The sequence below is a fragment of the Salvia miltiorrhiza genome, chromosome 4 (assembly GCF_028751815.1).
Source record: "Salvia miltiorrhiza cultivar Shanhuang (shh) chromosome 4, IMPLAD_Smil_shh, whole genome shotgun sequence".
Lineage (NCBI taxonomy): Eukaryota > Viridiplantae > Streptophyta > Magnoliopsida > Lamiales > Lamiaceae > Salvia > Salvia miltiorrhiza.
In genome coordinates this window covers 39,589,778-39,644,886 of record NC_080390.1, presented here as the reverse complement: position 1 = coordinate 39,644,886, position 55,109 = coordinate 39,589,778, and the positions used below count along the sequence as shown (strand labels likewise).

General features: G+C 37.7%; 3 protein-coding genes and 1 non-coding gene across 5 annotated transcripts; all 4 read right to left on the bottom strand.

Moving 5' to 3' along the window:
• Positions 1-5,291: 5,291 nt before the first annotated feature.
• On the bottom strand, positions 5,292-12,143 carry LOC131021609 (uncharacterized). 2 transcript variants are annotated; one of them, XM_057950866.1, is made up of 15 exons: positions 11,766-12,143; positions 10,410-10,767; positions 10,218-10,307; positions 10,046-10,136; positions 9,804-9,870; positions 9,472-9,514; positions 8,998-9,169; positions 8,808-8,906; positions 8,578-8,646; positions 7,706-7,844; positions 6,920-7,106; positions 6,466-6,599; positions 6,342-6,378; positions 5,972-6,166; positions 5,292-5,613 (listed from the first exon to the last, which is right to left on the bottom strand). In XM_057950866.1, exons 1-14 carry the CDS (start codon positions 11,901-11,903, stop codon positions 6,003-6,005), a joined length of 1,788 nt encoding a protein of 595 aa, XP_057806849.1. In that variant the 5' UTR covers positions 11,904-12,143; the 3' UTR covers positions 5,292-5,613; positions 5,972-6,002. The 2 variants fall into 2 exon arrangements, with proteins under 2 accessions (XP_057806849.1, XP_057806850.1); XM_057950867.1 differs by lacking the exon at positions 11,766-12,143 and adding an exon at positions 10,874-11,029.
• A 14,066-nt stretch (positions 12,144-26,209) lies between these two features.
• On the bottom strand, positions 26,210-26,290 carry TRNAL-AAG (transfer RNA leucine (anticodon AAG)). Its single transcript has one exon. It is a non-coding gene; the product is annotated as a tRNA-Leu (tRNA).
• Positions 26,291-32,071: 5,781 nt separating this feature from the next.
• On the bottom strand, positions 32,072-34,211 carry LOC131021608 (malate synthase, glyoxysomal-like). The gene is made up of 2 exons (XM_057950865.1): positions 33,684-34,211; positions 32,072-33,608 (listed from the first exon to the last, which is right to left on the bottom strand). The coding sequence occupies exons 1-2, from the start codon at positions 34,068-34,070 to the stop codon at positions 32,295-32,297; spliced, it is 1,701 nt and encodes a 566-aa protein (XP_057806848.1). The 5' UTR covers positions 34,071-34,211; the 3' UTR covers positions 32,072-32,294.
• Positions 34,212-37,905: 3,694 nt separating this feature from the next.
• On the bottom strand, positions 37,906-47,460 carry LOC131021607 (protein PLASTID TRANSCRIPTIONALLY ACTIVE 10). The gene is made up of 12 exons (XM_057950864.1): positions 46,652-47,460; positions 45,853-45,912; positions 45,700-45,729; positions 45,057-45,130; positions 44,007-44,088; positions 42,818-42,891; positions 42,579-42,645; positions 41,906-41,998; positions 40,062-40,238; positions 39,932-39,982; positions 38,850-39,001; positions 37,906-38,489 (listed from the first exon to the last, which is right to left on the bottom strand). Exons 1-12 carry the CDS (start codon positions 47,369-47,371, stop codon positions 38,045-38,047), a joined length of 2,025 nt encoding a protein of 674 aa, XP_057806847.1. The 5' UTR covers positions 47,372-47,460; the 3' UTR covers positions 37,906-38,044.
• Positions 47,461-55,109: the final 7,649 nt, after the last annotated feature.

Here is a 55,109-nt window from a genome sequence, read left to right as displayed (position 1 = left end):
GGCCCATTGCGCCCCAGATTCGCCGCCATCCTCCATCTCCGCTGCGCCGCACAGCGCGACCTTGTCTCCAGTCGTCGCCTTCCACCACCACGCCACGACACAAACACCACACCATGACCACCTCACAACGCGACGACACGACACAAACACTACACCACGATTCGCCGCCTGGAACCCTAGGTACCCAATTTCAGTCTCCTCCCTCGATTCTCTCTTCAATTCCCGGCGACCATCGAGCCCTAGATCTTCAGTTTAGTTTATCATAGATCTACCAAGTTTGCAGCCGTCGGTCTTCCATCCCCCAATCGACGCCGCCTCTGCAAAACCCCCCAAATCCCCCGCAATCGCCGATTTTTTCTTGTGTTTCGAAAATGTTCGAGATTAAGGTTGCTGTTTCTCGAGGGCTGGTGTTTCGAAAATCTTGAAGAATTTTTATGGATTGTGATGTTGTATGTATTGCTTTGAGAGTGCTGCTGTGAGAGAGTGCTGCTGTGAAATGGGGCTTCCATTGGCGGCGAGTTCGCCGGAGGAGGTGACCGTCGTGTGCTGCATAATTGGGGATTAGTTTAATTAGAATTTAAGAAGACGTCCAAAACGACGTGGTTTTGAACGCGTGTCTTGACAGCGTGTAAAAAATGCCACGCAATATATCATGTAATGTCCACGTAATCACCGATCAAACTTATTCTTTGCCGGAAATTTCTCTGTGTGCAAATTACAACAAAATTAAAAGGTGATGTATTCTGAGGCTATTTTTGAAGGTCATGTGCAATTTGCAAATTTGGTGATAGTTCATGTATTTTCCGCCTATTAACCCAAAGAAACATATCAACAAACAATAATCTATATATATTAAAGTAAAGAATTTAGTTACAAAAATTTCTCTCCAAAACTATCATTGATTTATCTAATGAATATTAGATTTATATTTTTTACTTTTGATTAATAGATCATGATTGCTATCCATCAAATACTTTATTGATAGATAAATAAAAGTATCTTTTAAAAGTATATTTTATATTTCCTCCGTCCCCCATAAATATGCATAATTGACCATGGTACGGGACGTTAATAAAAAAATTATTTGAAGTATTGATAGTTGAGAAATGATATCACATTGAGAATATTGTTAAGTAGATTAATTGTGCGTAAATAGTGTAAGTTATAAGAATAAAATTGTAAACATTATATATATGGTAGTATCCAAAATAGAATGTGCATAAATTTAGGAGACATACCAAAAAGGAAATATATGCATAAATATGGGGAGGGAGGGAGTATCATTTAGTGATGAGTTCATCTATTAAATAAAATAGGCAGTGAAAGAAAATAAAAGAATAATATACTCATAATTTATGTTTACAATATTGTTTATGTTTTAAAATATTTTTGATTCTTATACTCCCTCCGTCCCAATAATGTTGTTGTCTTTCTTTTGGGCACAGAGATTAAGGAATGTGAAATTAGTGTTATAAAAAATAGAAGGTCCACATGTTTAAGAAAAAGTAAGTATAGCTTAACCCCCTTCTCAAACATGTCTCTCTCACTCGGCACTCTCTCCCTCAACATACATTATGCAGACGCTACCCCGCCGGCGACACCATGTTTAACTCCGGCGACGGCAACAGTAGGCGAAGCCACCTCTTTGATTAAGCCGAGCAGTAGCGGGAGCAGCCACTGCCAATTCGTGTCTTTCTAATTCGTGTGAAGAAGAGGCTAGATTTTTTTATTTCCGGTGAGAAACATGAAACATGAATTCAACAAAAAAAAATTCAAGGAGAAGAACTAATCAACACTCTGCAAATTCAGTAAACAAGAAGAAGAAAACCAATTCAAGGAATGCTCTGCAAATTCAAGAACAGAAGAACAAAATCTCTAATTTCTATCTCCTTCTATCCCTCTTCTTTAATTCCTTAATTCCAGACGAGATTCGCCACTAACCACCACTTCTGAGAAAAATAGAGTAGGAGAGGCGAAGCACCATGAACGGTGGATGAGAGAAGAGGCGACCCGACGGCGAGAGGCGGCATGGGAAGAGAGGCAAGAGGCGGAGGGTGCTCTTCGCTGTCACTACAACGAGTCCGACGAGCCCTAATTTCTGGGGGATTACAGAGGGAGAAAGGGGGAGGCGGCGGCGCCGGCGGAACAGAGGGGAAGGGAGCGGCGGTGGCTGTGGAGTTACAGAGGGGGAAGACGGAAGCGGATTTACAAATGGGGAAGGTGGGAGGCGGCGTCGGCGGAACATAGGGAAAGGGAGGGGCGGCGCCGGTTGATTTGCAGAGGGGAAATGGTGGAGCGAATTTAGAGAGGGAGAAGGGGGGAGGTGGTGGAGAGAGAGAGCCGAGTAGATGTGATTTAGGGAGGGGCGGGGGTTAATTAGAATCATGTTTAAGTAGAAGTTAATTAGCCTTAATTAAAATTTACCTAAAAAAGAAACGAGACAAGATTATTGGGACAAACCAAAAAAGAAAGTGAGACAAGATTATTGGGACGGGGGGAGTAATTAATTGGTGAACAAATCAATATATTTTGTATTAATTTTAATATATATTATAATGTTTGTCTTATAATATTTGACCTTAGCATATAAATATTCAATTATACACAAAAAATTCTATAAGATACTCATATTATGTAAAACATCGGTACAAAGTTATACTTTTAGCAATGAAGTTATATACGTTTAGTTACTATAGAATATAATTGCAATCATATTTACCTTTTTCGCTTTTTTATTATGATATCTTAAGAAATTATGTTTAGTATGTTTATTATAGTCAATGCCATGAGTTTTATAATATTAAATTGGCAGTTATTTTACAAAATTGCATATAAAAACAAAATAGTTATTTATATTCATTACGTTGAATGATCTTATTTTTATCTTTTATACAAGAATAAAATACTCACTCCATCCACAAAATAACTTCTTAGAAGGGAGTGACACAAGTTTTAAGAAAAAAAGTCGTAGAGAGTATTGAAAGTGAAGAAAAAGTTATTGAGTGTATTGAGAATGATGAAAAGTTGTTTTAATTAGTATTGAGAGTGGTGGAGTATATTCCAAAAATAGGTAGGAAGTTCTTTTGTGCACGTCCCAAAAAGAAAAAATAGGAAGTTGTTTTGTGGACCGATAAAGTATTATTCTTAAAATATAATTATAAAATAATATGTAAATTCACCTAGAATAATCCGTACAAGAGAGTTCAAATGAGTGAATTTAGTCAAATAATATTTGTACATAGATTTTGCTTAAATTCAGCGATTTGCCCGAAAATGATCCATAGAGACACCTTGAAGACTTTGATTTTGTAGTTTTATATTTCAAACTAATACTCAACTCAATTTTTTTTTTATCAAAACACAATTAAACGTTGTTGTACTTTGATTTTATATTCCAATTGACCATTGTATATTTTTTTTTCGTTTTATTACGTCATTCTAGTTTTATAATCCATATTATTGGATCTTTTTTAAGGGATTTATAAATCCGTTAACTTTTCCATTAATTATATTGCGCATAAAAATTTATCGTTAAACTTGTAGTTAGAATGTGAAGGAAAACCTCAAAGCTTATGTTTCTATTTGAGACTTGTTTGGAAATCTATATATCTATATATTATATGAAACATCAGTTTCAACGGATATTTTTTAGCGCCATATTTTAAATTTTCAGTTTTTTATTCATCTACCAGAAATTCCTATTTTTCTGCTCAATTCTAACGTTTTCTTCAAATAACAGATCACGCAAAATTTAACTTTTCCCCTTTCCGCGCTAATTGGTTCGTATTTTAACGCTTATCTATTTTCTTTTCTTATTTCTTATTTCTTTTTCTCTAAAATTTGTGCAGTTTGATTAATAAAAAAATACTCAATATACATAATAAATTAAAGAGCATGAAAAGAGCTTTAATTTGATATATATTATATTAAAATTAATTTTAACTAAAAATATTATAAAAGTTAGAAATCTCAAAATCAATTTTTTTCTCTTATAATGTAAAGAGAGAGGAGAGAGGAGAGAGGAGAGAGGAGAGAGAATAAATAAGGAAATTAATCGAAAATATAGAAAGGAAATATGCATGAGAAAGAGAAAAAAAAAGATTAGAAACAAAGATGTGATAATTTTTTTTATTTTTTTAAAATAATCATACATTATTATTTAAATCTATTTTTAATTATTTTATACTATTAAATTAAATATATACAATATAAATTTATATATAATTAGACATCTCCCAAAATAAGTTGTTTTACAAATTATTTATTTAAAAATCATCAAATTTAGTTTATGAAAAGATATTTTGTATACATCTTAAATTAAAGAATATGGCATGATCATTAATTTGGTGTAGAAATAATCCAAATAAAATTTAGAACGAGCAAAGCATTAGAAAGTAATAATAATAATAATAATAATAATAATAATAATAATAATAATAATAATAATAATAATAATAATAATAATAATAATAATAATTCTTTGATCAAATAATTTAAATTATTTAATAATTATAATTGTCATCTTATATAAATTAAAAAATCTATGTGTTTCAATTTGAACTATTTATCGAGCGATTGACGCAATTTATTTTATTTTAAAAAATTGCAATTGCTTATATTTTAATTATTTCATATTTATATTTATTTATTTAAATGCATTGTTCAATTTCAATGCTCACCGTGCATCGCACGGGAGGACATACTAGTACTAAAAAGACAATCAAATAGTTCGAAAAAAATTGAGAAAAATTTACAAGAAAAGGAGTGCTCAAAGAAGAAGATACAATATGATGATTTACATGTACAATTTTTTTTGTTATTAATAAAAGTATTATTTGTTATTGATAAAAAAAAATACTATTATGTATTGTTCATAAAGATGTCATTTACGTAATATAATTGAATGGAGCTATGCCCACTGGCCACCGGGTCCTCACTTAAGTGAAGTGACCCGGGTTCGATCCCTCTTGGGAGCGAATTTGGAGATTGGAGATATAAGATGGATTTTGGTGAATGGAGAGATAAGGTGGTTCTTGGAGTCGATGGGGAACTAATTACTAACATCTAACATGACTTTGCCCGATCAAAAAAAAAAAAAAAAAAAAATTGAATGGAGCTATGCTATAATGGGCCGAGTTGGATCGACATGCAAAGCTTTGAACCGTTCGGTACAAACTCCTGTACAGGAGACCAACTCTAGTTTATGTGTAATATACCAAAAAATTAAAGAATTTGATAAGTCTATTAAAAAAGAATCTAATAATATGGATTATATAACTAAAAGAACCTAATAAAATGAAAAAAATGTAATTGAAACATTAAGTCATAAGTACAAGAACACCTAAGCATGATTTACCTTTTATCAATCACCCCAAAAATGGTATTCCTCACCCATTTACTCTAGTGTCTTGTGAAAGAGCGTGTCGAATAGTATATAAGTTGATAGCAAGACACAAATCACTGAAACAACCTCATTTACATTCGAAGATAAATAAAGTATACCTACTTGATCTACAACTGCTATATCTAACCTAAAGAAGTAGGGTGGTTTCGCTCCGTCTCGGTGAGCCATAACCCGCCGACCGCCATCATTTCTGAGATGAGTAAAAAGCCCTAAATCATATGGAGATGTTAGGTTTGCCAAAATCTTCAAAAAAATGTCATAATCTTAAAAATTACATAGCATTTAACAACAAATCACAGTTCTAGAATGGAAACACGAAACAGTTGATTCAAACATTCAAGGATTTAAAAAAAGGATAATGAGGATTCAATGCATGCTAATATCAACTTAAGACCTGGAATTAACATCATATATATTCCAAGCTTTTCAGCAATTCTAATCGCAGCACATGCAAAGAGCTATTCAAGAAGCTTGAAGACGTTTTCGCATCAAAACTTAAAGATGTACAGTTGTGAAGTAAAACAATACTCCTATAAACTAATGCAAAGCAGAGGTAGTAGGTTGTACCATAAGAAGCCCCATCTCATTCGATAATTAACTAATCCTCGTTATTGGAGAAGTCGTCATCACTATCTTGATCATAAATCTGATATTCTTCATCATAGGGGTCGTCCTGCATTTCATTGGCCCCAGCAGAACCAAAGGGAAAACTGCCAAAAAGATCTTGCAGATAGTCCTTTGAGATATTATCATTTTCTATATCTAAATGAAGTATAGGATACCAGAGATCAGGTACGACACAGAGTTTTATGTGATCCACTATAGCAATTGTTGATAATTTGTAAGAAACCAATTCACACGAGAGAACGTATGAAATTGAAGTAAGCAAAGAAACACGGAAGATAGAGGTGAAAAGTAAAGAATGGTAGCAGGATACATGTATCTGGTAGGGAGAAGTCCCTCTCTAGATCAACCTGGGAAAAAAAATGAAGTGATTACTTTATTTGTTGTCATTGATGCAACATTGGGAGGCACATGAGCCAAGTGATTTTTTGACTCACCATATCGAGCGCCTCATCTATATCCACATCCTCACCAAGATTTTCATCTTCCATTTCATCTTCCTCATCTTCTTCATCTTCAACTTCAACTTCAGCTTCATCATTAGTTTCTTTATCTTCAGTTTCTAAAACTTCTGCAACATGGAAATATAAAACCATAATCACAGGAGAAACCAAATGAGCAGTCAGAAATTTTATTCATTAGTTTGGTAACCTATATAAATATGAACAAATATATTGATTAAATATCAGGACCATGTAAAAGACTTGAGAAAGGTCAAGTATATGAGGCATTGGACATGGGAGTACCAGACTAACATGGCAGACTACTTATACTGGGAAGCAGCTTTCGTATCTAATATTATTAATGTGAATTAAATAAGTATGACATATCCCTCCAAAAGAATTAAAAAGAATTAGAAGCTAATTGTTAAATTAGTGATTTTATTTGAACCTTTATCAGCTTGTTTCGCCTTCTTATCCTTCATAGTAAGATGCAATATCTTCAATTTCTCAAACCGATTAGTAACAGATCTCAACAATGATTGTGCACCACCCTCAGGATATACTGACAGAAACCTCTGAGCAACACGTAATCGCAAGATGTCAAGCATCTGTGATGCGAACCAACCTGTTTGCAGCTGCAGAAAATACAATATGTTCAAAACCTACTCAGGCAAACTAATATTTTCTCACACACAGAAATATGACAGATATAAAACTGACATATAAAAACCAATATAATTACATTGAGAGAGAGAGAGAGTTAGATATAACACATCCCCTCCAGAAGAACTATGTATAATTATAAATACTGAAGAAAAAAGAAAATGCATTAGTAACCAAAAGCACACTACAGAAAGAACGTTAATTTTCCTGAGCTGATGATGTCTTCCTACAGCGCCTAAAAGTAAATTTGGTAGATTTGGTCATTGTAGACGAGCTAAAGGTTCTGAAAATTTACAGCAAGAATATTAAATTATGTCTTAGGCATGACATCCAATTGAAGAACTACAAAAATCGCTAACAATATGTATTCAAATTGAAGCAGAAGTTGGAAGATAGAATAGACGCTTTCAGAAACTGCATCTGCGAATAAATAACTTCAGTATTTACCGGGACAAGCTTTTCTAGTTATCTTTCTGCTATAAATATTTATACTGTGGAGTCAGGGGGTTTCTGTAAAAAGTTTGCAATCATGTTCCCTTAAAGAGAATACTTGATAGTAAACAAATCATACACTGCAATTTTCATGACTGGCAGGTTTTCGGATTTCTTGTTGAATATAGTCATCACTGAGTTCAAAGAGTTGCAATGAAAGTTGAGCTTTACGAGGAAAAACTCGGAATTCACAAATATCCTTCCACCTGCACTTCGATCTGTCCAAGAATGACAAGAAGAGAAGCATATTAGACCTGATTGTCCACAAATTATCAAGTTGCACTGTCTCAATTAACTTATACAGTAAAAAAAATTTCCTAAAGGCTTAATGGGTTTAGTTTGCTGCTATACTACATGGTAATACTACATGATTCCCACCAAGTATGCAAGGGTTTCTTCCAATTTTACATTGGTCGCATTTCCCACCTAAATGTTTGCATGGCTTCCTCGTCGAGCTTTACATTGATTAGCATGGTAAATGGATCTGATTTTGTTTGCCAATTATGATCTTGATATGTACTGTCCTAAAAAACAACCTGCAACATCGTTATCATTTCTATATTGGAGAATTTGCCACTGGAAACCCCTTTTAAGTACTTTTTGTGCTGTATTGATTCCAGTTACCTTAGTCACTTTTTGCTTATCATGCACTTTAAGGGACATAAATGAATTGTATGTTTCAGAGTTTCCTCATCATTACTGATACAAAAAAAAGGATGTCACAGTTTTGATTTATAGACTGACATTGAAGGCAATTTGTTTAGTATAAGAAGACCACTGAGTAATGAGAAACAAGTCATATGAAATTTGTCATTACTTTTAATTTGGAAAAAATTGCAATAGAGAAAGATGAAATTCTCATGATTCATGGCTTCCTATCTGAAATGTAATCTAATCACCACAAGAAAAGATACAAATGCCAAGAATTTTAAAGATTATACAGGCCCTTACCCGGACACCAGGTTGGTATCACAATAGCTTCTTATCGGAGGTGGTACTCGAAAGTCTGTCCTCTGGTATCTAATCAAGTCACAGGAAGTTAGCACACTCAAGAGAAAGAACTTCTAAAGTTCGATTTCAATTCTTTATCAGTACCGATTAAAAACCTTTTACACCTCTAGAATGTAGAAGATGCATGTATAACTCTAGAAACTTTTAAGTTGATTTGATTACGAACTCACATGCGAGATTCAGGATCCTTGCGGGGATCATATCCTTTTCTTATCCAGAACCGCATGAATGGCCCATTTGAGAAATAATATGCTGCCAGAAAAAGAAGTCTAGAAATCGGAAATAAATCTCGATGAGCAAGTTGAGTCTAGTCAGGTTATTTTTACTCAGCCCACATTACAAAACAGTTAAAAAAGGCACCTTTTGAGAACTCTGTCTGCGACATTCACGCCTCGGTCAAGTAACTGTTCAGCTAACGAATATTTCACCCATACTGGCCGTTCTTCAAACAATTCACACACAATTGTCTGCCATTGCCATAGATCTGACTCTCTGGCTATGGATTTTTCCCAATCTACTTTCTTAGGAATCTGTAAGAATGTTAAGTCCAAACAAAAGAAAGACACTGCAAACTCAAAAAGATCACATTGTGCAATCATTTCAGATTCAGTTTGTAATTCTGACAAAGGATTAAATCTAGTTCATCTGGCTAAACTTGTCCACCTTCAGTCGCTGCAGATACACCAGTATCCAAGCTTTTCTCTCCGCTTTTACATAAACTCTCACATAAAAGTCTCTTTTGCGAAATGAAGCAATGAACTATTTTAATTTTTAGAAAATTAAGCATGAGAGAATTATGTATATAACCACAATTACATAAATATATAAGGATATCTTTGATGTTGAAGTCAATGGCAAGACACTGGTCTATCTCCAACTGCATCAAATGAATGAAAATATTCAAAATCTCAATAGCTAAGCGGACATCTTAGAAGATACAGAAAACCAAATCTTTATCCAGATAGGAAACAACAAAGAATATAATAGGAAGGACTAATCAAGATGGTCAAAGTATTTGATGTAATTCAGCATTATCTGAAAATTATTACTCAATATACTATTCGTTGCTACACATGTTTACCAGTAGAAAGTAAATACATCAGAACAGAAAGTGATGTAATATAAAAAGCTCAAACAACTTATTTCTTCCCCACAAAGTAATCTACCTCTGAACGCTTCTGGACAACTGTGTCTTGTTTCTTTTTCAAACTCAGATCTCCAGATGGTTTTAATCTGCAGTCACACACAATCACTAGGACAGGAAACCAAAGAAGCCAAGTTTTCATAAATGAGAAGATAGATTATGAAACACATGAAGATAGGGTCCAAGAAATGACATTTTAGAATAGAGATAGAATGACACCTAGTTCAGGCAAAGTAAAGCCCACACAAAGCAAAAGCATCTTACATTATTTTTTGTGGACGAACCTTCAATGAAAAGAGTGGTGGGACTAAAATCATTAAATCGTCCTGATCAACATTCACTGGATCAGCATTTTCTACAAAGAGTGTAGAAAAAGTGAGACAAAGAAGAGCAACTCCAATCCTAAGAAAAAACTCAAATCAAGAAAGAAGCTGACCTGATTCAGGTTCTATAGCAGCCAAGTTTCTTTTCTTTCTTCGAGTTGCATCAGCATGAACAGCAAGAACATGCTGATAATCCACCATTCCTTCACAAAATAGCATAAAGACGGAATATGAATAGCATAATCAAAGGAGCATAGCATCCATGAAAGATGGGAAATAAGATGATCAATATGAAAATCGATCACCATTGAAGTGATATTCCTCGGATACCCTTGCAACGATATCAGCAGAAAGCTGCTCTTGAGGTCCATTGTTTATCTGTGGTTTGGCTTGTGTTGAAGGCAACACATATTCACAGTTGGGCTTGACGATATTTTCTGTAGTTTCAGTCGATTGAGAAATTAAAATATCCTCATTAAGATGAAGTGGATTTGCTGATGCATGTCCAGAACGGTCGATCACATTTTTCATATCATTAACTTTCTTTTTGGAAATTTTCAACAGGAATTTGGTGCATGGCTGAAGTTCCCCAGAAGCTGGATGTGAATATGGATCTTCAGGACGAAAATACAGCTCTAACTTGTTCGACTTCTCAGCACGAACCTGGAAAGATAGAGATTAATATTTGAATGCCAACAACAAAATAAAGTCCTTATCATATTTAATGGAATCGAAATAGTTCAACAGACAAAGAAAGCAACGACTCAACTGCAAAACCCAGCTACCTAGCCATGCCAATGAACTTATCAGGAACCAAGCTGGACCAAGACTTAAATAACAAACCAAAAGTGGATGAATCACTGATGATGAGAATACAATATCTTAGAGGCTGGCGGAACCTTAGATAAGAAGCATAAGATTTGTGCCAATCAGCCTAGCATCACAATCGAGTTATCGGAGAAACGTGTCACCAAACTCTTGGAGACTTGATTTCAAAATATTTTGGGCAGTGGGTGGGTAAATTTCAATCCTACACCGGCAGTGTGTTAAAAAATTCATCCATTTTTAGCTCAAAATTAGCAACAAACTCTTAGAAGGTATATTGAAAAGCAACAGAATTGCCAGTTTTCACACCCTAAACCTACCTCTCTTAAAAAGGCTAAAACATCGATCGACCAAATTTATCTCTTTATCCTCTTACATTCCAACTAATGCTGTCCTGGCTGCTCTACCTTGGAAGTCTGAAGCTATCAAGAAAAGATTGAACATGCCACTATACGAATAAGACAGCAATTTCTAAGCATCACTTCACCTCCCCTAATGTAGAGCCTTGTCACAAACTTTCACCAACAGGATTAAATGACAAATACAACATTTCATTTCTGCTCACACTTACATCAGGATTTGCAAACGATGGACCAATATAAGGAGGTGAATAAACTCCAGTTCAATTTCTTATTTGAATTTAGAATTGTGAGCACTAGAGATTGCTATACCAACTCAACCTCTCGAATGTGCAAAATCACTCCAGACAAATGCATAATCAATAAATGTATTTCACTTTTGAAAACGAACTCTATAACACATCCAACAAAGGATGTTACGACGAACAAATTCCTCATTTAAAAAGTCAGCTTAGAGATGCAATTTATCAGTCATACCTTAAGAATCTGTTGCATTCCTCCCAGAGTCTCGATTGCACGTTCAGTAGAAGAAGGATAACCAGGGTAATGAACTACAAATGCCTCTCCGCCACTGGGTAGGGCACCTGAAATCGAACCATCTTCGATAACCCCCATTCCTAACAAATCAAAACCAATAAACTAAAGTAACTAGGTGTATGTTAACAACGTTACTTCAATGGATCTAAAAAATGAAGAAAAACGAAAAAGTTCCTTGATTCAATGAGTCGAAGTATTATTTTCTCCCGGAGGGTTATATTACTCCATAGCAGGAAACGAAGCACCGGCGACGAATTCAATTGTAAGGCCGCCGTCGGTTGTTTGTCGAGCGAATCGGGTTGTTCAGGTCTTCGATGAAGCTCGGGTCGATACCCGATAATAGTTTATTAATGGGCCGGGTTCGAGTGGCGTTACACCAAAATTATGTTTTTTTTGGATAAATATCATACTATTAAACTTTGAACTATTTCCGCTTTATCAAAAATACCTTGAAAGTTTCGAAATGTTCTCTAAATCCTCAAAGTATCATGATTTTATCAAATATATCTCGCATCTATTTTCCGGTCACTAGAAACGTGACGTGGCTCGCCAGTGACACAGTGTAATTTAAATTCTATTTTTTTTAATCCATGTCATTTTATATTCTATTTTTTTTTAATCCATCCCTCCAAGCTCGACTCACTCTCGGCTTTCTCTTCCTATCCCCAGCCGACGACAGCAAGTTGTTGCCGCCGTCCCCTTCTAACCCCACGTCCTCTTAGAAGGTAAAACCTTGAAAAAGTTTTTATGATTTGGTTGTTCTCTGAAATCAGTTTCTGCACATGACTCGGCTGGATTTCCATGAAAAGGAAGAATGAGTGAATACAAATTGTGTTGTTTTTTTTTTTTTTTTTTAGGATTGTGGAGATGAAGAAGTTGGTTGATTTCCGATTTGGGATTCTGATTTTGTGGAATTTTTAGTTTGGAGAATTTTTGATTTGGGATTCTGATTTTGTGGAATTTTCGATTTAGGGAATCGCCTTTTGCGGAATTTTCGGTTCGTGGAATTCTCGAGAGGGAGGAGCTCCGCCGTGGTGTGTACAGTGGAGGCGATGGTGCTTAGACCCAAAAGAGAGAGAGAGAAGGGAGGGGAAAGGAAACCCAAAGAGAGAGGGAGTATGGATGACATGGAATAAAAAAAATAGAATATAAAATGACATGGATTAAAAACAATAGAATTTAAATTACATTGTGTCATCCGGCGAGCCACGTTACGTTTCTGGTGACCATAAAATGGATGCGAGATATATTTGATAAAACCTTGATACTTTGAGGGTTTAGAGAGCATTTCGAAACTTCTAGGGTATTTTTGATAAAACGAGAATAATTCAAGGTTTAATATGATATTTACCCTTTTTTTTAGAAAATCAAAATTATGTTTTCTTGCCACACACTCCGTCTATCATTAGTTTTTTTTCCCCCTGAAAATCAAGTTAAAAATATTAAGACTAAATATCACTAACTGGAAATGTCAAGACCTTTTTTTTTCTGAGGTAAAGTTAATTTTCATTGTCAAGAAGACGTTTACTTTCATGATTAATTATAGGGGTTAAGCAGCTAAATATCCTAACTAATTTTATTTTCGCGTTTTGCTTCAATTTCAAAAAATCTATCACAAGATTCTCAAACTAAGCTTTGAAGCAGTTTTTGCACTCTATGAAAATTTTCGGCAAAATTGAACCTGACTTGGCAACCGAAAATGTCTATGTGTCATAAAATTTTAATATTCAAAATGTCGTCATTTCGCTTGACGTTTCTTTGAAATTATTAGTCATGAAACGACGTTTTTTTTTTTGTTGCAATTAAAATTAGGAACCCTAAATTTACACAAATTTGAGGATATACGAGTATAACTAGGGTTCCCTTTGTTGAAGATGAGCTAAATTCGAATCCTTTTCGTTCTTCGTCCTCCAACACCTATGAAATCATAATTGTAGTGGAATTTTTGCAATGGCGAACTCATCGAGCGACTACTACAGTCCCCAAAGATTCATCATAAACCCGAAAAATGCAATAAGTTCGATGGGGAATTAAGATGCGACCACGATCTTCCAGTGGAGTACAAGACTTTCCACACGGAGAAAAATCCTCTACATAGGTTCTATTGTTGCCGAGTTCGTTAGGTAAGCCATTAATTTGATATTTTGGTGTCGTCATTTGTGGATTCATTTTCTAACCTTTGCACTCGTTGAGATTGGTTGGCAGTGGGATGATTGTGGTATTTGGCAATGGGTAGATCCGGAGCTGAGTTCTTACTATAAACTTTGCTTCAACAAATTGAAGGTAGTAAGGGACAAAGCAAGTGAGATTCTTGATATCAATGAAATGAGTAAACAAGTTGAAGATTTGATGATGAAAGCTTCAGAGTTGAAGGAAGAACTTGCCCTTGCCCCTGAAGCAGTTAGGGAGCTTAAGAAGTCGAATGCTATAATGGAGGTGATGAAAATGAAGAAAGTGCACTGGAAAAATAGGATGTTCATCATTTCCATTTTATTGTTGATTGTGTAAGCTTCAATGCTCAAGTAGATTATTAGGTAATTAGTGATTGTAGTAGGAATTGGCCAAACTATTCTAAAGTATGTAATGAATTCTCTATGTTCTTATTAATGAACAAGTTTGTTCTTGATATCATTTGTGTTATTATCTCATTATCAACAATCAAAAGTAAATCAGTAAACATAATGCAATTAGTAGAAGAGATCAGCAACTAATAAGTCTTCATCACAGATAAACCATAAGAGGTTGCTAATGTTTACAAAAAATGATCCAAAATGAACCAAAAACAGAAAGAGTTTTGTTTCCCATAATGGCTTCACACTACATTACAATTAACAAAGATTTCAGCCTACATCTAAGTGTTGGCTGATTCTTCTGTATTTTCCATATCTTGCACTGCATAGCTTGTTGTCACTGTTGAAGTTGCATTGTTTCTTGATGCAGCTCCACCCCTTTTTGGAGCCATGAATTTCCCATATGTGCATTTTCTAGCTGTGTAAATCCCACTTCTCAATCTAGAATTCCTTGCTGCATCCATGGTAGGGTTTGAATTACTAGAAGTCCTTGCATTTGCACTCATTGGGGTTGTGGTGGCATTCAATTTATTTGACCTTCCTCTACCCCTCTGAAAAATCAATAAATATGGCCATAAGTTATCAAGTTTTGAACAATTAAACAGTTAGTAAATAGAAGCCATACCTTTTCTTTCTCAAATGGCTTTGTTACATTTTGATAATTCCTTAAGTTGTGCCCTTCATGCTGACATTTCCCACAATGCATGGCCACTCCATGCTTGCTTACTGTCTTACCATCCCTCTCATCCGGAGCCCTCACTCTCTTCTTCTTCGGTCTACCAGCCCTTTTTATGAATGTTGGAGGCTTCACTGGTTCATCTTCTACCACATGCCACATGTGTGGACCTTGATGGGTTGTAGACCTTGTCATATGCCAATAGATATCTTAACACAATGTAATTCTCGCTTACATATTGAGAAGGCTCTATGTTTATATAGTGAATGACACCTAGCACATGACTACATGGGATTCCGGAGATATCCAGACTCTACAATACAAGTCCTTGCACTTGGATCAACCACAAACTTATCTCCCAAATAATGCACCTCAAACTTATCACCTAAAGTAGGATAAACCACACATCGACTTCTTGCATCCTTCATCCGTTCTAGTATATTCCTAATAGCAGGATATATACTATCCTCACACTCTTTCATCTTAGTATACTTATTCTCCTGCCTAACTATTAGAGAAATTCTAATTTCTTCACACATGTGTATGATGTGTTTACCTCTTGCGTTTAGGATGTAGCCATTTAATGTCTCGTTGATGTTGTTGTCTATTGAATCACTGCGCACACTTGTAGACATGAATGCTTTGCAAAACCTATGGAAATCTCTGAACATAAAATTATCAAATGCTGACTGGTTCTCTTTCTTTAACTCATGCACTGCCAACTTGAAATCAGGTTCATTGGTGCATCTAGGTGCCTTCCAAAACAAGTTCTTGAGGGTGATCCCTTTATGGAGCTTCTTCCAGTTCATGTAGACGTGCCTCACACAATTTCTGTGCTCAACTCATGGTGAAATATTATGCATTGCATTCTCAAGCCTCTGCAAAAAAGCAAGTCCTTACAATTAGTGTAGAATTCAGTGTATAAAGCCTGATAAATAAACATTGAGCAATCCAGTTAGAACCAATCATTTTATTCTTAGTTTGCATATTGCAAGTATGATCACCAGCATACTGTTTCACTATGAATGTTCCATCATTCCTGACGAGGCTAGCAAACACCCTTCAAAGATAGGGAATAATACACTTAGCTAGGCAACATTTCTTGGTCATCTTCTTAAAATGAATAAATTTACCAGTTTCTATCGCCATTGAGGTCAAGTCACTCTTGCATTCTAAGCCATCTTGAAACTACATCTCTAGCACAATCTGGAGATCCCCATACACACACTTAGGGTCATAAATCACCCTATTATTCTTATGACCTTCAATATCTTTATATGTCTTAGAGGATTGGACATCATCCTCAGAGCCCTCATATTCAGAGATATGATCCACTCATGTATCAAAGTCCTCAATAACCTCACATGCATCAACTAAATCAAACAAGTTACCTAAATTTTTAAGACTAACCCTTGATTGAATGAATTCCTCATTTAAGATGTAGTCTAAATCATCTAGACTTAAATCTGAATCCACTCATGCACTATCTGGATTCCAATCATTATCATCACTTTCTCCCTCATCTTCCACATCTTCCACCTCCATCTCCTCATTATCCCCTTCCCTAGCCTTATTATCCACTTCCCCATCATCATTAACCAACTGCTCATTTATGTCACCACCCTCATTATCAACTACCCCACCCTCATCTTCCCCATCCAATACATCACCTTCTGTTATTTGATTTAATGTTAACCCCCTTCAACATATATAGCTATCACCCCTGTCTTATGATGCAACATATCTAACATAGCCATGACTTCCCTATCCCTAACTATGTCCATATACACATCAGTTTCTGGGATTTTATAGGAAAGTCTAGTCCATTTATATATCTCTAAGCACTTAATTTCATGCACTAAGTCGAAATACCCAAACTTATCTGCACCTAGTGGCATCCTAAGATTGAAGCCCCCTCCACAATACAACATACTGTTAGGTTTTGTGACAAACTTACCACCCCAACTAATATTAATGGTGAATTTCGTACTACAAATAAATAAATAAAAAAGAAATTACTCACTGAGCACAATTCAGTGCAAAACAATAAAATAAAGGCTTACATTATAAATTTGGTACACAATTTCAGAAAACAACACTTCGGAAATGACTAAAGAAGATGACCTACCACCCACAATAAACTATACAAACACAAAACCCTATGATCTAACACATGCACTGACAAAACGAGTAAAGTAAGAAATAGGACGTACCACTGAGGCGCCATTAAAAAACACCTCCGCTGGGACCTTCGAAAAGGACAACTGCAACAAATGTTGTAGTGCCACACCAACAGTGGAGGTCAAAGGGATGACCAGTGAAGGGAGGGACCAGACGGAAAAAAAGGGAGAAACGATGAAAGGGTGAAAACGTTGGGTCACTGCTCAATTACCCTAATTTCGTTCTAATTTTACTGCGCATGTGAAACGACGTCGTTCAATACCACGCAAAACGACGTCGTTTCACAACACGTCATTTAATTAAAAAAGATAACATGTATTTGCCACGTAGACGATATTCAGCCATGTCACTTAAAATAATTAAGTTAGTTCGCATGATGCAAAAACCTCTTAATGTATCATGTGGCAGATTTTCTGAATTTGATGCAAAATGCGAAAATAAAAATAGTTAGGGTATTTAGCGGCATTAAGCCCTTAATTATATGTATACTTGTTTATTTTTATCTTAAAGAAAATAATTAATTCTTAAATCTCACGTTTGCAATGAGATATGAATCAAACAAAACTAGCTAAAATGATAAAAATAATCAAAGATCTTGAGATATTTCAAAATTTCAATCTATCTAAATAAACAAAAGACGGGTTTTACTATTTTTATCTATCATAGTTAGAGGAGTTTGGTTTGATGAATGTGATATGTAAGATTGATAGAATTGGATGAGTGATTAAATAATTCACCCAACTTTAGAGTGATAAATAATCACTCAATTTTATAATTAGATGCAAAACAAATTATAAATCATGACTTTAACTATACAAACCAAATATTTAATTAAGATGAATTATTTTATCAATCACGTCTTATCACTCAAACTAAACAAAAATTAATGGGATTAGTTAAACCAGCAAGAGCGTGGGCAGTCGGATTTGCTTCTTGCTTCACTTCATAGACTGAACCTTGATTATAAAATTTTGTTCGGCACATGTAATCACTTCAAAGAAAAATCACCACTTAATATTGAATTTGAAAATGACTTAATAGCGAGAAAAATGCTCGCTTTAAACTTTTAAGTCGGTGCATAAGTATTAGAGGTGTTCTACTTATAAGTTATTTAGGAGCTTATAAACTTTCAAAAAATATTTGACAAATAAGCTCCCAAGGCCATGCATGGCCTAGAGTAGGCCATATTAGATGCATATCCTGGTTCATAGATTAAGTTTTTGAATGACAAATTTACCTTATGCTCCAAGTTGCATTGTCCATGATTTTAATGAAGAACCTCATTTCACATATTTCTGTCCCATTTTCTCATCGACCGCTGAATGAAGAAACTTTTCTTACTTTGAAATTCGAACAATAGGTAGATTTCGAGCTGTTTCAAATTTATTATCTTCTCTTTCTAACATATTTCTTACTTTCGATACATATATCCTTCTTAAATCTCGTATCAAGAAATTTTTAACCTTGGTGTGGATAACTCATAGCTTCAAATCCGAGTGCAGCGAACGTCGACAAATTCAATTCGGCTACAAGTAGTTTTTCACTTTTGTGTTCTCTTTATAAATTTCTCATTCTTTTTTATTTTGTCCATGTCCTCACCAGGAGAGGGCGCGGCCGCGCCTCACATTGCAAGCAGGGTACGAGGGCTGTTTTGGCAAAGCCCCAATTGCGGTTCAGGACGCAGCCGCGAAGTGCATATGTATACTGAAAAAATGTAATATAGAAACATTACGTTTCTTTATATCAATGGTTATTTATTATGAAAAATATTACTTGACTAGAAGGAAAAGTATAAGTTCTCGTGATATTGTCGTGAAAAAAAGTAATGTTTGACAAATATTACCTTTCTTCATGTCGATTATTATTTTTCATCACAACAATAATTACTTTGAAGTATCCAGTCTGTGACCCGCGCCCAGACCACCCCGACCCGTGCCCGGATCCACACTGACCCCCCCAACCCCACCCCACCCCACCCCACCCCAATTCGTTTCATCCATACACTAAGTGTCACCCAAGTTTTGCGAAAGTAGTAAGGCTAATACCTTGTTTACTTTGATGAAATGAAACTTTGGGATATCCTAAGGTCCGTGATTATTTGTATCTATGTTTTATATCTTAGCTATTAAACAAAAAGTTACACTACCGATCGCCTCTTATTTATTATACATATCGTGACTTAACCTATCTTACTATATCCTAACATATCTATCAAACGAGCCTCCTATAAGTTGTAAAAATAAAATCCACCAACTTGAAAACTCCTTAAAAAATATGCTCAACAACCCTAACTTATTTTTTTCATAATCTTAAAAGTAATAATTATTTTACAAAAATAACGCTACTATGATTTGTTATTTTCATCATATATCCTTCTAAATTCCATCTCTCTCTAATTTTATCACTCTATCTAGTATTTTCTCTATTTATCTCACAATTCCCTTTTTAAATAATTAGTTCAATTATTCAAACACTTTAATAACTTATAAGGTTTTAATACAATATATTTTATAAACTCTTAAATTTCTTATAACTAGAACTTATATGCTATCTACAATAAACTTAGAAGGTGTTCGGCTGAGCTTATAAGCATTTTAAAACAACTTATAGTTGTTTAGGAGCTTATAAGCTCCTTCAAAGTGTTTGGCAAATAAGCTCCTAAAGAGCTTATAAGTTGTAAAAATAAGCTCTAAAAACTTATAGCTTCCCAAAAAATAAATTCTTCTATTCCTAACTTATTTTCTCATTATCCTATAAGCAACACTCATTTTACAAAAAGTCAAATACTCCCTCCGTCCCGTTATTAATGGCACGTTTTCCTTTTTGGGTTGTCCCGTTATTGATGGCACGTTTCCTTTTTTAGAAAAAATAAAGGAGTGTTTAATGTTAATGAAATCCCTAATTAAAAGCCTAATAAATTAAACACGCAATTTCTATCTCTCCCTCTCTCTCTCTCTCCCACTTCGGTCTCTCCCTCTCGCCGCCTCCACCCTCCCGCCGCTTCCACCCTCCAGCCTCGCCTCCGGCCTCCGCGCTCCCAGCCTCGCCGTCGCCGCTACCTTAGCCCCTCTCTTTACTCGAAGTCCGGCGACTGCATATATCTCGTAGCCTCCGTCCCTCTCTTTACTCGAAGTCCGGTGACCTCCGTCTTCTCCCTCGTCCGTCGGCTCTACTCCAGAATCCGGAGGCGGAGATGACAATAGCGGATCCTCCGCTGGCGGAGAGAGAGACGGAGTCGGAGGCGGAGGCGCCGGCGGAGTGGGAGAGCAGGAAGATCGGGAAGCACCACTCGTCGGACAAGTCGGAGACGTCCTCTCCCTCGCCCGTCTCCACCTCGCCAGAAATTAGGGCTCGTCTATATCTCGCAGCCTTTATTCCCATGGTCGCTTTTTGCGAGGTATGTTGAATTTGTGGGATCTAGAGTTTTTGAAGTTTGTTGGCCATGGAAGTTTGAGATTTTGAATATTGTTCGCAGATCTGGGTTTCCTATTGTTTGTGTTGAGTTTGTAGAAGCGGTGGGAGATGGTTTGGATGGTGGAGGGATCTAAGTGGCAGTGGCGGTCGACGGAGGAAAGGTGGGATTTGAGTTTTCGACGGAGGAAGTGTTTGTGCCGCCGGAGTTCTGTAAAGGGGAGGGCTGGTGTGGGCATTTCTGTGTCGGCCACACCCAGTAGAATGCCGGCGAGGCTTGAGTTGAGATCTGACGAGGCGAAGGGACGGCGGCGGCGGCGGCGGCGGCCTCGCCGGTGTTGATGAAGAGGGGTGTTGATGAAGAAGAAAGTTAAAATTAATTAGTAGTAACATTAAACATGTGGTCCCTACAACTTTTCTCCTAATACAATTCTCCTTAATACCCGTGCCGTTAATAACGGGACGGAGGGAGTAATAAACACCAAGTAGACTTAATGATGGGCCTTATGATTAGGCCTCATTATATGAATTTTCACATATTAGTTACAAATTGGGTGAACGTACAATTATGTACTCAAAGATTTGCCCTTACAAGATAGTAGATGCTAATAAATACGGAAAATATTGCTTTATTGTAATACTATCGTCTAATCCGTCGAAATTCAACAGGAATTATTTTATGTCGTCATCTATAATTATTTTATGTTATTTTTATTATTATAGCATATGAAATAGTTTATATATAAATTATTTCTTTAATTAATTTGATATGATCAAATTAAATTAGTAGTACAATATTTGAAATAATATTAATCTTCATCACTTTCGCCAATTAAATGTAGGTTGTGATAATAGAAATACATTTTTATATAAATATTCATTTAATGAAGTTTATAAAAAGTTGATGTGGGATTGAAGATTTTAGAAGAAGAAAAATATGTAAATTTGAAGTATGATATGATGTACGATTGATGTGTCGCATCTGCTATTAATCGTAAATCGATAATATTTACTCCATTCGTCCCTCAAACATTTTCCTTTTTTTCTATATTGGTTCGTCCCCAAAACATCTTTTGAACTCAATAGGTTTCTTTTGTAATAGACTAGAACTGCTTGAACTCAAGTGTTAGAGTTCTTTTTCTAGTTTAGTTGCTATTCTGAAGACTGAAGACTGAAGAAAGAAGGACTGAAGACCGAAGACTGAAGCTGCCGTCTGAAGCATCAGTTGAAGAATCAGTCTTGACTGATTACTTAATGCGAGCCACGTGGAATCAGCGGACTGATACTAAAGTCAAGTATCAGTTAAACATTCTTCCTCGGACTGAACCTCCAACGTTCAAAGGAAGCCACGCACTCCAGGAGTACAGCCGCATTAAATGCAGAGATCTCAGGATCGTCCTTTCTCTGCAGAGGTCATTCCTTTTTGGTGATTACCTTTTCAGAGATGTCGCATCTCCTGCTCTTCAAAGTAGTCGTTCTCACCAAACAAGGAACCTCGAAGATTGAAGTTTAGTTGGCAAGTTTTCAAACCTCTCTTCAACCGACCGAATTGAGTGTTTGTGTGAAAAAGGAGTTTAGAAAGGTGTTCAGTCTCCGTGAGGTCCTAGTGCCCAGTGTGTGCTAGGAGTGATAAATCCAACAAGGTGTGTTGGTACTGAAGATTGGATCTTCAGTTGTTTCGATTGTGTGCACCCGCAAGCACACGTTCAGGTTTGTGCACCCGTAAGCAGGAGCATCGGTTTGCAGTGAACTCGTAAGCACTTGCCCAGTGAAGTTGTTGGTCTGATCAACCGACCGTGGATGTAGGAAGTGTTTTCCGAACCACGTAAAAATCTCTGTGTTATTTACAGTTTTCAGTATTTACTTTCTTACTTGTGTTATTCCCTTCTTAAACTGAAAACTGATTAATATCAAAGAGAAACCCAAAGACTGACAACGTGCTTAACTCACAGGCTATTACGAAATAAAAGTTTTCCGTTGCGTGTATTATCAATCTAACTGATCTATCATCTGATAGTTACTAAGATTCATAACATCTCTTTTTATCAAACTCGACGGAAGTCTTACGTGTATCAGTTAAGGTCTTTTGATTTAACTGATAACTCCTTACTGAAGAGTATTCAGTATCAGTCGTCAACCCTGTTTTGGTCAAAACTCTTTTCAGTGAATAGGTTGTGTGAGTTTGTGTTTGAAGTTTCGTTTTGACTCTTTTAAAAGTCAAAAATAGCCTATAGGTGTATTTCCCCCCCTATACACCTATTTGAGACCCTCCGGACCTAACATCTGCCAAATCCTTTCGAGCCTGCTGCAACTTCATGATAGATAAAGAATCGTTCTTTTCTTGAAGCCCTGCAATCTGTCTTTATAAAGATTCTTATTCCGATGAGTATTACGTCGATTATGTGAAGCCCAAATAGATAGAGATTCAGAAACCGCCATGAGTCTATCCGTGATGGATATGCCTTGAAGATTCAACCAACAATCGCGCACCACATTTGGGAGGTCAGGCTCCAGACACCGCTTATTCTCAAACTTGAATCTATGACTCACAACATGAGAGGTGACACTTTTACACTTAAGAATAAGAGGAACATGGTCCGACATGGGTGCGGTTAGAGCCGACAGCATAGCGTTAGGGAAAAGACTTTTCCAGCTCATATTCGCCATCCCACGATCCAATCTCCTCCACAAAATTTATCTGCCCTCCGACCACGAGACCAGGTGAACTGATATCCAAGAAGAGGGATATCCCCAAGACCAGAATCCATGACAGCCGAACGAAAACCCGAGAAAAGCCAATCCAGGTAATCAATGCATCCCCTTTTTTCTCCTGGATCGAGGAGATCGTTAAAATCACCGATAATAATCCACGGGAGAGCATTAACAGCCGCAAGTCGACGAAGAAGATTCCAAGAATCGCGTCGATGGCTTCTGTCCGGAAAACCATAGAAACTAGTTAACCGCCAAACCTCACTATCATCAGTAACTTTCATATCAATATGGTTTTGCGAGAAACCAATGAGAGAACACGTAGAGGAAGAACGCCATAACATACATAATCCACCACTTCTGCCAACACTATCGATAGCAAAATGCCCTTCGAAATGTAACAACGAACGAATGTCCTCCATACGGTTACGTTTCACAAGAGTTTCACATAAAAAAATAAAATCCAGTCTGTGAACTCGAACAAGTTCACGCAAAGTAGGAACTGCAAGAGGTTGGCCCATCCCCCTACAGTTCCAACTGATGGTATTCATTGGGTCCGGCCGACTCCGGCACCAGAGCCCGCCGATTGAGAAGAAAAATCATCGTTAACATCCTCGGGAAAGCCAACAGGAAAATTAACCGATGAGTGATGTAGAACAAGAGCCAATGAAAAAGTGCCACGTCGTCTTTTACGGTCATCAATGAACCCTAAGAGTGGGCCATCAATCTGCATTAACTCTTTTCCAGGATCTTCGGGATTGAAATTCTGAAGAGCCAATCTAGTCAGATTCTTAGTGATTGCCTCTCCATAATTATCGGAATCAGTTATGGAAAGATTTGGATCCCGATTTTCGGGAAGTTTCTTTTTCAGATCCTGAAGCCGTGACTCGATCTCAACCCTAGCACCAGCCGCCTCCGTGCTAGGGTTTCCACCATCTTCAACATGCAACCATTTGTCGCCGGCAAGATTCAGCCCCAAGCGATCCGCAGCTTTTAGACCAACGCCTCATTCTCTCGGCAAATCCTTAGCGTTAGCATTAATTAAACAAAAGTTTACAAAAACTTTCTGAGTGACCAAGCCGACCACAGAGAAAACAGAAGATATTGAGCCTCTCATACTTGAATTTGACAGTAAACGATGTACCATCTTTATGCTTGAGTTTCTTGAATCTTTTTAAAGGATCATTGACCCGAACTCCGACTCGGATTCTCATATATTGACGCCACACCCCGGAAGAATTGGTACTATCGTATTCCATGAACGTACCTATGAAGTTCCCCAGAACTTTACCCACACCTTCCGTCAAAAAACCAGCAGGGAGATCGTGGATTTGGATCCAAAAGGGTAGAGAATCCAATGGAACAATAAGCGGAAATTCTCATTTTTTCAGCCGATGAAGAATCAACGGAAAATTACCAAAAGTCCAAGGGCCCCCCTAGAAGACCCTTAACAAGTCCAGTTCGTGGAAAAACTGGAAAATAAATCTACCCTGACCAATGCTTTTCTTGAAAACTCCCTTACCAGGCCTCCAAATGCTAGCCATTCGACTTCGCATGAGATTGAAGTTTATAGTCTGATCCGTGAGGAATCGACCAACCAGACAAAGATCGAGACCGATGAATCTCCGGTGATATCATCATCAAGGAGCAATTCGTCATCTTCATTTGAAAGGTTAAGTCAGCCATCTTGTCCTTCAATAAACAGCATGGAAATAACACCACAAAAGAAAACCAGAGATAAAAACAAAACTAGGGTTCTCAACAGAAGAGAAAAAACGGAGGTTCTCAACAGAGGAGAAAAAATTGCATACTGCCTAATTAATGGCCAGATTTTGATGTTTTAAGATTAGGGGCCAAAAATTGATTTTTGTTCCTCATTATGGCCATTTGGGTAGATTGTTTCAAATAATAATGTGGTATTAATTTAAATATTTAAATATTACTTTAATTGTACTAATATGTTGAAGTAATATATATTTATAGTTTGTAACCTGCAAAAAAAAAAAAGAACTAATACAAATACGAATGAGATTTAAATTCATATTTCACAATATGTATGTAGTAAAATACCGGTTTCCTTCAACACAATTTGTTTTTAAAAATCGATTATATCTATGAAACAAATATTTTTCAAGCTACGACACCGATAATGTTTATTCAGTAATTTCTATAAGAGTTTTTGTTATAGTGATTGAGATCTGAAGATTTATGTATGGAACACTTTGCACGTGTTAGGGTTTGTTCAGTAATTTCTATAAGAGTTTTTGTTATAGTGATTGAGATCTGAAGATTTATGTATGGAACACTTTGCACGTGTTAGGGTTTGTTGGCCCATATTCTTCACTTTTGTGAGGATAGCTGAATAATCTAAAATATGGTGCTTCGTTTAATGCAACTGAGATCATTGAAAACCAAAAGCATGAGCCGAGTCAATGCCATAGTATTTTAGGGAAAGGAAAATAAAACAAGTTAAAACAAAATATATTTATTAACTATTAATATTTCAAAGTCGAACCCCTAAAAAAAGAAAGAAAAAATATCAAAGTCGAAAGTGTGTGCATTTAAACAAAAAAATTGTCATGATTTTCTAGTTTAAATATATAATTAACACATTAAACAATATTATATTAAATCTGGCATAAAAAATAAGAAAGAAAATATCAAAATCGAAAGTTGTGCATTTTAGAAAAAATTGACATGATTTTCTTCTTTAACTATATAACTAACAATTAAACAATATTATATTAAATCTGACATAAAAAAATAAGTAAGTTTAAATATATATTCAATACATTAAACAATATTATACTAAATCTGACATAAAAATATATTATAATTGTTGAGAGTGGGATTTGAACCCACGCCCTTTCGGACCAGAACCTTAATCTGGCGCCTTAGACCAACTCGGCCATCTCAACTTATGCTTTAAATGTTATCATAAATTACTTTATCCATATGTTAAATTTCTAGTAATTCATAGTATTAAACTAAAATTCAAACTAACGAGGCAACAATATGATAACTTAAAAATAAAGAGCCTGAATTGCACTAGCATCTTTCAAATAATCGCTGCAAATATTTTTTTAAGTTAATTCAGATGGCGTAATTTATTTCATTTATATTAGAGCGGACCGGATTCGAGTTTGCGCGCGGGTTAGGTACATTTGGCACTATTAGTGGCAAAAGTACAAATAGAAAAAAAAATCAAGTAAATCGGTACACTTGGCACTATTAGTGCCAATAGTGCATTGCACGAATGGTACAAGTGATCATATTAGTATCAGTAGTGTCATATACTTGTGCTGATACATTGTCTTATCTTATAAAGATGAGTGTAGTTATATAACTGATGAGGGGTAGGATCCCCTGTCAGCGCAGACCTTATATATTTAACATTATTATGTATATATATGTGAATAAACTGACAGTGCAGACCTCGAAGGACCAAAGAAAAATCTATTGAGGAGTGGTATTGAATTACATGGAGCTAGCCTGCACAGCACTTGAAGCATTACCGAAGGGATAACGCCTGCGCAGTCGCGAAGGGACCTTGACCGCATGAATTATTGAGAGCGCATTCATGAGGGATCACTCCGACTGGGGTCAGTGCAGACATGTTGCGAAGATCGACTGCGCAGCCCGTGACCATTTTCTGACAACAGGCGAAAAGCTGCTAGTTCGTTATATGAAGGACAATCACCAATGATAACGACACCTACGCGGAGGTCGTGCATGAGGAGTGCGTGTGTAATTGAAAAGACTGATGTACCATCTTTCCATGTCGTCTATAAATACTACACTTAACCATTGTAATAGGGATCCGATCTTTACTTCTGATTTTACACTTTCCCCTCTGTAATCTGTTGGTTGAACATTTAAAGAAACATACTTGGAGAAAGTTAAAGTTACCGGTGTTCTTATACTTCAGGTCGATCTCTATCTTACTAAATGCTTTCATCGTAGAGTTGATGAGTCTGTGTCTTACCAATAACCATTTTGAACACTTTCCTGTAGGGTTTATATTCTCCATTTAGGGTTTAAATTTCTCATTCAGGATTTAGATTCTCCATTTAAGGTTTAAATTCCTCATTTAGACTTCAATAATCGAATGATACTTTTGGCACAAATATTACCATTTGTGCCAAAAGTGGCAATTTACTTGGTTTTTTCTTTAATTTTTGTTGGTAATTTTGGCACTAATATTGTCATTTGTGCCAAAAGTATCAATATTAGTGCAAAAAGTACCAATTTACTTTTTTTTTTTGCTTTATGTTTGTACTTTTGGCACTAATATTATCATTTGTGCCAAAAGTACCATTTACTTAGATTATTTTTTCATGTTGATAATTTGGGCACTAATAGTGCCAAGTGTACCTAACCCGTGCGAAAACCCAAATCTGATTCGTCCTAATTAAGGGCAAAACAGTTTTAAAACGTAAAAAATAGTCAAAATTTGTGTTTTACTGTTCAAAATGGCTATCTTAAAATGGGACTAAAGAATAAATGTATGAGGGCAGTGATGGGGCCAACTTATCCACAAAGATATTTTGATATTTTTGATATCTACCATTAAGATAATGTCTCAGTCTGCTGCAAAAAAATGCTTATGAAATTTCACTTCCATATACTCCCTCTGTCCGCGATATCGTTTCCACATTTGCCATTTCGGTCCGTCCGCGATATCGTTTCCACATTTGCCATTTCGGTCCGTCCGCGATATCGTTTCCACTTTCATTTATAGAAGTAGGGTCCACAAACTTCCACTTACAACAATAGTGGGATCCAAACTCCACTCACTACAATATCCACTACTATCTACTACTATCCACCACTTTCTTAAAACCCGTGCCGTCCACAATATGTAAACGATATCGCGGACGGAGGGAGTATTAATTACTATTACTATACACTATTGGAGTAATAAACAAGAGTACAAATTTAACTTGTTAATGACCCCTTGAAAAATTACTGTCACATTTGTTACAGAGGGTCCCTGCGTTACTGACAGGGTTTGGATATTGACGGTTCTATTAGAACACCCACAATTATAGAACTTCACACAAGCACTTAAAAACGGAAAAAAAAATGTTCCTTGTTGGGTCCCGTTGGGGTACTGAACTGTGTGAGGGAGGGGTGGGAATACATTAGTAGGTTATTTTTGTCGATAAAATTGAAACTGAAACTAATGTGAATAGTGAGTGAAAGATCAGTTTAAGAAATGGTTCAAGGCTGAGACTGATAATGAGTCACTCAGTTAACTTCAGTGTGAGGAACTAGTCGACAAACTGAAGTTCAGTTAAGGGTTCAGTCTTTTCAGTTTTGAAATCAAAGTAGTGTTAGATATCTTACTGACTGTCTTCAGACTTGTCATCTAGACTGATGACACTTAGGCGAAAGCGATTTGAAATAGCCTTTAGTGAAATAAAGTATCAGTTTTAGGGTTTATCCTTTAGATTATCAGTATTCAGTATATGTCAGAGATGTGCACAGATATGAACTGAAAAACTGAAAGTACTAAAGAACACAAGGATTTTTACGTGGTTCGGAATACTGATTCCTACATCCACGGTCAGTAGATCACACAGACAATTGATTAGGCTCGTGCTTACGGGTGCACAACAAATCTTCAACTGAAACTTTTCAGTGTCAACACACTAGGTTGGACTTCTCTTCCTTAGCTTACTAGTGCTAAGTAAACCACACGTTTAACTTGCGGGTGCTAAACAACCTAGTGTTCAGACAACTGTCTCGAACACTCTCTCAAACGCTCTTTTCTCACTCTTGAAAAGGGGTTCGAATTTCAACTAGGATTACTGAGAACAGGCTCTCAGTAATCAGTTTTTAGGTTAATGATTATGAAAGTATATGCCTAATAAAACTAAGAGAATGTATGTTATCAGTTAGACTGATAGTTACAACGATGAGTATTCTCTTCTTCGATTCAAACTGATTGCAATGAATTTGCTGAGTCTCGAGTTCGACAGAGTTTCAGCTTATGCGTTGAATCGGTGAAGAATGATGTTGATCCTTGAGCTCTATTTATAGACAGCGTCCCGAGAAAGATCCGTTGGAGGAGGTCTATCTTTAATTTTCTATCATTGTGACTCATATTCAAATTTGAGCTTAGGTCCTCAGTCTTCGTCCTTTCTTTCGTAGGAGAGGGTGTTACAGAATAAAGCAGCACGAAAGGGGAAACTTCGTATTCTGAAGGACGATTCTGCAGATCTTCGTATTAAATGCAATTGTACTTGCTTACTTTCCACGTGACTTCCTTTGAAGTGAATGAAACAACCTTAAACTGAGAATCAGGTTGGGACAGAGAATAAGTCCGAGGTTTCAACTGATACTTTACTTCAGTATCAGTCTCTGCTTTATCCGACGTGGCATGTATAAGTGTTTTCGTAACACTGATACTTCAGTATACGTGTCCTTCCGTATGAGTCAGCAGTCTGAGTCTTGGTCTTCAGTTTGACTAGCACTTCAGTCTTCGATCTTCAGACTTCAATTCTTCGATCTTCAGTCTTCGGCACTTTAATTTTCAGACTTCAGCTCTTCAGTCTTTAGTCTAGCTAAAAACATGAACTCTAACACTTGAGTCCAGAATTACTCTAGTCTAGTGAAAATAAACTACTCCCTCCGTCCCAATAAAAGTGGCCACATTTCTTTTTTGGGTGTCCCATTAAAAGTGGCTACTTTCTAAAAATGGCAAAAGTTTACTTTAATTAAATTAACAATTACTCACTAATTTGGTCAACAATTGTAGGCCACTTTCTAAAAATGTTAAAATTACTCACTAATTTGGTCAACAATTGTAGGTCACTTTCTAAAAATTACTCACTAATTTTGGTGGGTCACACTCAATTAAAACATAACAATCCTCTTCTTAATCTCCGTGCCCAAAAAAAAGTGGCCACTTTTATTGGGACGGAGGGAGTAAGTGTTTTGGAATCATCAAAACAAGGATATTTCTATTAATTTTCCAACATTCCTCCTTCCTTTGTAATTTTGAACTTAACAAACCATCGGTAGAAATGAAGGATGGTGAAGCCGAAGTAAATGTCTATAATTTACAAAAGATAAAAACTACCCACTATTGTGTTAAATCAATAAAATTGACGTGTTGAAATGTAAATGGGAACATTTTTTCAAATCATATGGACACAGGTTATGGAGTCAAGAAGTGGTATTTGAAAGACATACAATGTAAACCGATGGTCTTGTGAAACCCGACCGATTTAGAATACTTTTCGAATAATAGGTTAATAAGGAGATAACTCGTGTCAAGATCTTAGTATGAGTGTAGAAAACTTTGTTTAGGGTAGAGTTCTCCCACTTGTCGTAATCCGACAAATATTTAGAGGCAAAATCCCACAATTGAAAAAATGGTTAATAGCCAGAAAATACATGAAGTTTGCCCGAAATTGCAAATTGCACACGAGCTTAAAAATTAGCCCCAAAATACATGAACTTTTAATTTAAACGCAAATTGCACCCGCGTTGACCATCTGCGTGAGCGTAGTTGATGTGGCAGCCGGAAATTGCAGACGTGGACTTCCCGTCGGGCATTTAAAATGACGTCGTTTTTGTCAAACTTTTTTAAATAAAAAAATTAAAAAAAAAATGTGAACAGAAGAGATCGGTGCGGTGGTCGGCAACACCCGGCGACCCCATTACCGCTGCACAAATCAGCACCAACCGTCGACGACACCCGACCGCCAACGCCCACCTCGCCATAATTTCAGACGCCTAACGGTGGCGCCGCCCGGCGCCTCCCCTCTCTTTTCCAACCTATCTCTCTCCCAGACTACCTCTCTCTAACCCTCGATCTCTTTCCCTCTCTCTGGCCCCTCTCACCCTCTCGGCCATCCGACGTCGCTCCCCCTGCTTCGGCGAGCATCCAGCCATCGCCGCCGCTGCGCCCGATGTCGTCTCTTCCGCCCGGCGCGAAGTCCTTCTTCCTTCGATCTGGCGCACTCCTTCTTCCAACACAGCTGCTTCACTGCCTCCACCCATTTTTCAGATCTGGCGGACTCCAAATTTTCTCACAGAGGCGCACTTTTCAGATCTGCCTCCACCCATTTTTCAGATCTGGCGCACTTCAAATTAGCAGTGGTCCTCCAGCTCGGCGCGGTCGCTGCTCCAGCCATCGCCGCCGCTGCGCCCGACGTCGTCTCCTCCAGCCCGGCGCGGTCTCCTTCTTCCTTCGACTAGCAGCAACGGGTGCCGCTGCTATCACCTTGGCGGACAACACAGCTGCTTCGCTGCCTCCACCCATCTTCCAGATCTGGCGCCGCCGCCACCCCTGTTTCTCCGGCGAGGGCGTCGCCTGCCTTCTCTCCACACCGGCGCCGTTCAGATGCCCCTTCCATGTCTACCCCCAAATTTACTTCAACCTCTTCTATTTTCCATTTTCCAATTCTTCAACCAAAAAAAAAGACAATTAATTAATTTATGGGCAAAACGACGTCGTTTTGCCCACGTGGCTTACCAGCGTGTACAAAAAGCCACGCAATATGCCATGTAATGTCCACGTAATCACCGGTCAAACTTATTCCTCGCCGGAAATTTCGTCGTGTGCAAATTACAACAAAATTAAAAAGTGGTGTATTCTGAGGCTAATTTTAAAGGTCATGTGCAATTTGCAAATTTGGTGATAGTTCATGTATTTTTTGACTATTAACCCTTGAAAAAAAGGTTAATTACATGAATAATCAGATCATATTTGCACATTTTTCTCCTTATGGATAATATTAATTACGTACAACTAAAGCATACATTGTAGGGGCGTTGATACAAAATACTCGCACCACACGGAATTCCATCATGACGATCAGCAAACATTAATTTATTAGCAGCAAACATCAAAATGAGAAGAGTGAGATGACGACGATGATGGAGATGGTGACTAAAACATTGGAAATTTCAGAGCCTAGAAGAAGCGAGTGGATGATGGACGACGATGTGGTTGTAGGCATCAAGCGTGAGAAAATCGTCCAAGACCTGCGCCGTGCATTGCCTGGCGAAAATCTTGCATGCTTCTCTATACATCCCCTTGTTGAATCTCTCCTTCCCAACCTCTTTCTCAATCCTCTCCATCTCCTCTTCTACCACCCTCCCGAAGAGCTCCGCCGTCACCTTCACTCCGAGGCCGTCGCCGTCCAGCTCCACGCCGTATTTCAGCCACTGCCAGTTCTGCACCCGGCTGATCTCCGCCGTGGCCGCATCCTCCATGAGGTTGTAGAGCGGCACCGATCCGCTCCCAGTGAGCCAGGCCGCCACGTACTGGATCCCCACCCTCGTGTTGAGGCGGAGCCCCTCCATGGTGCGGACGCCGCGCGGGATCTGCAGCAGGTCCTCCGCCGTGATCCCGGCGGCGTCCTCGCGCCTCGCCGACTGGATCTGGTTGGCACTGCCGCCCATGTTGCTGTCGAACACCTCCATGATTGCCGGGATGAGGCCCGGGTGGGCCGCCCAGGTGCCGTCGTGGCCCGCCCGGACCTCCCTGAGCTTGTCCCTCCTGACGAGCTCGAGCGCGGCCTCGTTGGCCTTGGCGTCGTCCCGGATGGGGATCTGCGCGGCCATCCCGCCCATGGCGTGGACGCCGCGGCGGTGGCAGGTCCGGATGAGGAGGTCGGAGTAGCTCCTCATGAAGTGCTGGGACATGCCGACGAGGACGCGGTCGGGGAGGAGGCGGTCCCGGTGGGCCTGGAAGGTCTTGACGTAGCTGAAGATGTAATCCCAGCGCCCGCAGTTGAGCCCCACCGAGTGATCCCTCAGCTCGTACAGGATCTCGTCCATCTGGAACACCGCCGGCAGCGTCTCGATCAGCACCGTCGCCCTGATGCTCCCATTTTCTATACCGGCGAATTTCTCGGCCGCCGTGAACACGTTGTTCCATATCCTAGCCTCTCTGGAATGCTCCATCTTGGGGAGGTAGAAGAAGGGGCCTTGGCCTTGGCCTTGGTTGCGGCGGAAGGCGGACCAGTTGTGGAAGAAGTAGAGGCCGAAGTCGACCAAGCAGGCGGTGGCGGGCTCGCCGTCGATGAGGATGTGAGCCTCCGGGAGGTGCCAGCCTCTGGGGCGGACGAAGAGCTTGGCCGTCTGGTCGTTGAGCTTGTACACTCTGTTTCTAGCTGTGTCGTGGTAGCTTATTGTGCCCCTCACTGCGTCTCTCAAGTTTATGTGGCCTCGCATCAGATTCTCCCAGTTGGGCGACAGTGCGTCCTCGAAATCAGCCTGTCACTTGAGAATAAGCACTACGACTACGATACATAAAAAGGAAGAAGGAATTGAAAGAGTGAAGAAGTCGACCATGAAAACTTTAGCTCCAGAGTTGAGGGCGTTGATGACCATCTTCCTCTCGACGGGTCCAGTGATCTCGACGCGGCGATCAGCGACGGCGGGGGGCGGCGAGGCGCAGAGCCAGTCGGCGTCTCTGAGGGGCTTGGTGGCGGGGTCGAACCCCGGCACGGCCCCCTTGTTGTAGCGCAGCTTAGCCTCCTTTCTGCAATCCATTGCATACTTGATATGGTTCCTCAACTGCCTCTGCAGAGTCGCCACAAACTCAAGGGCATCCTTGGTCAGAATAGTCGCAAATTCGGCGTCGTATCTTCCCCTTATGTCCACACCCTCCGCCACATCGTACCCCACAATGCTTTTCCTTGTTTCTCCTTCAACGAGCTTTCCAAAACCCACCATTTTTCAGCTAACTAGAAGAATTTGATTATATGGAGAGGGTGGGAGGAAGAGAGCCTTATATAAAAGGAAGGGGCGGCAAAGGGATATGCTTGAAATTGAATTGCGTAATCAATCGGATATTTGTCAGCTTGGGAATGGAATGGGATATGTGTTATGGGTGTAGCGTGTTGGTTTTGATAATCGTGCCACCCTCGGGAAATGCATTTTGCTTCGGATATCACTTTGTCTGTATGCTCAAATCAATTTTAACGAATTGGACCGATTAATTTGGTTGGTTTATTTATTTCTATTTATAGAGGGAAAAAATGATAAATTTTTTAAATACATACTTATGTGAGTTAATATTCTCTTTTTGATTTGTCATTTAAATGAGCATTTTTTTAGTTAGTATATTTATACAACACAAACATAATAAATGAAATTCTTATTTCACTCACTTGCACTTAATAATTTTTTTTTAAATTCGTATCATTTTTAAGTGAGTATTGAAAATATATTTACAAGGAACAATGAGAATATAATATATAAAAATATTAAATATTTATTCTAATATCAAAATGAATTTAGACGAGTCATCATCAAGTGACAAATGGATAAACTTATAGGTCCATCTTTTTTATTGGGTGCAATCACAAAGCAATCTTACTCAAGTCCACTGCTTAAACTTTTCCTTTTTGTAAATAAATAAATTAATGATGTGGTGATCGGCCACATTAATAAAAAACCAAGATCCCATGGGGAGGGTCAAATAAACCACCCTTTTTACCCAAATCAAAGGACTTGCCAATATTTGAAATCAAATTTTCATTAAAAGCATAATTTCAATGTAAAAATCACATAACTTTAAGATAAAATCATGATAAGGTGAATTGTCAATGAATTTAGCTGAAAGAACCTTAAAAAAATGAGAATCAAGGTTGTAACTATGAATGACCTTCTGAATCCAAGTAGAAGAGATTGTTGTGATAGCATTACAAGTATAATCAAGAGCGTTACACTGAGAAAGAACATCAACTTTGTTTTCTGAACCTTTCTTATATTGAATCTCATATCCAAACCCAAAAGTGTAGTAAGCCATTTTTGTTGCATATATAAGATTCATCACCTTTTGTTCAAAAAGGTATGTCAAGACTAGTTGATCCTATAAAGTTGGTATATAAAAATAAATTCTTGAAAATTGGTGTTAAAAATGGATTTTAACTAAAATTATGAATTTATATGCATTTAACCCTTGATTAAAAGCATAAGAATTTCTATGTAAAAATTCTGAAACTTTATTTTTTCTTTCCTCTTTTACGTATTCTTAGTTTTTATAAACTAATAAACATATTGTCCTTTTTCTTTTTAATTAATTCCTTCGAAGTTTAAAATTAATATTTCAACAAAAGGAGAAAAAGATGGTGGAAATTCGAATTTGAGTAAAAGGAGATTGAAAGAAAAGGTTACGACAAAGTTGGTCCTTTCCGACTTCCAAGATTAATTACTCTAGGGTTAATTACGCCAAAAACCATGAACTATACCTCCATTTCCAAATTTACCATGAACTTTGTTTTTTATCAGCAATTTCATGAATTTAAAGGGTTGATCAATTTTTCCATGCTTTTTTGCTCCGGTGAAGCTCCGAGCTGAGATGGCAATTACGAGCTGACATGGCGCCTACTATGACTGAAAATTGACACATGGCAACTACGGGCTGACATGGCGCCGACAGGGCACTGCCCTCTGCCGCCGCCGCCCTGCCACCCTTCTCCACCACCATCTCCAGATCAGCCACCCTATGCCGCCGCCCTCTGCTGCGTTCTCCCACCACCACACCAGATATGCCGCCTTCATCTTCCCCCTCGCGCCACCACCACGCTAGATCCACCGTCTCCCTCCCTCCTCCCACCCCCAAATTGAAACCCTAGGACCGCCTCAAACACATTACAGAACCAAAACAATTAACATCTGGAAAATCAAAGCAACGAATTGATGCAAAATTCTCGAGTTATCGACCAAGCGAATTGGCTATCGAGCTCAACAATGTCGCAATTGCAGAACACGCACCAGAGGCGATTCTGGTGTGCGAGCTCGGGAAGGATCGGCATCGGAGTTTTGAGGAAGAATTTGACGTCGTCGGAGAGCTTCGATTGGAAGCGCGAGAGGAGGCTGGAAAGCGAATTTACAGGCCTCGCAGAACACGAATTCATGCGGTTCGTTTCTGCTCTTCTTCTTCTTGTCGCTTGAAATTGAGTTCGCCGCTGTCTCCCTCCCTCCTCTCACCACCGGCGCCGCGCCACAGATCTTAATTTCAGAATCGCGGCGGCGGCGCACGACCTGGTGGCGAAGATGTGGCCCTAGGACCGCCTCCCTCCTCCCACCGCCGCGAAAATCTGACTCCAGCGAGCAGCAGACTCCCTCCTCCCACCGCCAAGCGGTCCCGATGACGTTTAGTGAATTTCCCGGCTAAAAGGCATGGTTGGGGCTCAAAACGACGTCGTTTTACCCCCCAACTAAACGACGTCGTTTTGATTCAGTTCCGGCGATGCCATGTCAGCATTCAATTTGGGGATTTTTGAAAGTCATGGAAAATTGATCAACCCTTTAAATTCATGGAATTGCTGATAAAAAACAAAGTTCATGGTAAATTTGGAAATGGAGGTATAGTTCATGGTTTTTGGCGTAATTAACCCATTACTCTATTGAGAAAAGTTTGAGAATAAAACCAAACCTACCGTGGTATTCCAAAATCCAATTTCCAAATTTTCCTTCAAAAAAATAAATGAACATATTCAAATCGTCAATGCTAAGCAAAATATAGTTCACATATCTTGTCAAAAATAAAGTGTTTGCGGACGTATTACAGTATAACAGAAAGGTAGAAGATAAGAATAACAACGAATTAAATTGAATGGAAATTACAATAAAATAAATTCGTGGAAAATAAAAAAAGTCTAGTTACGGAGAGTTCTCTATCTGCAAGATGAAATACCTCCACTAATACTCACAGATTAAAGGTGTCGTCACCAAAGAGAAAAAGCCTTTGTCTTGTAGGTAACAACACTGCAAACAAACGGCCTCGACGAACTTAAATAAGGAGAGAACAGAACTTCTAATATGTAAAGTGAGTATGCAGAGTGTGTGCCTGTGTGCAATTTTTATAGTATTTGAAATGCAAGAGTGATTGTCCTATTTATAGACACAGTTCACTTATAAAAAAAGTTTGCAGGCTTTAATTTCGTCGAGAGGTTACGACGTAAACACTATCGTCTCATCATGGCCCGATTGAAATTTCCGTTGTTGTCATCAATATGTGGAGGTTACCGGCGTAACCCTCACCCAACCCATTATGACGGGAGGTTTCTGGCTGTTGTGGGACAATTCTTGTTGTAGTTATGGGAGTTCAACGGGTGGGCTCTCTGGACTAGCTATGGGGATGGGATCCTCATGTGCAGGCCCAACGTGTCGGTCGTCGATCTTTTGGGCCGAGTAAATCAATGGTTCAAAATATCCAATGTAATGGAGTCTATGATCTGACCCAAAGACCAATTGTTAAGACTCAAGATCAAGTCCACAGCTCACGAGGTCGGGCATTAAATTTATTTTTAAAATGCTTATCTCTTTATCCCACCACAACTCCGTATTTCAAGTAAAAAACTTTAATCAACTATTACTCACCGAAAATCGATTTGAGTAAATAAATATTATTTACTTAAAACATAAATCGATCTTGTATCATTTAATTCTACAAAATTAAATATCTTTGTTACTCAAAAATTGGTCAAACATCGGTGAACTCATTGTCCAATTTCCTACATATCTATAGGAGGTAATATTTTTGGTTTTCGTATGCATATTAAGATGAAATCAAATATATACTAACTCCCCATGAAAGCTTATGAGATTTACCACATAATCTTTTTATTATGTGGACACGGAAATACAGTTTATATTCTATACAGCTACAAAAATGATATCGCAACCTCAGCTCAAAACTAATCCTCAAACATTCCCTCATCCGACAATCTCGGAGATTCAGTGCCATTGACATGAGGCTGGTTAGACACAGCGGCACTCGTAGAACCCAGAATGCTGTAATCAAAGTCATCATCGTCGTCGTCCTCATCATCTTCCTCTTCAGGGTCCCTGTCCGAATCATCTGCTTCATACTGCTCAGGCTTGATCCCAAGTTTCTCCCTCTGCATTTGCTGCTTCACGGCATCTTCATACGACATTTCGTACCAAACGGTTCCCTTGCCAACTATTGATTTGTTGTGAGTATCCGTCATGCGTTCTTGCTTGCTCTTCTCAGAGTTCTTGGGCTCCCCCCAGTAGTCGTAACGATACAATGCGCTATCAGGATCGTATCGGTCTTTTCCAAAGAAGCTCGGGTCGACATACCTGCCTGGCTCTTCTAATGGAAGCCCCAGAGCTTGACGGCTGCAAGTTATAGAACATGAAACTAAGTTTCTGCATTATGAAGGATAAAGCAATATTGGTGCAAGGGGTGTTTTTCATATATGCAGCAACAATGTTGTGATCACTTGCACAAATTAAAATAAATACGAATGCCGGTTGCTAGAGACCGAATGCTATAATAAAAGAGAAAAATGATTATAACATTTAAGCATTATTTAAAGAAGTGGCTTTAGTATTGGTAGGGAAGTTGATGAACCCCAATTCCAGAAATCTCAATTCTCCAAAATTCTCAACCAAACGCGCTCTTGAGAGAGTTTGGAAACAAAATATACCAGGTAACAGTAAGGGTAAATATGGAGAGAGTTTGGAAACAAAATATACCAGCTTATATCTCGGAGGAGAGTTTCTCTTTCTTCGAATGATCTACGCCAATGGATAAGGTCGTATTCATCCATTTCCTCATTTCGCCTCAACTTGGTAATTTTATATGTCTCTCCTCGTTCTTCAGCTTCTTTCCTTAGTTTGTTATGCAGCTATAATGAGGTAGAAATGAACTTCACAAAAGAATATTTTCTCAACATGATTAACTTACAGAAGTGATCGATATGGTACAGTAACATTTTAAGAGCAGTGGGAATAATCATCCAAGATGAGAATCTGTCAAGTAATTTTAAATGTTTTTGGACAACTGATGATAGTATTTTTATACTGCATGCTCCAAAATGAGAAGCAAGCAGACCGAGTTGGATAGTTTACCATTTATGGAAGCAATTTCATGTGAAGAAGACTAAAACGATAGGGGTACATGTGAATTCCACCCCAAGCATCCCCCACCACCCACCTGACTATACCTATTTGGCTTTCTGTAAAGTCGGTGGCCTGGGATCTCTAAGCAGACTAGACTCACAAGCTAATTGAAACTTTACTCTGATAAATCTCGATTCATGAACTCATGATTGACTATCAATCTTTGTAGTGCTCAACTCATAATCTCGTGAGTGAAGCTCGATATAAGCTTTGTTAGGCAGCTCGTAACCTAATTTATAATCTTTTTTTTTAAGTTTGGAAATAAAGCATTTATTGTATAAACATGTCTATTTAACAAATTTACTTTCTTTTTTATAATATTTCATTATTTGCATTATAATTTTTATTCATATATTCAACAGTAATTATTAAATAAATAAACCTTTTACCTATATTTACTAAGTATTTTTAGCTCGATTAAGTTTGACTAAGGTCCAATGGGTTAGTGAACTAAAGCTTGAACTTTTTAATACTTGGCTCGAACTCAACTTTATAACAAGTGAGTCAATCTTGAGTTTGCCAATACTCATTACATCCCTAGTGGCGGTGGAGGTGATGACTGAGTAATAAAGTCTGAAAAGAGTTACTGATCAACCTGAATCAAAATGTAATAGTAATAACTATGTCTACAAAGGAAAAAAGAACAGCAAACAAACCTGACGCTCAGCTAGTGCAGCTTCCAAATTAAGTTCTTTTACGCTTACTTTCTGCGAGTGAGTATGAGAAAATCTCACATAAATCATTCCATGGCATGGAAAGATAACATGGGAAGAAAAAAGAGATTACCAAAGTCACTCTGGGAACTGTCGTGTTCTTATATTTAGCTTTTCCATACTCTACGCTGTTTTCTTCATCAATTTCTTCTTCATCAGTCAATTCTGATAAGCTTTTGCCTTTATATTTATTAGGATTTGCGTCCATATCATCCAAGATCATCTGTTCAGCATTATTTATCTTCCATAGCTGCATACAACACAGAATACCTAAGTTGCACATTATCAAAGTGCCACATAGAACGACAGTCCTATTAACATTTTTACCAAGCTGAAATACATATCTATTAAAACAAATATAACATGACCAAAAACAGTAACAGTTGAGTTTGAGAAATACTATGATTTTTGGGATCATAGAAACATAAATAGAAAACATAATAACATGAATTGACATGTCCTGACCAGTACATGATGACATACAATGCACAATAATGACTCGATGGATCAAAAAAGCCAGAATAAGATTTAATCTGATGGAAAAGAGAACGCATGCATAGGAATTTAACGAATTTTGATTAGAAAATATCAAGGCTAAATACTAGGGTATGCGAGTTCAAATGCCTGAACATCCAAAGTCAAATTAGGGGCAATCAAATAATAGTTACAAGTGAGATATTTAATATCAAGACACTAAGAATACCTACTTTGGTAACGGAAGCTCAGCCCTAAGAATTTAGTTACATGTCTATTCAAAACTATCACAGGCATATACATGGAGAATATTACCAGCAATTATTCTCAGTACCATTCCTACAATTATTGGAAGCACTTTGTTGTTTTTTTTTTTTTTTTAGTAAGCCCACTTGCTTTCATAGTTCTCATTATCAAAATCAGGTAACCACTATCTCCCATTTCAAAATCAGTAATCCATTACTTAGATCAAACACTGAGGTAATCCATCTATCTCAAATATCAAGTTGACTTTAAGGAGTGCTATAGAAAGCAGTGTGAGGCTAAACTATTAGTAGTAATGTACTATTCAATAATGGAAGCAAATCGTATTCTTTTCCTTAGAATAAATTCCATAATATTCCACTGACTGAGGAGGAGTGAAGTGATTAGTCATAGAATTTAGATTTTTGACCTAAAAATTAATATAACAACCCAAATTAAGAACCAAGTAAGCAACAGAACAGCTTACCTAGTAAACTACAAGTAAATATGCTAGGGTACTTTTACTCCACTGGCCTATTTTACATAAATATAAACTAGGTGGATATGTGAATGTGAAGGGCCAACATGTCAGCATATGTGGGATATATCAAATGTATTCTCTCAAGTCAAAGCGTACTTCTGATTTTAACTGCTTATTGCCATTTGTCACAGTTAATAGTAGTATTTAATACTAATGCAGTGAACATTTACGGTTTACTTACTGAGCAAGCTAACCTTTTTTCTTTTAACTCATAAAAATTATGACAGGTATGTAACTACAAAAAGTGGCTCATGCCCTTATCCAAGTATAGGAACCAACTAGTCTTCTTGTATATAGAAAACTGGAAAACCCTTAAGTTTATAGGGGACCTAGATGCCAACATAATTCTTGGGCTAATTAAAAAGTTTGGTGTACAGTTAGATTTGAGCTTTAAGCAAAATATCTGACAGCAGGCAAACATGATGAATTTCAATGAGAAAAATATATGTATATCTTTAGGATTCGCCCATACTTTTTTGACATAGAAAGGCCAAACAAATCACTAATTAGTGAAATTAACAGGTTGCATAATTGAGCTATGGTCATCCTTATTGTATCCCACATGCACTTCTACATGTGATCAATAAAAGATCATATATTCCTTGTAAGTTGTAACAAATGAATGGGAGTGCTCTAAACTAAATCGAGCTTAAGAATACCTCATCGACGTATGGGTGGTTTGATAATAAAGGTTCCTCTTCCCATTTTATTCCAGGATCCTTTCTAGGAATCGGAGGTCTTCCACAATCACGCTGCATAAATGAAGACAAACAAACTACTAAACATAAAGTTTAAGAAAGCTTGATAATCATGATATACATATAATAGAGCAGAAATGGATAAGAATACGATTTGAACAACTCCAGCATTAAGTTCGAATAAACAAATAAAATAGGATTTGGATACTCATATACTTAAAATCTCACTATTGTCATATAAAGAATACATAGGATTTCCCTTAAGAATAGGTAATAAAAAAAAGAAAGAAGAAAGAAAAAAGAGCAGAAAAAGAACACACTGGATGAAATGAACTTGTCAGCACGTATTACCCAATATCTCCTAAAAAAGTATTGAAACTTGCACAACAAGTAATTGGTAGAAAAGACGTATCACAATAATACAAGAGAAATCAACTAGGTGGATTGCCTCCATTTCATCAGCTAGAACTCAGTTCAGAGAATGCACAGCAATTCATAGATTGAACCGAGTGATAATAGACCAGCATTTCATTATTGCTATATAGTACATGATAAAGAAAAAAGAGCATATAATTTCACTGGACAAAACAAAACTAAATTCACACTTGACATAAGCAAAAAGGAATTCACTCACACGTAATTCATCCGGATTCTCATCGTCATCTCGGTGAAATATAGGGGGGAAGTCAAATTTATTGAAACTGCAACAACCATGAAAACTGATGATATCAAAGAGCTGTTGAGTAAAATGCATTTATGGCATTGTCAATATATTCACAAAACGTATATAGATCCATAAGAGAGGAAACAGACTTTAGTTGACACAAGGATAACAATGACTCCAAACTGTAAATTGGAATATAGGAAGCTTACATTAGGTGATCTATATTCGGATGGAGAAACCGTAGCTCTATAGGAAATCGAAAACGATAAGGATCTCTTTTAGCCTGCAATTTATATAAGATTACTCAGCATGCATAATTTCTGGAAGGTTGCTGCTTAGCAATAACTTTAATGCCCAGATTGTGAGATAAAAGTTTTCAGCATTATTAACCCACAAAAGACATCTTCACATCTTATTCGAGTTTGAGAAGTTTGCTAGTTTCTCCTCATTTAAACACCCATGCAACCTTCTTCGTAAAGATAAAATAGCTACACGTAAAACTTTGCTTGCACACATTTCTTGGAACACAGAGATATCCTAATCTACAAAGTCTTATCACTTCTGTGGATAACATTCAAATTAGCAAGGGCAGTAGGAGTTGGTCCTATAGACTAAATAACTTATAAGCTCCTTCAAAGTTCTTGGCAAAATAAGCTCTTAAACAGCATATAAACTGTAAAAATAAGCTCCAAGAGCTTATAAGCTCTCCAAAAAATAAGTTCCTCCACCCCAACTTATTTTTTCAAAATCTTATATACAACAATCATTTTACAAATATTATTTAATCATAATTTGTTATTTCCATCATATACAGTTTCAAGTTCATCTCTCTTCAATTTTCTCTCTCTAACAAAAAATTTCTCTCCCTAACGCAAAGTTCACTCTCTAGCTTATAAGCTCGATTATCCAAACGCTTTCACAACGTATAAGCTCTTGACAAACTACATCTTATAAGCTCTTGAAACATCTTATAAGTTGTTGGAGCTTATAAAATCTTTGAAATAAGCTTAACCAAACACCCTCTAAGTCCATGCACCAGTGCTATACTCAACAATCTCAATGAGAACTACAATCTTCACCATTCATTTTCGGAAAGCATCAATATCATTATCTGCATGTGTTTGATAATGTTTCTCACACTTACTAGGTTTTATATCAAATCATATCGTCATTATGCTTTTTTCTTAATTAACCTTCCGTGTCATTATTTATTGCTTATATGCAAAAAGAAAGGAAAGTAATCTTTCTTGAGTCTTTCACCTTCTCGAACTAGTAATTTGTTAACTGCCAAATAGAATTTGTTTATCACACAAGTATGTCAAAATGAGTACAAATAAAAGTGCCTAAAGCAGGCTACAGTGATATATGTAAGAAAAGTTACAGTTAGGCACAACTTACTATAATCTCAACAAGGACGCACATCCCAACTTTAATGTGATGTCGGATCCAGTACCAATCATTACGCTTTATAGGAATCCACCTGAATTGTCAATTCAATATAATGGCTAGTGGTGAAAATTAGATAGAAGTCAACTAAGAATAAAAACAGTCACAAACGCATGCAATGTAATTGCATTTACAAGTTCAAGGAGTTCTATTTTGGGTTGACGTAATCCAAACGAATTTTCCTCAACCTAGCTACGAGCTTATCCTAGAAGTATTGATTAAGTAGTAGTTTACTAATTCCACATCCGATACTGCAAAGAAAACATGATTAACCATATGGATGTGAAACCAAACCATGATGATTTATTAATGTTAACTACCTACCTGTCAAAGTTAAAGAATCTGATAAACCATAACATAGGAAAGATAGCAATGACAACTTTGCAAATAAATTGCACATAAAACACCAGAGCAATTTGAATTATCATTTAGGTGAAAATAAGTACCCCCCCCCCCCATTGCATCTTGATGAAGAATGAAATTCAAACGATTTATAATTCAAGAATCTGAACAATAAAAAACTCCTATGAGAGGTATTTGATATTTGAATGGTCAGGAATGAGCTTTTTTCTAAAGCCAAAGATTTAGCTCTGTTCCAGGAAATGCATTTGACACCAATTTGTTTTGTCCAATCTTTTAATGTACTACGAGATTGTAAGACCTTGGATATTACTATCATCAGCACCATGCTGGGGCCACAGCACTTTAAAACACTACCTTCAGCTCTGTAGTCTGTGCTGACTTCTGGATTTCATCCCTGGCTCATTCTATGTCTACTACTTGTATTTATTAGGGACAAAGAAATATGTGATGTTTTGCAACAATTGGGACCTAAAGGAGAGGGCAAGCTACTCACATATTTCTTTAAGAACCTCAAGGTACAGGTTAAGCTGAATCCAATGTGAAGGTCTAATATTACGAAAAGACACTCACTGTTTGAACTTAAATAAAAGGAATCTGCACAAACAGTTTCTAAAGTATGTAAAAGGTAATAGTGCATACCCGTCATGGACACCTCCAATGTCGACAAATGCTCCTTGATAAAGATGTACTGCAGTTACTTTACCTGAACATATCTTTTAAAAAGAAGGAAAAGAATTACGAAGAAATTCTACTTGAATTCATATTTTCTTTTCATGAATATATTTACCATAATATGCATACATTGACAGTAGACAGTTAATAACCCAAATATTATGCATTCAATTTTTCTTTCATTGGAAAAGAAAATTTCTAAAGTTCGTATGTTGGAAATTGTGTCTGCTGCAATTTAATAGAATAGCTTACTTAATAGGTAACACCAACAATAAAAGAGAAACCAGCAAAAAGAATATATGAAGATAAACTCTAGATTCATTTGCGATGATAATCCAATATACCTAGAAACTTAAGTGAAATGGTAAAAAGAAAAAAACAAGCTTAGGAAACCAAGAAAATGTGCAAATTTGAAAGTCAAACAGCTGTATGTTCAAACATAATATATAGAAAGCAATTCAATAAAATAACAAGCATGATATTGAAATTTTCTTTTTTTTTATTAAGGAGAAACAAACAAACTATTAGAAATATGTAAGGAGAGAGAACTTGATAGAAATTGAATAATATATGAAGGAATCATAGAAAGAGCTGTGATAAATTTACTTACCAGTCCGGGGTAATAGAATGGAAGCTCATACTGCAGAACCGAGAAAAAAAAAAGAAGGAATAGTTAGTTCATCCATAATCATGCAAACTGACCTCATGACAGTGTACTATGTTAACTCAATGTATGAAATGAAAGGCACAGCATCAATATTACCATTTCCTCATTGTAATCCTTTCCCCTTTTCCTTCTTCCAGGGTAATAATCTTGGTCGTACTGCAAAAGTAACATACTTATGTGAAACTTTCCTGAATGGCATTATTAGAAAAGTTCCTCTCCTACACACACACACACACACACACACACAGTACACACAAAGTAAGAACATATGTGCCCTTTTAGATGTGACCTAGTCAGTGGAAGGCCGAATGGGTGAACTTGTGACTGAAAATCATGAGTTCAAATCATACTAAGGTCTTCTTGGTTGAGGCCATCATACAAGGCTTACCTAGTGTGAGTTACCTCTTTGGTGCAGTTTATGAACTATTACATAGGACAAGGAGCAGAGTTTACCTAAGCACGAGGAGCATCTATCGTTTTATCGTTATCACCCAACAGAAAAAGTTAAGGACACACATGATATTTTCTATCAGCATGCACCAACTACTCATCAGCAAGATTCAACAATTTTTATCATCATCATGAATTCAATCAAGAATCATGACTTTAGGAAACAAACGAATCAACACAATTCCCTTAATTATTGACTTTAAACACGTACTCACATTTTAGAAAAAAATGTTTAAAGATCATCAACTCATTAAAGAAACTGTACAAGTAAGCAACCAATTCAAATCCAGGTTTCCCATAATTCCATGCATATGCTCCTAATAGGAGAACCATTGTCCATTAAAAGCAATAAATCATTTTAACTGATGCAGTCAGAGCATCGATCCATAAACAATAGAACTGTAGGAAAAGAAGTAAAACCAAATGAGAGAAATCCAAAATCAACCTTATACGATTCCTCCTCCAAGCGATCCCTGTTTGCCTCGACCCACTCATTGTATTGCTTCAAGAACATATTATACCTCTCCAAACACATATCCTCCATCTCCGTCCCTTTCTCCAACCTCTCCTCCACCTTCTCAGGATCAACTCTCAAAGCCGAAAAGAACTTATGGGCACCTCGAATAAACTCCAACTCCTCCCTGTCAACCTCCCACCCCCTCGGAGGCCAATCCCTGGGAGGAACCAGCCCCAACACCAGAGGCCCACTCCACAGAGGCTCGAGCGGCTCCGGAATATCTCCCTTAATCTCAAACTGCTTCACGAAGTACTCATCCTCTGTGAGCCCCATTTCAGCGGCCTTCTGCTTCCGGTACTTGGGGGTGAGCATTTTGAAAGCCTCGATGGCTTCAGGGGTCTGAAGGGGCACTTCCTCGCCTTCATTGAGGGATTTGCGCGCGAAATCCGCTTCGGGTGTGAGAATTTCTTCCCAGGGAGCCCAGCCCCTCTCAATCCAGTTCCTTCTCCGAGCTTCCTCTTCGGACTCCTTCTCCTTGGGGCCGAAGGAGGCGAGAAAGGCGTCGTCGTCGCCGACCGGGTACTCGTCAGAGGAGTAGGAGCGGAGGAGATGGGGCTTCAACTTGAAGGGCTTGATGGATTTGTGGGGTTTAAGAAGGGGTTTTGGTGGGAGGGGAAGGAAGGTGGTGAAGGAGGAGAGGGTTTGCATTTTGGGGGTTTGGGTGGGACTGTTGTTTGGGATAGGGGTTTTTCAGTGGATAAAGTTAGTTTTGTTAGTTATGAAATGGGAGTCGATTTCCGGTAACTAATTACAGGGTTGCTGAGTCTATATATATTTCATTCGAATTTCCGAAATTGGGACGCAATGCGTTAGGATTTTTTTTTTTTAATAAATTAGATAAGTAATAAAAAAAATTAAAATCGATTCGAACTTTAGACTTCAGACCTTGAATATTAATCATTTACTACTAAGTCAGTGCGCGCACATAATACAATGTGATATATATTTTAAGATATAGTGTTTGATTAGCAAAAGACTTGAAAAATATTTTCATTTCATATTTTTATATGAAAAGTCATAATTGATACTCTCGTCCCACTATTATTTCATTCGGGCACCATTATTTAAGAGGGGGTTAATTAAATTTTAAATAATAGTACTCAAATGATTCTCAATTATTGAACTTAATTTTTTTGCATAAAAAAAAACATGACTTGAAATAGGACAACTAAAAATAAATAAATAAAATATAATAAAACACTTGAAATTGAATGGGTGAAGTATAATTTTAGAAACATAATACTCCCTCCGTCCCAATAAATGTGGTTATTTTCTTTTCGGCACGGAGATTAAGAAAATAATAGTTAAGTTTTAATTGAGTGTGGTTCACCAAAATTAGTGAGTTAATTAGTCATTTCTCCCACCTATCTTCTTCAACCATCTTCTTCTCAATTTCCACCACTCAGCCCCATTCCTTCAGTTCCGACGAGTAACAACAGGAGCCACCACCACCGGTCTCCCTCAATTCTCCGTCGTCGACGAAACTCGCCTTTTTCTCCAACGAACTCCAAAACCAAAACTAAATTCCTAAATCAATATCAAACCAAATTCTAAAACCAAAACTGAATCCCTAAATCAAAATCGAAACTAAATCCCTAAATCAAAACCAAACCAAATCCCTAAATCAAAACCAAACCAAAATCCAAAATCAAACGAACTCCAAAACCATATCCCTAAACCCTCAAATTTGTACAGTCAGCGACGGCGTGGCAGGTGTTGCCTCGCGTTGAATCTCCGGCGGAGGAGGGCAAAGCCGGCGTCACGGCGGAGCTGGAACGGCAACGCGGTTTCCCAGAGTCAGAGGTCCGCGGTCGTGGCTTCGTCTGTTGTGACTGCTGCTGCCACTGCTTCGTCTGTGGTCGTGACTTCCCGAAGTGGTGGTGGGCCTCATCAATGGCGTCGCCGTCAAGGCGACGACGGAAAGCAGGAGATGGCAGAAGGCAGGAAGCGGCAGAGAGAGAGAGAGAGATAAGCGCGAGATGACAAAGAGAGAGGGCAGACGAAGAGAGAGATGCGAGAGGACCAAGAGGCGGCAGTCGGCGCAGCGGCGGCGCTGCCATCGACCGGAGAGGGAGAGTGAGCGGGTGTGTAACACCCAGCATTTTCACTGCAGTATATATATTATTAATATTATTTTCTATGATTTTAAAGAAGAAAGAGAAGTCTCAATTTTTATGCAAAACCTGAACTTAGTTATTTAACGAGCAGATTATATCGAGATTTTTTTAAAATCGTAGAAGCCCAAGTATTTCATGATTTTAAAGTTGATAGGATTTTATGCAAAAAGCCCAACAATTATGGATAAATGGGCTAAAAGTTGTGTAAGAGTAGAAAGCCCAATAGTTATTTTGGGCTGGAGTAGTCGAGCCCAACTTATGTATATGATTAGTTGATTGTTTATTAACTCTAAATTAGATCGTTAGAATTTTTAATCTTGATTAGGTATCAATCCAACACGTAGCCTTCAACTTTTGACGCAGCTACTTTGCTAACCGACTCAGTCCAGTATATGACTGAGAAGCCACTGTAATTCCATTTCTTTTCTCATTCTGCAAATTCTACACAACAAAAGCAAAGCAGACGCCTCATCCAAACACAAATCATCCACAGCAATATTCACAGCAAAGAAGGTAGTCTTTCTTTTATTCAATAATCCATTCATTGAGTATAGATCAACAGCCACGAACAATAGAAAAATGATATTGTTGTGGAATTGTTCGGGAAGACAATCAACGCAGCAAGAACGTAAAAGAAAAGAACACGGAAGGAATTTACGTGGTTCGGATTTTTCAATCCTACATCCACGGTGCAGAAACAATCAATTCTATTTCACTATGAACACTCAAGAACTTTACAATTACAATTGAGAACACTCAACACTAGAAGAAGTGTATAGCCTACAAATCTATCAAGATTGCTATAATTCCTCACTCTCAACTAGTTTTCAGTAATAGAAATTCTTAAGCTTCAACTCAACAACTAACCTAAGTATTTAAACAAAAGAAATAGCAGTTGAGAAGATTTGAGCTACGCGCCGACTTCTGGAATGAAGAAACAAATCCGTTGGATCTGTTGTAACTAACCTAAAACTGAACTCCCTTAACTCTTGCATATTTGCTAACTGATCCCTCAGCTATAGACTAAACACCCGCGCGTTTACCAGTCAGAGAACTCGAAGACACCAGAGGAAACAATATGCCAGCGGAGTCAAAGTCAGAGAACTCATGCCAGAGGAATCGAATGCCCGAATGCCAGAGCAGCGAAGTCACATCACCAGAGAACTCAGGTTCAGAGGACTCAGGTTCAAAGAACTCAAGTTCAGAGAACTCAATTCCAGAGTCGTGCAAAGCATCACCAGAGAAATCAAATCTAGAGCAGCGAAATCTCCATTCCGCTGGTGACCCATTTCTCTGGCGAGATCAGAGAAACCATGTAGACTAATTGTATGTAGATACTTTACTCACAATTCTCCACCTTATCTAATACAATTAGAATACACCGAACTACCTGCAAGAATTAGACAAACAACTTGCTCTCATCGAGAGAGCTCATACCAATCAAAGAACAACACTTTTGGAACTTAACAGTTGGTAATGCTTTAGTAAGCACATCTGCAGCATTATCATCAGTTGAAACTTTCTTGACTACCACATCACCTTTTTCCACCAAATCTCTCACAAAATGAAATTTAACATCTATATGTTTAGACCTCTCATGAAAAGATTGATGTTTAACGAGATGAATGGCACTTTGATTATCACAAAGAATAGAGACAACCTGTTGATTAATGCCTAACTCAGATAGCATACCTCTCAGCCATATACCTTCTTTCACTGCTTCTGTAACAGCAATAAATTCAGCTTCTGTAGTGGAAAGAGCTACCACAGATTGTAGTGTAGATTTCCAGCTCACTGCTGTTCCATAAAGTGTAAATACATATCCAGATTGGGACTTCCTTGTATCTTTACTTCCTGCATAACCCGAGTCAGTAAAGCCAACTAAAACTTGTTCTAAATTAGTGGCTCCACCTTGAAACATAATTCCTTTATTAACAGTTGCTTTCAAGTATCTTAATACTCCTTTTAAAGCATCCCAGTGTGCCTTACCAGGATTTGACATGTACCTGCTTACAAGACTTACAGCATAAGCCAAATCAGGCCGAGTACAAAGCATAGAATACATGATGCTTCCTACCAAATTTGCATAAGGAATAACACTCATGTCTTTAATTTCTTCAATAGTAACAGGACATTGCTTATTAGACAATTGAATATGTTGAGCTATAGGAACCTGAGCAACTTTTGCTTCATTCATATTGAATTTTAACAAAACTTTCTTCAAGTAATCAGATTGAACAAGCATAAGTTTCATATTTTTTCTATCTCGCTTGATATCCATACCAAGAATTCTTCTAGCAGTCCCTAGATCTTTCATATCAAATTCAGCACTCAGTAATTGCTTTACTTTATCAATCTCATAACTAGAACTACTAGCAATAAGCATATCATCAACATACAAGAGTAAGTAAACAACCACAGACTCAGCAACTTCTTTCAAGTATACACATCTATCATGCAATGTTCTCTTGAAACCTATACTTATCATGAATTCATCAAACCTTTTATTCCACTGTCTTGGACTTTGCTTCAGTCCTTACAAAGACTTTTTCAAGAGACATACCTGACCTTCACAGCCAGCTACTTCAAATCCTTCTGGTTGATTCATGTATATAGTTTCCTCTAACTCACCATTTAGAAAAGCTGTTTTAACATCCATCTGTTGCAATTCTAAATCTAGGTGTGCAGTTAGAGCAAGTATAAGTCTAATAGAACAGTGTTTAACAACAGGAGAAAAGATTTCATTAAAATCTATACCTTCTTGCTGAGAGAAACCTCTATCAACTAACCTTGCTTTATACCTTATTACCTCAATGCCTTTGTGAACCTCCATCTTTTTCTTGTATAACCATCTACATGTTACACATTTCTGGTTCTTAGGTCTGTCCACCAAGATCCAAGTCTTATTTTTCAATAAAGACTCTATTTCCTCCTCCATAGCTTTGATCCATTGCTTGCTTTCAGAGCACTGAATTGCTTCTTTATAAGACTTAGGCTCTCTGTAATTTACCTCTTCAGCTGCTGAGAAAGCAAAACTAACTTGATCTGCTTCAGAGTATCTGGCTGGAGGTTTGATTACTCTTCTAGCTCTGTCTCTCGCTAGATGATACTCACTGAGGTCCTCAGTATTAGCCTGTTGTTGATCATCTTCTTCCTGTTTTATACCTGTCACTTCTGATATTCTAGACACTTCATCATTAATAGGAGTGTTATCACTAGTCTTATCAGTGTTTACTTCAATTTCTCTACCAGTAAACTCAGTAGTAGATTGCTCCTTAAGAGGCATTATGTTTTCTTTAAACACTACATCTCTACTGACTAGGAGTTTTCCCTTTCCAGATTCTATGCACCAGAGCCTATACCCTTTAACCCCTGTTGGATATCCCATCATAACACATTTCAATGCTCGGGGTTCCAACTTATCCTGCCTAACATGCATATATGCTAAGCATCCAAATTTCCTCAAGTTTGAGTAATCTGCAGCCCTACCAGTCCACAGTTCTTCAGGGGTTTTAAAATCAATAGCACTAGAAGGGCATCTATTTATAAGATAAGCAGTAGTGGTAACTGCTTCTCCCCAAAATTTAGGTGGCAAACCTGAGCTAGAGAGCATACACCTAACTCTCTCAAGGAGAGTTCTATTCATTCTCTCTACAACCCCATTCTGTTGAGGATTTCCAGGTACTGATTTATGTCTTTTAATTCCCCTATCCTTACAAAATTCTTCAAATTTTCCAGAGGTGAATTCTAAGCCATTATCAGTCCTTAAACATTTCAACTTACATCCCTTTTCATTCTCAACAGCACTACACCACTCAACAAATTTATCAAAGGCATCAGACTTGTGTTTTAAAATATAAACCCAGACTTTCCTAGAGAAATCATCTATTAGAGACATCAAATATACACCTCCACCTATAGTGGTGGTTTTGGATGGACCCCACAGATCACAATGAACATATTGAAGAGGTGCAGATGAGACATGTTTGCCAACAGGATATGGGAGTTTCTTGCTTTTACTTAATTCACATGCATCACAAGCGTTCAGTTTTTCATCAGCAGATAAACTCAGTATACCCTGTTTCTTTAGTTCAATTAACCCCCCTTTTTCACTAACATGCCCCAGTCTCTCATGCCACAATTCAATATCACAAGTAGAGGCAATTTCAGACTCACCAACAATAGTTTCAGCAACTAAATGATACAAAGTCTGTTTTCTGGTTCCTTTCAACACAATTTTATCTTCCTTTAAAACATATATATCATTAACACATGATTTAAACTCATAGCCTTTCATTTGTAGTGATCCAAGGGATATCAAATTCCTTTTTAGACTAGGAATATATCTAACTTCAGTTAGGAGCCTTACAGAATTATCATGTAGCTTTAACTTGATTGAACCAATGCCTCTGACAGGGCAGACTTGGTTGTTCCCCAAAACTACAGATCCCAGGTCCTTCATCTGCAAATCAACAAACCAATTCAAGTTAGGACACATATGGAAAGAACACCCTGAATCTAATATCCAACTATTCTCAGTTTTAGAAGATGTGATGTTTAAAGCTTCAGCTTCTTGGATATTTTCAGCAAGGTCGGCAGTGTCTGATGAGCCTTTTTGAGCTTGTTTTCTTTTCCAGCTGTAGCAGTCTTTCTTGATATGCCCTGGTTTCTTGCAGAAGTGGCACTTCTTGGTTTCCTTCTCATCATCCTCCTTCTTCCCTGATCCTCCCTTCTTTTCTTTGAAGGGCTTCTTGGATTTTGCTTTGTTGAACTTTGCTTTGACATTGAGGCTTTCACTTGCGGTTTCTTGCCTGCTATCAGATGCCTTTTGTAACTCCCTAGATTTCAAGGCATTCATGACTTCATCCAGGGAGATAGCAGTTTCCCTCCCATACAGCATGGCATCCCTCATGTTGTCATAGGATTTGGGCAGGGCACTCAGGAGCTGGATTGCCTTGTCTTCATCTTCTAGCTTTACATCAATATCAGCCAAATCATCAACGACTTTATTGAATTCATCCAGTTGATCAGATAGATTCTTCTCCTCTGAAACTCTGAAGGAATACAACCTCTTCTTCAAGAAGAGCCGATTTGCCAGAGACTTAGTCATGTAAAGACTCTCCAGTTTAGCCCATACTGCAGCTGCAGTGTCTCCTTTTGACACTTCTCTCAGCACTTTATCTCCCAGATGTAGGATGATAGTGCTATGAGCCTTCCTTTGCATTTCAGCGAACTTCGCCTTCCCATCTCCTTCTTTAGGTGCCTTTTCTTGAGTCAGAACATCATCAAGGCCCTGTTGAATGAGAACGGCCCTTATCTTCATTCTCCACAGGGAGAAATCATTCTTCCCTGTGAATTTCTCGGTGTCGAATTTAGCAATCGACATTTGGTAGTGAAAAGAATGGCTATTCCTCCGCCGATCAAGAACTCCTCCGATTCAGACTTCCTCCGATTCAAAACTCGAACAGTTGGTGTGCGTCGATCTTCCGCTTCCCACAGACGGCGCCACTTGTTGTGGAATTGTTCGGGAAGACAATCAACGCAGCAAGAACGTAAAAGAAAAGAACACGGAAGGAATTTACGTGGTTCGGATTTTTCAATCCTACATCCACGGTGCAGAAACAATCAATTCTATTTCACTATGAACACTCAAGAACTTTACAATTACAATTGAGAACACTCAACACTAGAAGAAGTGTATAGCCTATAAATCTATCAAGATTGCTATAATTCCTCACTCTCAACTAGTTTTCAGTAATAGAAATTCTTAAGCTTCAACTCAACAACTAACCTAAGTATTTAAACAAAAGAAATAGCAGTTGAGAAGATTTGAGCTACGCGCCGACTTCGGGAATGAAGAAACAAATCCGTTGGATCTGTTGTAACTAACCTAAAACTGAACTCCCTTAACTCTTGCATATTTGCTAACTGATCCCTCAGCTATAGACTAAACACCCGCGCGTTTACCAGTCAGAGAACTCGAAGACACCAGAGGAAACAATATGCCAGCGGAGTCAAAGTCAGAGAACTCATGCCAGAGGAATCGAATGCCCGAATGCCAGAGCAGCGAAGTCACATCACCAGAGAACTCAGGTTCAGAGGACTCAGGTTCAGAGAACTCAAGTTCAGAGAACTCAATTCCAGAGTCGTGCAAAGCATCACCAGAGAAATCAAATCTAGAGCAGCGAAATCTCCATTCCGCTGGTGACCCATTTCTCTGGCGAGATCAGAGAAACCATGTAGACTAATTGTATGTAGATACTTTACTC

Excerpts from the sequence above, each read along its gene's own strand:
- LOC131021609 (XM_057950866.1), bottom strand. The coding sequence starts at position 11,903 with ATGGGGGTTATCGAAGATGGTTCGATTTCAGGTGCCCTACCCAGTGGC. Across the intron at positions 8,647-8,807 it reads AAGGATCCTGAATCTCGCAT|ATACCAGAGGACAGACTTTC; the intron begins GTGAGTTCGTAA and ends TGACTTGATTAG. Across the intron at positions 7,845-8,577 it reads GATACCAACCTGGTGTCCGG|ATCGAAGTGCAGGTGGAAGG; the intron begins GTAAGGGCCTGT and ends ATTCTTGGACAG.
- LOC131021607 (XM_057950864.1), bottom strand. The coding sequence starts at position 47,371 with ATGCAAACCCTCTCCTCCTTCACCACCTTCCTTCCCCTCCCACCAAAA. Across the intron at positions 45,131-45,699 it reads CATTCTATTACCCCGGACTG|ATATGTTCAGGTAAAGTAAC; the intron begins GTAAGTAAATTT and ends TCTTTTTAAAAG. Across the intron at positions 42,892-44,006 it reads GCGTCCTTGTTGAGATTATA|GCTAAAAGAGATCCTTATCG; the intron begins GTAAGTTGTGCC and ends TATAAATTGCAG.
- LOC131021608 (XM_057950865.1), bottom strand. The coding sequence starts at position 34,070 with ATGGTGGGTTTTGGAAAGCTCGTTGAAGGAGAAACAAGGAAAAGCATT. Across the intron at positions 33,609-33,683 it reads CTGGAGCTAAAGTTTTCATG|GCTGATTTCGAGGACGCACT; the intron begins GTCGACTTCTTC and ends CTCAAGTGACAG.